Genomic DNA, 72089 nt, shown 5'->3' with positions numbered 1-72089 from the left:
TGGCCAAGCCTGACACACCTCCACGTTCCTGGCCAAGCCTGACACATCCCCACGTTCCTGGCCAAGCCTGACACACCTCCACGTTCCTGACCAAGCCTGACACACCTCCACGTTCCTGACCAAGCCTGACACACCTCCACGTTCCTGACCAAGCCTGACACACCTCCACGTTCCTGGCCAAGCCTGACACACCTCCACGTTCCTGGCCAAGCCTGACACATCCCCACGTTCCTGGCCAAGCCTGACACACCTCCACGTTCCTGGCCAAGCCTGACACATCCCCACGTTCCTGGCCAAGCCTGACACACCTCCACGTTCCTGACCAAGCCTGACACACCTCCACGTTCCTGACCAAGCCTGACACACCTCCACGTTCCTGGCCAAGCCTGACACACCTCCACGTTCCTGACCAAGCCTGACACACCCCCACGTTCCTGGCCAAACCTGACACGGCCTTACCCTACTAAATTTGATAGTCCCCCTTCACTTCCCCTAGTCCATATCATACTCAACATCGACCACCAAAATGAGATAATCAATTCCATTATATATGCATGTATAAATAGATGGAAAATAGAACGAAAGAGAGAGAAGGGAAGAGTTGAAGGGATGAGTGAGGGAGGGAATTTGAAGGTTGAGGACGGGTGAGGGGTATAAGGAGGGGTGAGGGAAAAGGGTGGAGGATAGGAGGGGTGGCAAAAGGGGGACATGGTTGCTTCTTCAAAGCGGGAACCCCCGTCAGTGAGGCGCGCTGCCCTCCACTTTGTATTTGAGCGAGTAATGAACCGGCCAATTGGTCTGTGCGACACAAAGGCGAGCCGTGCCTCCCTCCACAGCTGCTGCTGCTGCTGCTACACCGCCCAGGCCCACGGATGGAAATTTCAGACTACAGGGAAAAATGTGGTACGCAGTTCGAGTGTCCGGGGTTGACGTGTCAGGGGGGACACGTGTCTGGGGAGGACGTGTCCGAAGGGGACGTGTCCGGCGCGTAAGAGTGTTGTATGAGAAACGAATTGACAGGTGTTAATTGACAGGTCGCCTAAATGATAAACACAATAGTGTTTATAACCAGGATTGAATACGCTTGTTTCCGAGGTCTGAAGACGGGTACATGTGTGACCTGACGACAATAGCAGACATATGTGAAAACCTGCAAGGAGTTGAACAGCACCGACATTCAGCTTTAAGGAGTTCGATATCTTTTGTAGATAACCAGACGCTGGAAGATCGATATCGGACGGACGATACGCACATCGACAAGGCCTTCGGTAGCAGCGAGCGTAAATTTGACATTCCTACGAAATGTGAGAGTTAATATCACCGGCCTGGAATGGACCACGAAGTCTTCTGCAATCCCCTCCATTCGTAGGTACCCCCACACATATAGTGGTATATATAGCGGTTAGATAATAAATACAAACATACTGGGTTGTGTCACAAGGTATCGACGTACCGCTGATGTTGGCCCGCCCTCACTCGAGCAATTTGCATGTCAATACCTCCTCGTGAAACTGGTGACTGAATTTCCAGGAACACTTTAAAGATTTGCAGCTGCAGAAGTTGCATTCACACGGCGTGGTGTATCAAGGATATTTTGCATGCCATTTGAAGTTATGGACATGAGGACACGAGGCAAAACCGACTTATTATTATTATTATTATATATATATATATATATATATATATATATATATATATATATATATATATATATATGTGTGTGTGTGTGTGTGTGTGTGTGTGTGTGTGTGTGTGTGTGTGTGTGTGTGTGTGTGTGTGTGTGTGTGTGTGTGTGTGTGTGTGTGTGTGTGTGTGTGTGTGTGTGTGTGTGTGTGTGTGTGTGTGTGTGTGTGTGTGTGTGTGTGTGTGTGTGTGTGTGTGTGTGTGTACTCACCTAGTACTTACCTAGTTGTGCTTGCGAGGCTTGAGCTCTGGCTCTTTGGTCCCGCCTCTCAACCGTCAATCAACTGGTGTACAGATTCCTGAGCCTATTGGCTCTATCATATCTACACTTGAAACTGTGTATGGAGTCAGCCTCCACCACATCACTTCCTAATGCATTCCATTTGTCAACCACTCTGACACTAAAAAAGTTCTTTCTAATATCTCTGTGGCTCATTTGGGCACTCAGTTTCCACCTGTGTCCCCTTGTGCGTGTTCCCCTTGTGTTAAATAGCCTGTCTTTTTCTACCCTATCAATTCCCTTCAGAATCTTGAATGTGGTGATCATGTCCCCCCCTAACTCTTCTGTCTTCCAGCGAAGTGAGGTTTAATTCCCGTAGTCTCTCCTCGTAGCTCATACCCCTCAGCTCGGGTACTAGTCTGGTGGCAAACCTTTGAACCTTTTCCCGTTTAGTCTTATCCTTGACTAGATATGGACTCCATGCTGGGGCTGCATACTCCAGGATTGGCCTGACATATGTGGTATACAAAGTTCTGAATGATTCTTTACACAAGTTTCTGAATGCCGTTCGTATGTTGGCCAGCCTGGCATATACCGCTGATGTTATCCGCTTGATATGCGCTGCAGGAGTCAGGTCTGGCGTGATATCAACCCCCAAGTCTTTTTCCTTCTCTGACTCCTAAAGAATTTCCTCTCCCAGATGATACCTTGTATATGGCCTCCTGCTCCCTACACCTATCTTCATTACATTACATTTGGTTGGGTTAAACTCTAACAACCATTTGTTCGATCATTCCTTCAGCTTGTCTAGGTCTTTTTGAAGCCTCAAACAGTCCTCTTCTGTTTTAATCCTTCTCATAATTTAAGCATCGTCCGCAAACATTGAGAGAAATGAATCGATACCTCCGGGAGATCATTTACATATATCAGAAACAAGATAGGACCGAGTACAGAGCCCTGTGGGACTCTACTGTGTGTGTGTGTGTGTGTGTGTGTGTGTGTGTGTGAGACCTATTACTGAAGACCAAGCTAGAAAAAGTTGTTAACCTCTCCCTCAACGAATGCCAGTGGAAACCAGCCACTCTTCCTGTCAGGCTCGGTGGCCTGGGTGTCCGCACTGCTACCCAAATTGCTGTCCCAGCCTTCCTGTCTTTCTCCTCAGCATCAGATGACCTGGTTAAGGAAATTCTACCTGACACCCTGAGCGATGTAGCGGGGATACAGGACCCCCATTACACGGAATGCGACACGAAATGGGGTTATCTTGAGGTTATCTTGAGATGATTTCGGGGCTTTTTAGTGTCCCCGCGGCCCGGTCCTCGACCAGGCCTCCACCACCAGGAAGCAGCCCGTGACAGCTGACTAACTCCCAGGTACCTATTTACTGCTAGGTAACAGGGGCATTCAGGGTGAAAGAAACTTTGCCCATTTGTTTCTGCCTCGTGCGGGAATCGAACCCGCGCCACACAATTACGAGTCCTGCGCGCTATCCACCAGGCTACGAGGCCCCCTGCCGAAAGCCAAGAAACAATCCAGCTGAGACAGCCCCATTTTAAACAAAGAAGCCACAGCTTTGCTGGAGGCAGCCACAACCACTCAGATATGAAATGCTCAGAATCTACACCTTGCCAAAACGGCTCTGTTATAATGTTTCGTTGTTGACACCTATAGAAGCCTCGGTCTCGTTTTTTGACACTTAGTCATCCTCCTCCTCCTCTGCCTCTTTATTTGACACCAATCATAACGACTCTCTTATATGACACCGCCCATCACGACCCCTATATATGACACCGCACATCACGACCCCTATATATGACACCGCCCATCACGACCCCTATATATGACACCGCCCATCACGACCCCTATATATGACACCGCACATCACGACCCCTATATATGACACCGCACATCACGACCCCTATATATGACACCGCCCATCACGACCCCTATATATGACACCGCCTATCACGACCCCCTATATATGACACCGCCCATCACGACCCCTATATATGACACCGCCTATCACGACCCCTATATATGACACCGCCCATCACGACCCCTATATATGACACCGCCCATCACGTCCCCCATATATGACACACAAAGGGTCGACTCATTAGTGTCACGACACCGCTGTACGACACAGATGCTCATCACAAGCTGCCCCTCAGCCTCTGCTTCCTTATTCTTGAAGATTATGAGTTTACTCAAAATTATAATGAGAATATAATGAGGATTTTGCTATAAATTCGGGCCAAGAGCCTGGTGCAAGAAGTGCGCGTTTATTCAGCAGTGATATAATGATGATGATAATGATGATGATAATGATCATAGTACGTATATTGTATCAACAATGAACCCCGGGCCAACGCAGAAGCTGGAAGTAGCCTACAATTTTGTCCCCATTGCCTCAGAGACACTTGGTGCCTAGGGTAAAAGTGCTGCTAGTTTTTTTGAAAGGAGTTGGGTTCTAAGCTAATTGAAACAACTAGAGACCCTAGAGCCACCAGTTTTCTCTTTCAGCACCTTAGTGTGGCGATCCAGAGAGGAAATGCTCACTGCATCCATGGTTCCTGCCTGCAGGAAAGATGCTGGAGGAGCTCTACCTGTAACATAATAAAGTACACAAAAAAGGAAGGGAGTGGTAGGAGAAAAACACACAGAAACTGTATTGGAGGGGACCTAAACATTCCCTCTAATGCGTTATGTGCGGTTTCCTACGAGGCTATGGGTCCCCCTTCTTCCGAAGGGAGATATGTCGAACAAAGGGTGTACATTGGGTAGACATAAAGGAGAAAAGCTAAGGATTAGGAGGTTAAATAGTGTACCTTACCTTACCTTGAGGTGCTTCCGGGGCTTAGCGTCCCCGCGGCCCGGTCGTCGACCAGGCCTCCTGGCTGCTGGACTGATCAACCAGGGGGTACATACAAAGATTAATCAAGCATAGTGGCTGCTGTTTGTCAGGCAGTGTCTTCTATGTTGGCATCTTGACGCTCTGGTCTTGTTCTCACTCTCACGGTGGGTAGAGTGAATAGTTCCGTAATTTGAGTAGTTAAGGTTGGTAGTAACGATGAGGACCATAGTATATATATACTAAATATACATACATATAGTATATATACGTTGTATATATACTAAAAGTATATATACAACGAAAGTAGAAATTTGAACTATTGTGTTAGACAAACCGGAAAACTATTTTTGACTTGTACTCTTTGACAAACTAACCTAACCTAACCTTCCTATAGGCCTAATACACGATATCTGAGGCCTAATATAGTACATATGAGTGCTATACTAGGCCTAGGAATATTTAATTTTTTTTTTTTTAGCTTTATTTTTTAAAGAATTCATAAATTATCAGTATAATACGAGCTAAAAGCTAAGTACGTACGAATTGGTGACTATTGGCGACCGTAATTCGTAATTCGTAACTATTAGCCACTATCTAAACAGGAGGATGGGTTGATATATATATATATATATATATATATATATATATATATATATATATATATATATATATATATATATATATATATATATATATATATATATATATATATATATATATATATATATATATATATATATATATATATATATATATATATATGAGGAAAGGAGGATAGAAGAACAAGCCAGTGAATCTGTACAATGGTACAACATGGTTGCAGCTGGCAATCCCAATCATTATGGCCGAAGAGGAGGACGACGAGGGAGAGAATCAGTAATAGCGAGAATCCGTCTTGGATGCAAATATCCATGGAGATTTGGAATGGAAACAACAGTTGATCAGCGAAGTTGCAGAATCTGTGGTGAGAGTGATGGACACCGCCTTGACCACTATCTACGTGAATGTGAACACCTGAGAGACATTAGGAATAACTGTAGAATAATAAACCCCACATTGTTTGAGTTAGGAAAACACTATTTGTCAAATATTGATACTGTTCTTAAAAGATTTTCCCATTTTGCACCCGCAAGATAACGTAAGCTTTTAAGGGTTGATAAATGTTAATCTTCTTGTTTGAGGAGCTGTTCACTTGAGACAGTTAAGCAAGTCCCAGCTGTGTCTGGGTACAAGTGACAGGATGAACAACCCAGCGGGTTTTCTTCCTATTGGGGAGTGTTGTACATTCTGCTATGGCGGTATGTTCACTCACAAGATGAGTGGCGCTGCCCAATAAACTCGCCCCTCGGGGCAAAATTTAAATTTAAAATTTATATATATATATATATATATATATATATATATATATATATATATATATATATATATATATTTATATATATATATATATATATATATATAAATATATATATTTATATATATATATGTATATATATATATATATATATATATATATATATATATATATATATATATATATATATATATATATATATATTTATATATATATATGTCGTACCTAGTAGCCAGAACGCACTTCTCAGCCTACTATGCAAGGCCCAATTTGCCTAATAAGCCAAGTTTTCATGAATTAATTGTTTTTCGACTACCTAACCTACCTAACCTAACCTAACCTAACTTTTTCGGCTACATAACCTAACCTAACCTATAAAGATAGGTTAGGTTAGGTTAGGTAGGGTTGGTTAGGTTCGGTCATATATCTACGTTAATTTTAACTCCAATAAAAAAATTGACCTCATACATAATGAAATGGGTAGCTTTATCATTTCATAAGAAAAAAAATAGAGAAAATATATTAATTCATGAAAACTTGGCTTATTAGGCAAATCGGGCCTTGCATAGTAGGCTGAGAAGTGAGTTCTGGCTACTAGGTACGACATATATATATATATATATATATATATATATATATATATATATATATATATATATATATATATATGTCGTACCTAGTAGCTAGAACTCACTTTTTGGCCTACTATTCAAGGCTCGATTTGCCTAATAAGCCAAGTTTTCCTGAATTAATATATTTTTTCTAATTTTTTTCTTATGAAATGATAAAGCTACCCATTTCATTATGTATAAGGTCAATTTTTTTTTATTCGTGTTAAAATTAACGTAGATATATGACCGAACCTAACCAACCCTACCTAACCTATCTTTATAGGTTAGGTTTGGTTAGGTAGCCGAAAAAGTTAGGTTAGGTTAGGTTAGGTAGGTTAGGTAGTCGAAAAACAATTAATTCATGAAAACTTGGCTTATTAGGCAAATCGGGCCTTGCATAGTTGGCCGAGAAGTGCGTTCTGGCTACTAGGTACGACATATATATATATATATATATATATATATATATATATATATATATATATATATATATATATATAGATATATATATATATATATATGACATATATATATATATATATATACATATACAGATATACAGATATACATATACATATACATATACATATACATATACATATACATATACATATACATATACATATACAGATATACAGATAGACATATATATATATATATATATCAACCACATCAAACAAATGCTCAACCCTGCACTGGGAGACATTGCACAGGGCCTCCTGGTGGAACTAACTAGATTCGCCAACACATGTCTAGCTGGCAACATACCAGAGACCATACGGCCTCTCTTTTTTGGTGCTACCCTCTGTGCCCTGAGGAAAAAAGATGGAGGAATCAGACCGATAGCTGTCGGCAATTCACTCCGGCGTCTCGTCGCTAAGGCTGCTGCTAGAGCAGTTAGTCAGGCAGCAGCCGACATGCTGAAGCCAAAACAGCTTGGGTTTGGCATTCCCCAAGGGTGTGAGGCAGCGGCTCATGCAGCTAGAGCCTACATTGCCAACATTACGAATGAAAAAGCCCTGATAAAGCTGGACTTCAAAAATGCTTTCAATCTGGTTAGAAGGGATGCAGTACTCAGTGCAGTTCATCGCCTTTTTCCTTCCCTCTACCCGTTTGTAAACTCATGCTACAGCAAGAATCTAACCCTGCTTTTTGGGGAACATGAAATTGAATCACAAGAAGGTGTCCAACAAGGTGACCCCCTTGCTCCTTTTCTGTTCTGCCTAGTTATCAAGGAAGTCACCGATAACCTGTCCAGTGAGCTCAACATTTGGTTTTTGGATGATGGTACTCTAGCCGGCTCCCCAGCCTCACTCTTGGACGACATAAGAATAATCCAGGAGCAAGGAGCAAGCCTAGGCCTCACCCTGAACCCTTCCAAGTGCGAAATAACCTCCACCAACCAGCACATAATTGAGCAAATAAAGGTTGTTTTGCCTGACATTCATACAACCAACCCTGAGGACAGCACACTCCTAGGTGCTCCTCTTGGAAGGAATGCCATCGACGGGGTCCTTGGTAAGAAGATCACTGACCTGAAGAGGATGAACGAGAGGATTGAAGACATCGATGCTCATGATGCACTTTACCTCATCACCAGATGCTTGTCCCTTCCCAGGCTGACCTACTTTCTAAGATGTTCGCCATCTTTCAACAATATTAAATTAGAAGAGTATGACAGCTTGCTGAAATCAACACTAGAAAAAGCCCTCAATCTTTCCCTCAGCGACTCACAGTGGAAACAGGCCTCCCTTCCTGTCAGACTCGGGGGCCTTGGCGTGCGCACAGCAACACAAATTGCTGTACCAGCATTCCTGTCCTCTTCAGTGGGGTCTGACAACCTGGTGAAGGAAATCCTACCTGAGCACCTAGTTCAACAGGCAGGGGTGCATGATCCCAGCTTCACAGACTGCACAACCAAATGGGTCTCTCTCGCAGGACCAGCACCCCAACCACCGCCTTCTGAAGCCCATAAGCAATCCAGCTGGGATCGCCCCATTGCCGACCAAGAAGCTGCAACTTTGCTAGAAGCTGCGACGACACCACATGACACTGCCCGACTTAGAGCTGTAGCAGCTCCCCATGCAGGTGATTTCCTATTAGCAACCCCAATGTCAGCAACCGGCACCCGTCTCACACCGCAGGCCCTCCGAATTGCCGTGGCTCTTCGCCTAGCTGCCCCAATCCACACCGAATACAGGTGTATTTGCGGCGAGGCAGAGGCCGACAGATATGGACGGCATGGCCTTCTTTGCCAAAGGACCGGAGGATGGCATGCAAGGCACGGCGAGGTTAATGACATTATTAAGAGAAGCCTTACCACAGCCGGTTGTCCAGCAGAGAGAGAGCCCCGTTACCTAATGTCCCGCAACTCTGATGAGCCTGTCGGTCGCCCAGACGGAATTACGGTGAACCCCTGGAAGAATGGTAGACAGTTGGTGTGGGACTACACTTGCGTTTCAACTTTAGCCAATACCTATGTTGACTTCAGTGCTACACAAGCAGGAGGAGCTGCCAATCACCGGGAAGCGGCCAAGTCACGTAAATACAGAGACCTTGAGCACCACTACAATTTTGTCCCCATTGCCTCAGAGACGCTTGGTGCCTGGGGTAAAAGTGCTGCTAGCTTTTTAAAGGAGTTGGGGTCTAAGCTAATCGAAACAACTAGAGACCCCAGAGCTGCCAGTTTTCTTTTTCAGCGCCTTAGTGTGGCAATCCAGAGAGGAAATGCTCACTGCATCCATGGTTCGTGCCCGCCATCTGAGGAGCTGGAGGAGCTATTCAACTTATGACAAGCAGCCTTGTACCCTGTATGTAATCAATATTGTAACTTTTTTTGTGTAATGACATTTTCAAATAAAGTTAGATAAATATACACACTTAACAAAAGAATAGGGGTGGTAGGAGAAGAAAATATCAAAGTGTTCAGTGAGGATCCAAAAGGTCTTCTCTGAGTACTCTTTATTTTCTTCTCTGAGGCTATGGGTCCCTACATTTGCACCAGAGGTGGTACCCCTATATATAAAAAAAAAAAAAAAAAAAAAAAAAAAAAAAAAAAAAAAAAAAATATATATATATATATATATTATATATATATATATATATATATATATATATATATATATATATATATATATATATATATATATATATATATATATATATGTCGTACCTAGTAGCCAGAACGCACTTTTTGGCCTACTATGCAAGGCCCGATTTGCCTAATAAGCCAAGTTTTCCTGAATTATTATATTTTCTCTAATTTATTTCTTATGAAATGATAAAGCTACCCATTTCATTATGTATGAGGTCAACTTTTTTTATTGGAGTTAAAATTAACGTAGATATATGACCGAACCTAACCAACCCTACCTAACCTAACCTAACCTATCTTTATAGGTTAGGTTAGGTTAGGTAGCCGAAAAAGTTAGGTTAGGTTAGGTTAGGTAGGTTAGGTAGCCGTAAAACAATTAATTCATGAAAACTTGGCTTATTAGGCAAATCGGGCCTTGCATAATATGCTGAGAAGTGCGTTCTGGCTATTAGGTACGACATATATATATATATATATATATATATATATATATATATATATATATATATATGTGTGTATATCACGAAAATAAACACGTGATTAAGAATGTGACAATGTCAGACCACGAAGGAAAAATGAAACAGGAAATTTCCTTAAGGAAATTTCCTGTTTCTTTTTTCCTTCGTGGTCTGACATATATATATATATATATATATATATATATATATATATATATATATATATATATGTCGTACCTAGTAGCCAGAACTCACTTCTCAGCCTACTATTCAAGGCCCGATTTGCCTAATAAGCCAAGTTTTCCTGAATTAATATATTTACTATAATTTTTTTCTTATGAAATGATAAAGCAACCCTTTTCTCTATGTATGAGGTCAATTTTTTTTTATTGGAGTTAAAATTAACGTAGATATATGACCGAACCTAACCAACCCTACCTAACCTAACCTAACCTATATTTATAGGTAAGGTTAGGTTAGGTAGCCAAAAAAAGCTAGGTTAGGTTAGGTTAGGTAGGTTAGGTAGACGAAAAAACATTAATTCATGAAAACTTGGCTTATTAGGCAAATCGGGCCTTGAATAGTAGGCTGAGAAGTGCGTTCTGGCTATTAGGTACGACATATATATATATATATATATATATATATATATATATATATGTCGTACCTAGTAGCCAGAACTCACTTTTTGGCCTACTATTCAAGGCCCGATTTGCCTAATAAGCCAAGTTTTCCTGAATTAATATATTTTCTCTATTTTTTTTCTTATGAAATGATAAAGCTACCCATTTCATTATGTATGAGGTCAATATTTTTTTATTTGAGTTAAAATTAACGTAGATATATGACCGAACCTAACCAACCCTACCTAACCTAACCTAACCTATCTTTATAGGTTAGGTTAGGTTAGGTAGCCGAAAAAGTTAGGTTAGGTTAGGTTAGGTAGGTTAGGTTGTCGAAAAACAATTAATTCATGAAAACTTGGCTTATTAGGCAAATCGGGCCTTGCATAGTAGGCTGAGAAGTGAGTTCTGGCTACTAGGTACGACATATATATATATATATATATAAAGGTGAAAACATGGGGGGATACATAAGGGATAAATGTGAGGTGAAACATAGAGGCTGCAGAAGGCTTATTGGCCCATATTTCTTGATGCTTCTATATTGGAGCGGAGTCTTGAAGTGGGTAGAATATAGTTGTGCATTAATTGGCTGTTGATTGCTGGTGTTGACTTCTTGATGTGTAGTGCCTCGCAGACGTCTAGCCGCCTGCTATCGCTGTATCTATCGATGATTTCTGTGTTGTTTGTTAAGATTTCTCTGGTGATGGTTTGTTTGTGGGAAGAGATTATATGTTCCTTAATGGAGCCTTGTTGCTTATGCATCGTTAAACGCCTGGAAAGAGATGTTGTTGTCTTGCCTATATACTGTTTTTTTTTAGGCTTACAGTCCCCGAGAGGGCATTTGAAGGCATAGACGACGTTGGTCTCTTTTAAAGCGTTCTGCTTTGTGTCTGGAGAGTTTCTCATGAGTAGGCTGGCCGTTTTTCTGGTTTTATAGTAAATCGTCAGTTGTATCTTCTGATTTTTGTCTGTAGGGATAACGTTTCTACTGACAATGTCTTTCAGGACCCTTTCCTCCGTTTTATGGGCTGTGGAAAAGAAGTTCCTGTAAAATAGTCTAATAGGGGGTATAGGTGTTGTGTTAGTTGTCTCTTCAGAGGTTGCATGGCGTTTCACTTTCCTTCTTATGATGTCTTCCACAAAACCATTGGAGAAACCGTTGTTGACTAGAAACCTAGTCAACAACGGTTCTTGCTGTCGATCTTCCAGGAGAAGTTTTCGATTGCTTGAAGAGCAGACTTTGAATCACAAAATATTATTTCTCCTCCATTTTTTCTAATGTACTGGTAGCTAGTAGTAATGCTGCTAGTTCTGCTTGTGTGCTCAGCCAGTTGTTTAACCTGACACTGACAGTCTTTGTGCAAATATTATTTCTATAAAACCTACATGCTGCTGCAGTCCGTCCAGTAGAGGATTGGACTGAGCCGTCGGTGTAGACACAGTGCTCGTGAGATCTTAAATTCTCGATGGAGGAGGCAATTGTTTCAAGTGTGACAGCTTTGAGAAGAGCAAGATTCTCATTATCTTTCTTGTTGACAGGTGTGTATGATACTAATGGTGGGGTACAGATAAAGAGAATATCAGAGACAGGTAGATTGCACTTAAAAGGAATGTTGAGTTTAATGAGGTTGTAGGCATTGTTGCTCAGCCACTTATCATAAAAGGAGTGAGTTGGTATGTCGGCACCAGTCAAAAGGGTGTTAACAGCACTAAATAATTTGTCACTGAGCAATGCAGGAGATGTAGGGTCTCTCATGACTTTAAGGCAAAAGGTAGTGTTGACTTGCATTATTCTCTCTAGTATGGTTGGAAGCTTCAGTTCTTCCCTCATGTTGATGATTCTTGTGCATCTTGGAGCACCAAGAATTATCCTCATGGCCTCATTTTGTACTACTTCAAGTTTGTCCAACACAGAGGAGGGGAAATTAATTAAGTGCAGAGCATTATAATCAACGAGAGATCTAACAAACATCATATAGAATAGTCTAGCATATTTAATATTGATACCGATATTCTTACTAGTAAATGTTTTCAGTGGTTTTAGTCTTTCTTTCATCACAAGTGACTCAAGAAGCGGCTCACATTCCTCGGTACAGGATGTAATCCAACCCGTCCTCTTAAAAATAACGTCACTTTTGGCTCGTATGCGCGGCGCTATGGGCAAATTTGGACGTAATTTGAAATGAAATCGACTCACAAAAGTGACGTACTGTTCCGTTTTCTGTTTGAGTCGTCCGGCTTACTCGGTAAGGTTAGAATAGATGACTTTCAATTCACATTTTTCATAACGTTTTGAAACTTTATGAGAATTTCCGGTAATCATCCTGATCCACTCACCCATCCAGCGGGTGGCAGCTTCACCCTCACATCTTATGGGTGTGCTTTATATAGAGTAAGCAAACTTCTCATATACTTTACTAGTATTTTGTAAATCAGAGTATGTAAGTTTTTTTAATTTTCTCGATTTTGTAATCGAGAATAAAGGGAACACCCGCCCGCTAGGCTTCCAACAGCCTCTCACTTACGTTCATTATGCTTAAACAAATCCATTTGGACGATTTCCGTGCAGACTCGTTAGGCAAATGTAGATTCCTGTTTTTAAGTACATTTACCGCATGTGAATAATTGGTTCAGATACCCCGTTGGGGGAGCCACTTGGCTCCTAATAAAGTGGTTAAAGTGACAGCCTCTCTCAAACTCTCTAAAGTATCTGTCTATCTGTCTGTTTCTGTCTCTGTCGGTTGGTTTCAAAGTTTGTGCCTCTCAATCTCTTAACTCGCCTCAAGCCTCCCTGGGGCCCAAGTGACCTTCAAAGCTGTTAGGATAGTGGCAAGAGAAAAGCGGGAACTGCAGTTACCAGCAGTTCCACTACAGTGTCGAGGGTTGCATACAGAGAGGCTGAAGAGAGCCTTGCGTGCCAGAATTTATACAAATCCTTCCTACTCCACTTAACCACCAATCTCTAACCAGCCTACTAACTCATGCATCATGGGTAGCAAAAGAGGGTGCAGAGGCACTATAGGTGCCACTCACTATTGTGTGTAATAGATCACTGGAAACAGGAAACCTACCAGAAAGTGGGAAGACAGCTACCGTAGTCCCAATATACAAAATGTTGACAGGCACTGAACTACAGATCGATGTCTCTAACTCGTATACCATGGAAGTTGATGGAGAAGATTGCAAGAAAAAGCTAATAACACATGTGGAGAGAAGGTACTTTATAACACACCACCAACATGGTTTCAGGGATGGTAAATCACGTTGGTATGAGCAGTCGACAACAATTTGGCAAGGAAAAGAAGGCGGGCAGACTGCATTTCCTTACACTGTCGAGAAAGCCTTTGACACAGTACCCTATAAGAGGCTGGTGTATAAGTTATTAAGAACATAATAACAAAGGTAACTGCAGAAGGCCTATTGGCCCATACGAGGCAGCTCCTATCTATAACAACCCAATTCCACTCATATACTTGTCCAACCCGCGCTTGAAACAATCGAGGGACCCCACCTCCACCACGTTACACGGCAATTGGTTCCACTAATCAAAAGTTGGAGAAACAGGCAGGTTTAACTGATACGGTGCTCAGGTGGATAAGGGAGTACCTAAGTAATAGGAAGCAGAGAGTTACATTGAGGGGTGAGACCTTAGAATGACGTTATGTCACCAGCGAAGTCCCACAGGGCTCTGTACTTGGACCTATCCTGATTCTGACATGTAAATGATCTTCCAGAGGGAGATACTTAAGATTTATTTACTTGAGTTTAACTCAAGTAAATTTCAAGTAATGAAAATAGGTGCACGGAGCAGGTATCTAAATTTAGTTTATCGTTGATACATCATGCTATTGTGATTGTATCCTTCTCCCATAGTATTCTTCCTTATTCTTCTCCCACAGACTCGGGGCCCCGTCCCACCTCGACACTGTCTCTCACAGCAAGCTATCACCACCTTATTTTGATATCCTCTTATCTGGTATTGCCATGAATTTTAATTTTTCCCCGGCAAAACCTTCCCCACCTAGGATATTTTTCTGGCATTATTATAAATTTCGAAGAAAATACTCACATTTTAATTTAATACTTTAATACGGCTTTCATTAGACGCCTCAACGTATTAATAACGTTGAGGCTACTTATGAAAGCCTCATTAATAACGTAGACGCTGTCGAACGCCCGTTGTCGTACGTGAGTTCGTAAGGTTTCATGTTTGGTCCAACATTTGATGAAAGACTTATTTCTGTAATTGTGGTTTCTTCTTCTTGTTTAAGATTCGCTACTTGGAACAAAAAGTTCCAAACATACATGTAGCAGATATGATAGAAAAAAATAGGCCGGGAGACAAGTACATTTGACATCCGACTATTAGAAAGGCAGGGTCCAAGAGCTAACAGATCCATTCTGCAGGTAGAAATAGTAAATTCAAATAATACAAACAGACACACGTCCAATAACACATACACACATATAAACAAACATTTTACAACAACAATTTTTCAACAGTTCAGCACCAGCAGCCTAGTATTCAACAGGTCCGAACAGCTGTGTACCGAAAGTATATTGTCAGTAGCCTCGCGTCAACATCCCGACACCAACAACCAATTACTAACAGCCTTGTAACAACAACAACTCGAATCCTTTGAGAATAAATGCGCTGAATGTGTGATAGTGGAAAGGAATCTACCCGAGCACTGAAGTGTAAACGAGGCAATTGAGATGACACGGTTCTTCGCTATTTCCTTGGGTTTCCTTTTTCATTTCCGTGTCAGTCACCTCTTTCCATATTGCCTTCTGGCTCTCTTCCGTCTGTTTATTTCCCTTTTTTCTTCTCTCTTGTGTTTTACGCACTTTTGATAATTATCTTGAAAACATACACTTGCCCAATTTTTTTTGTTAACCATTTTAGAAGACCTATTATTTGTTTTAGTTTACTTTAAATGTTCCATAATTGCTTCTATGAATTTACAAAAACCTTTGTAGTCAGTCAGCATAGTCTCTTGGAGTCTACACGAGGACATGCAGTCTCCGTAGCCTCGAACAAGACTCTACAATAGACCTAACTACATATACAATTCCAGTTTATAAGGTTATTTGAACTTGAATGAGTAAATATGCCTTTAGGTTACTAAGTGACTCATGATTCTTTGTGGTCGGCCGAAGCTTGGACGAGCTGGTTGTGGTCTAGCCTGTGACTGTCTGTCTGTTAGACGACCAGCCTGTGTGTAGTCGTCGACAAGGTACCAGAGAAGATTTACCATTACATCTGGTCGTAGCCTGATTGGCTACATTCTGAATGCCACGCTCTGATTGGTCATAATCTAGTTGTTATACTTTGATTTATAACATTTGATTGGCTCTGATTGGTCGAGCTCTGATCGCCGTGCTCTGATTGGTTACATCTTATGTTGTTTTACTGTACACAGGACCAGTTCTGGACCCGCGTAACCGGTTATATAGGAACTAATATATGAAGTTGACCAAACCTTTAGAAATGGACGTATTGATAAATAGTAATGCACCATAATATTAACGTTTTCTATATATCGGCCTAGATAGGTTAAGTAGGTTGCATAGGTTCGTACGTTCCTGGTCAGGTAAAACAGTTACATTTTTAACGGAGTGAAGGGTGGGAAAAAAACGTTAAGTTTTAGATCGGGAAATTAAACAGTAAGTGAAAAATATATTTTTATTGATAATATGAAGGTTGTCGCTGTGCCCAAGGAAGCTCCGATCTCATTCTGGAAATAAAAATAATAAAATTGTTAGTAATACAATAATATAAATAGTAATAATATGCTTATTATTGTATGCCTATTACTATAATAATAATGTAGATATTTACATAAAAAGTCACAATTAATAATAATGTAAATTATGAGATTAATATAAATTAGGAGAATAAACCTTTGAATAAAATCATTTAATAAAACAGCATGAATACAATATAGAATAATTAATAATAATTTAATGCAATAAAGTAAAGTTTCATTTACATAAATTAACATCAACAAATACCTGTTCCGCTCCCTTAAAATAATTATAATACTGTTAATCTTAAAATGTGTGCAGATTTTAAATTCCAAATTCCATTCTCAAAAAAGCAGACCGTTTTTTTCCCCCGGTTTGAAAGTTTTGGATTGAATGGAGGTTCTCTTAGGCAGTTTTATTTTCGATAATGACAGTGAGTTGGGCAGTGGACGGCCTTAGGAATGGTGAGTGGAACAGAGCCATATGGCGCTGTTCAAAACAGATGGAATGCATTAGGCAGTGATGTGGTGGAGGCTAGTAGTAGGGTTGGCGACGCACAGGTACCTTTTTTTTCTGGGAGAAAAAAGGTACCTGTGCGCCCCAAGGGTTTCAGGTAAATTTAGAATATCCCCTGTGCGCCCCAAGGGTTTCAGGTCAAATATCCCCTGTGCGCCCCAAGGGTTTTCAGGCGAATTTGGGGAGTCACAGATTTAGAATTAGGGAATTCTTATAATGAAAAATAATGTCATACGAGTTTGCTAAAGTTCTTATAAGAAAAATAATTTCCGAGACTTAGAAGTTTGTTAAGGCCTTATGGGAGAAATTCAAATAACATGTGTAGCACTTTAGGGCTTCCAGGAGAACTCTACGGACATATTTTACGTGTTTTCAACTTACAAAATCGTCTATGTAAGCCTTAGTTATTCATATAAATTTAGAAAATCACCTGTGTAAGTCATTGTTTTCAGGGTTTCGTACATCACACCCCCCTCCCTCCCCCCCCTTACCTCGCAATCTGTCGCCTCACCTGTGTTTACTTTACGCCCGGTCAGCCAGACCTCTTATCTTATGTTATCTTCTCATAATATCTGGACCGTCCCTCCTCTCTCTCTCTCCTTTCATTCAGTTCAACTATTTTCCAACATCGTATGTTTGCTCATTTTCATTAAGCAAGTCAGTATGTTTGCTCCTTTTCATTAAGCAAGTCAGTTTTACACAAATAAATCATGTTAGTAAGCAAGTTCTAGCTCACGTTCCCCACCTTAGTCCCCTGTCGTATAATGAATACTATCATTCCAATCCCTCTAAAATTTAAAAATAATCATATTTCAAACGTAGTTCAATACAGTAATTAGTTACCAAGCTCCAGCTCTTGTCCTCCGCCTTAGCTCTCTCTCGTATCTTCGTTAGTATCAGTCCAATTTCCCTGAAATTTCTACCCTCTGTATTTCAGACATAGTTTAGTAAATGCAAACAATTATCAAACTCTAGCTCTTGTCCCCAGCTTAGTTCATTTGTACAAAATCATTAGTAACAGTCCAAATTTCCCTGAAATTTCTACCCTCTGTATTTCAGACATAGTTTAGTAAATGCAAACAATTATCAAACTCTAGCTCTTGTCCCCAGCTTAGTTCATTTGTACAAAATCATTAGTAACAGTCCAAATTTCCCTGAAATTTCTACCCTCTGTATTTCAGACATAGTTTAGTAAATGCAAACAATTATCAAACTCTAGCTCTTGTCCCCAGCTTAGTTCATTTGTACAAAATCATTAGTAACAGTCCAAATTCCCTGAGATTTTTAGCCTCTGTATTTCAGACACCGTAAATAAGATCAAAACAGTTACCAAGCTCCAGCTCTTGTCCTCCGCCTTAGCTCTCTCTCATATCTTCGTTAGTAACAGATCAATTCCCCTGAAATTTCTACCCTCTGCATTTCAGACACCGTAAATAAGATCAAAATAGTTACCAAGCTCCAGCTCTTGTCCTCCGCCTTAGCTCTCTCTCGTATCTTCGTTAGTATCAGTCCAATTTCCCTGAAATTTCTACCCTCTGTATTTCAGACATAGTTTAGTAAATGCAAACAATTATCAAACTCTAGCTCTTGTCCCCAGCTTAGTTCATTTGTACAAAATCATTAGTAACAGTCCAAATTCCCTGAAATTTCTACCCTCTGTATTTCAGACACCGTAAATAAGATCAAAACAGTTACCAAGCTCCAGCTCTTGTCCTCCGCCTTAGCTCTCTCTCGTATCTTCGTTAGTAACAGATCAATTCCCCTGAAATTTCTACCCTCTGTATTTCAGACATAGTTTAGTAAATGCAAACAATTATCAAACTCTAGCTCTCGTCCCCGCCTTAATTCTCATTCGTATCTTTGTAAATAACCCATCAATTTCCCTAAAATTAAAAGCAGACATACTTCAAAGTTAGTAAATAAGATCAAGTCAGTTACTGAGCTCCAGCTCTCGTCCCCGCCTTAGTTCTCTTTCATATCTTTGTAAATAAACCATCAATTTCCCTGAAATTTTTACCCTCTGTATTTCAGACATAGTAAATATGAAGTAAACAATTATAAAACTCTAGCTCTTGTCCTCTGTCCAAGCTCACTTTTGTAAAATCATTACTCTCAGTCCAAATCACCCAACTACATTTTCAGACATAGTAAATAAAAACCAGTTCAGTTATCAAGTTTCAACTCTTGTGCCCCAGCTTAGTTCATTTGTACAAGTTCTTTATTTTCCAACTAAATCACCCTGAGATTTAAGATCACCGTATTTCTAACGTAGTAAAATTAATCGGGGCATTAACCAAGCTCCATTCCCTCTGCCTTAGATCATCAGACATAAATATTTTCGATCAAGTCCGTCTCCAGCTTAACTCTTACCCTTTCCCTCCCTTACCTTCTCATCCCCAACGTACCCAAACCTTCAATAATCGTACTGTATTTGCATATTTTCTCTATATTCACTGTGTTCTTCGTATTCTCATCCGTGTTCACTCCATGTTCTTCAAATGTTCACAGTCCCATTCAGTTCATATTTTCACAAGTATCTCCATTTTTTATGTAATCTTTCTCTTAGTCTCATTATGTTCTCTACAAATTCTAGTCATATTTTCTATGTTTTCATATTCATCACATGTTCTCTTTACAACTTTTATACTCAATATTCATGCTAACTTCAATATTTTGTGTTCTTTGTCAATATTCATGTTCTCAATGTTCTTAGCTTGTTCTTCACATGTTCAGTGTTCATTCTTTGTATTCCCTATGTTCCTTATCATGTTTTCATATTCTCTATAAGTTCATATTCCCTGCATGTTCACTCTATTCATCAACTGTTTCTTACATGTTTTCTGTGTTCACCGTATGTTCACTGTGTTCATTCCCTTACTTAACCTCAATTTTTTATGTTCTTTGTTTCTTCCATTCACTAACTAGTTCTTTGTCAAATAATATTATACTGCATTACAGTTCCCTCAACAATTTTAGTCACCAAGTTTTTATTTGCAAAACTATGTCAAAGTAATTCTCGTAGTCAACTTAATAGTTCTACCAACCCCGTTCTTAAACAAATCTACACTTTATTCAGTTCCAAATTTACAAAGACAAACCTTTCTTGTAACTTCTTAACTAAAAATCTTTCGCCAATCAACTGAAACATAGTCACTTTCCTCATTTCTCAACTAAACTTATTATCCAGTCAACTAAAAATAGTCAGAAATAGCCTCGTTCAACACTGTTCTTAACTAAAACAACCTTTCTCTTAGCTAAAAATTGTCAAAGGAAACTTTTTCAGCACTTTCTTAACAGGCGCTATGTTTCATCAAGAAAAATTGTCAAAGGAAACTTTCCAAAACTGTTCATAACTAGCTTTTATCCATCGTCAATCAACTAAAAATAATAACTTTCATCATTTCTTAACTAAACTTATTCCCCCAGTCATCAGAAAATAACAGTGTTCTTCATGTTTCATTGTCATTTCATAACTAAAATTAACCATCAATCAACAGAAAAAGCCATGTTCATCATGTTTTGTCTTTTTGCTTAACTAAAATTATGTTTTTTCAAGTAAGAAAAAATAACCAAAGATATCTTTCATAGCTGTTCTTAACTGACATTATACTTTGGGGAGCACAAAAATAGTCTCCCTCGTCATGTTTTATCTTTTCCTTAACTAAAGTATTCATCAGTCAACTAAAAAAATAGTTACTTCATCATGTTTCCTTGTCATTTCTTAACTGAAATATCACTTCGCTCATTTAAAATAGTCATGTGTAACCTCTTTCCAACACTGTTCTAACTAAAGCAACCTTTCACATCGCTAAAATAGTTACTTCATCATGTTTCCTTGTCATTTCTTAACTGAAATATCACTTCTCTCATCTGAAATAGTCATGTGTAGCCTCTTTCCAACACTGTTCTTAACTAAAGTAGCCTTTCACTTCGCTAAAATAGTCATATTCATCGTTGTTCCTAACTAAAATATATGTCGTTAAGTAAGAAATATAGTCAAAAACACTCTTCCAGACATCAAGGACTCACTCTCGTTCATCAAAGTTGTTTCAAAGACATCAAAGTTATTCAAAGAGCTAACAAAAGTTATTCTCAGAGTCACCTTCGTTCTTCAGAGAAACTTTCCAAAACATCTTTATTCATCAAAGTTATTCTCAGAGGCATAAAAGTCATTCTCAGAGCTATCAAACTTGTTCTCAAAGTCATCAAACTTATTCACAGAGTCATCAAAGTTAATCTAAGACATCATTTTTCATCAAAGATATTCTCTCTAAACCGTCAATGTTCTTCTCTAAGACATAAAAGTTATTCTCAGAGTCACCTTCGTTCGTCAGAGAAACTTTCAAAAACATCTTTGTTCATCAAACTTGTTTTCAAAGTCATCAAAAGTTAATCTAAGACATCTTCTTTCATCAAAGTTATTTTCAGAGACATCTAAAGTTATTCTCAGAGCTATCAAACTCGTTCTCAGAGTCATCAAATGTTATTCTCGAAGTCATCAAAGTTATTTTCAGAGACATCTAAAGTTAATTTCTATGTTATAAAGTTATTCTCAGAGACATCTAAAGTTAATCTTGGTCATCAAAGTTATTTTCAGAGACATCTAAAGTTAATTTCTATGTTATAAAGTTATTCTCAGAGACATCTAAAGTTAATCTTGGTCATCAAAGTTGTTCTCTAAACATCAATGTTGTTCTCCAAGACATCAAAGATGTTCTCAAAATCATAAAAGTTATTCCCAGAGCTATCAAAGTTAATCTCAGAGTTATCCAAAGATATTCTCATGTCCACAAAAGTTATTCCAAGAGACGTCAAAGTTGTTCTAAGAGTTATCAAAAGTTATTCTCAGTCATGATATGTTATTCTCTAACTCACTTCCATTCATCAAAGACATTCTCTAAGTCCTGAAAGTTATTCTCTAAGACAACAAAGTCTTTCTCAGAGCTACCAAAGATGTTCTCTAAATCATAAAAGTTAATCTTAACTCACCTTCGTTCATTAGAGAAACTTTCCAATCCATATTCGTTGACCAGAGTTATTCTCAGAGTCATCAAAGCGATCTCTAATTCATCTTCGTTCTCCAAAGTTGTTCTCTAAGACACCTTCATTCATCAAAGAAACTCTCCTTCTTCCATCATGTTATTCTTTAAGACATCTTCAATCATACAATTTTCTCTCCAAAATGTAACTAGTTCAGCTTTTCATACCAAACCTGCATTTCTGTTAAAACATATTTTCTTAGTTGCTTTACCCTAAAACTGTTCTCTGAACTACACTGTTCAAACCTACGTAACCTATCCTCTCCACCCAATGTTACTTAGTTAACGTAACGTTCCTAAACCTAGCTTTACCTATCCTAACATACCTTACCTTACCTTCCCTATCTTACCTAACTTTACCTATCCTAACATAACTTACCTTACCTTCCCTATCTTACCTAACTTTACCTATCCTAACATAACTTACCTTACCTTCCCTAACTTAACCTAACTTTACCTATCCTAACTTAACTTACCTAACTTATTCTGCTTAACATAACTTACCTTACCTTCCCTATCTTACCTAACTTTACCTATCCTATCCTAACCTAACTTGTCTTACCTAACTTAATCTTACTTTCCCAAACTGATGTATCCTAACTTATCTAGTCCAACCAGACATGATCTAACTTAAGTATTCCTTCTTGTCTTTGTGTTTCGTCAATCATTGTCTCATATTCATTTACTCATTTCATTAGTTAATTTCTCAAATGGTCACTTATGCATTTCAAGTGCTATTTGTTAGAGATTGGATATTTAAGCATTTCAAAGAATTATAATTTCTCAAATGGACGTTTTTGCATTTCAAGTGCTATTTGTTAGAGATTGGATATTTAAGCATTTCAAAGAATTATAATTTCTCAAATGGACGTTTTTGCATTTCAAGTGCTATTTGTTAGAGATTGAATATTTAAGCATTTCAAAGAATTTTTGTTATATATGGGCATTTACTCATTTCAAGGGATAATTTCTCAAATGGACGTTTTTGCATTTCAAGTGCTATTTGTTAGAGATTGAATATTTAAGCATTTCAAAGAATTTTTGTTATATATGGGCATTTACTCATTTCAAGGGATAATTTCTCAAATGGACGTTTTTGCATTTCAAGTGTTATTTGTTTAAGATTGGGTATTTAACCATTTCAAAGGATTTTTGTTATATATGGGAACTTACTCGTTTCAAGGGCTAATTTCTCAAATGGTCATTTTTGCAGATCAAGTGTTATTTGTTTAAGATTGGGTATTTAACCATCTCAAAGGATTTTTGTTATATATGGGAACTTACTCGTTTCAAGGGCTAATTTCTCAAATGGTCATTTTTGCAGATCAAGTGTTATTTGTTTAAGATTGGGTATTTAACCATCTCAAAGGATTTTTGTTATATATGGGAACTTACTCGTTTCAAGGGCTAATTTCTCAAATGGTCATTTTTGCAGATCAAGGGTTATTTGTTAAAGTTCATCAAGTTGCCCATAAGTTGTATTAGTAGGTTCTATCTTATGTTCTTATTCCCCAACCCCTTAACCTAACCTCTTGTAATCTTAGTGTATTTAGTAGGTTCTATCTTATGTTCTTATTCCCCAACCCCTTAACCTAACCTCTTGTAATCTTAGTGTATTTAGTAGGTTCTATCTTATGTTCTTATTCCCCAACCCTTTAACCTAACCTTTCAGATGTAGTTTGTTGAATATATTATCCTTTTCCTAACCTTTCAGATGTAGCTTTGTTTCTCCTTTTTGTATATTTTTACCCAAACCATCTTTCCTTCTTTACTTTGTTTTCACATATAAGTTCATTCTTTATCTTAGTAATAATAAAATTACAATAGTAAAGAATCAGATCTACTAAGACTTGAAATTGAGAAACAAGAGCTCAAGGGAGTGAGAGCATGAAAGAAGAGCAAGGAGTAAGAGAGAGGGGGCGGAAGAAAATGGGGCCAAAGAAGAGAGAATGAGAGAGAGTGTGGGCATGGGAGCACTAAGACTTGAATTGAGAAAAAGAAAAACTAAGTGAATGAGAATGAGGGTGTGAGAATGGGAGCAATAAGACATGAATTTGAGAAACAAGAGAGCATTTGAGCAAATGAGGGAGAGAGAGGGGGAGGAAGAGAGAGAATAAGGGAGAGAGATAGAAAAGGAGGGTTAGAAGGAGTAGGAGAATCAAAGTAAAAGAAGGAAAGAAGGTTTGGGTAAAAATATACAAAGGAGAAACAAAACTACATCTGAAAGGTTAGGAAAAGGATAATATATTCAACAAACTACATCTGAAAGGTTAGGTTAAAGGGTTGGGGAATAAGAACATAAGATAGAACCTACTAATACAACTTATGGGCAACTTGATGAACTTTAACAAATAACCCTTGATCTGCAAAAATGACCATTTGAGAAATTAGCCCTTGAAACGAGTAAATGCCCATATATAACAAAAATTCTTTGAAATGCTTAAATATTCAATCTCTAGCAAATAGCACTTGAAATGCAAAAACGTCCATTTGAGAAATTATAATTCTTTGAAATGCTTAAATATCCAATCTCTAACAAATAGCACTTGAAATGCATAAGTGACCATTTGAGAAATTAACCCTTGAAATGAGTAAATGAATATGAGACAATGATTGACGAAACACAAAGACAAGAAGGAATACTTAAGTTAGATCATGTCTGGTTGGACTAGATAAGTTAGGATACATCAGTTTGGGAAAGTAAGATTAAGTTATGTAAGACAAGTTAGGTTAGGATAGGATAGGTAAAGTTAGGTAAGATATGAAGGTAAGTTATGTTAAGCAGAATAAGTTAGGTAAGTTAAGTTAGGATAGGTAAAGTTAGGTTAAGTTAGAGAAGGTAAGGTAAGTTATGTTAGGATAGGTAAAGTTAGGTAAGATAGGGAAGGTAAGGTAAGTTATGTTAGGATAGGTAAAGTTAGGTAAGATAGGGAAGGTAAGGTAAGGTATGTTAGGATAGGTAAAGCTAGGTTTAGGAACGTTACGTTAACTAAGTAACATTGGGTGGAGAGGATAGGTTACGTAGGTTTGAACAGTGTAGTTCAGAGAACAGTTTAAAAGGTAAAATGTCTAAGAAAATATGTTTTAACAGAAATGCAGGTTTGGTATGAAAAGCTGAACTAGTTACATTTTGGAGAGAAAATTTTATGACTGAAGATGTCTTAAAGAATAACATGATGGAAGAAGGAGAGTTTCTTTGATGAACGAAGGTGTCTTAGAGAACAACTTTGGAGAACGAAGATGAATTAGAGATCGCTTTGATGACTCTGAGAATAACTCTGGTCAACGAATATGGATTGGAAAGTTTCTCTAATGAACGAAGGTGAGTTAAGATTAACTTTTATGATTTAGAGAACATCTTTGGTAGCTCTGAGAAAGACTTTGTTGTCTTAGAGAATAACTTTCAGGACTTAGAGAATGTCTTTGATGAATGGAAGTGAGTTAGAGAATAACATATCATGACTGAGAATAACTTTTGATAACTCTTAGAACAACTTTGATGTCTTAGAGAATAACTTTAGATGTCTCTGAGAATGTCTTTGGATAACTCTGAGATTAACTTTGAAGTCTTTGAAACAACTTTGACGTCTCTTGGAATAACTTTTGTGGACATGAGAATATCTTTGGATAACTCTGAGATTAACTTTGATAGCTCTGGGAATAACTTTTATGATTTTGAGAACATCTTTGATGTCTTGGAGAACAACATTGATGTTTAGAGAACAACTTTGATGACCAAGATTAACTTTAGATGTCTCTGAGAATAACTTTATAACATAGAAATTAACTTTAGATGTCTCTGAAAATATCTTTGATGACTTCGAGAATAACATTTGATGTCTCTGAGAATAACTTTTATGTCTTACATAATAACTTTAGATGTCTCTGAAAATAACTTTGATGAAAGCAGATGTCTTAGATTAACTTTTGATGACTTTGAAAACAAGTTTGTTGAACAAAGATGTTTTGAAAGTTTCTCTGACGAACGAAGGTGACTCTGAGAATAGCTTTGGGTAGCTCTGATAATAAATTTTTGTTGTCTTATAATAACTTTTGATTGTTCTGAGAATAACTTTAGATATCTCGGAGAATAAGTTTGATGAACGAAGATATCTTACAGAGCAAATTTTATGTTTCGAAGAATAACTTTTGATGACTCTGGGAATGACTTTGTTGTCTTAGAGAATAACTTTGAGGGCTTAGAGAATGTCTTTGATGAATGGAAGAGAGTTAGAGAATAACATAACATGACTGAGAATAACTTTTGATAACTCTTAGAATATCTTTGATGTCTTAGAGAATAACTTTAGATGACTTTGAGAATGTCTTTGGATAACTCTGAGATTAACTTTGATGTCTTTGAAACAACATTGATGAATTGGAGAATGTCTTTGAGAACATGAGTAGTATTTTGTTAGCTCAGAGAATAACTTTTGTTGACATAGAGAATAACTTTTATGTCTTAGAGAAGAACATTGATGGCTTAGAGAGAATATCTTTGATGAAAGATGATGTCTTAGATTAACTTTGACGTCTCTTGGATTAACTTTGATGACTGAGAGTGAGTTAGAGATTACCTTTGTTAACTCTGAGAATAACTTTGATGAACAAAGATGTTTTGGAAAGTTTCTCTGAAGAACGAAGGTGACTCTGAGAATAACTTTTGTTAGCTCTTTGAATAACTTTGAGAATGACTTCTGAGAACATGGGTAGTATTTGAACGCGTCTTTGATGTAATGAAAAAGTAACTTTGATGACTCGAAGATATCTTGCAGATCAACTTTGATGACCGAGATTAACTTTTGTTGTTTTAGAGATTAACTTTTTTGATAGCTCCGAGAATAACTTTGAGGGATGCGAGTAAATTTTTGAGTGTTTGAGAGTGTCTTTTGATATCTCGAAGAGTGCCCTTGAAGTCTTAAAGGATGTCTTTGATGTCTCGAAGGATGTCTTAGAGTGTAACTTTGGTGTCTTTGAGTAAGTCCTTGATGTATTGAAGAGTGTCTTTGATTTCTCGAAGAGTAACTTTTGTGTAACGGAGAGCACCTTTGACTATTTTTCTTACTTAGCGACATATAATTTTAGTTACGAAAGTGTTGAAAAAGTTACATTTGACTATTTTTTCTTACTTAGCGACATATAATTTTAGTTACGAAAGTGGTGAAAAAGTTACATTTGACTCTTTAGTTGAGGAAAAAGACAAATATGATGACAGTGACTATTTTAGTGCTCCGCAAAGTATAAATGTCAGTTAAGAACGACGATGATAGATATCTTTGACTATATTTTCTTACTTGACGATGGATAAAGTTAGTTATGAACAGTGCTGAAAAGATTCCTTTGACAATTTTTAGCTAAGCGAAAGGTTACTTTAGTTAAGAACGGTGTTGAATGAGGTTAATCCTGACTATTTTCAGATGAGAGAAGTGATATTTCAGTTAAGAAATGACAAGGAAACACGATGAAGTAACTATTTTTAGTTGACCGATGAATACTTTTAGTTGAGCAAAAGCCAAAACATGATGAACATGACTTTTTCTGATGATTGGCGGATAATTTTTAGATAAGAAATGACAATGAAACATGAAGAACACGGTTATTTTCTGATGACTGGGGAATAAGTTTAGTTAAGAAATGATGAAAGTGACTTTTTCTGATGATTGGCAGATAATTTTAGTTATGAAATGACAATGAAACATGATGAACACGGTTATTTTCTGATGACTGGGGAATAAGTTTAGTTAAGAAATGATGAAAGTTATTATTTTTAGTTGATTGACGATGGATAAAAGCTAGTTATGAACAGTTTTGGAAAGTTTCCATTGACAATTTTTTTCTTGATGAAACATAGCGCCTGTTAAGAAAGTGCTGAAAAAAGTTTCCTTTGACAATTTTTAGCTAAGAGAAAGGTTGTTTTAGTTAAGAACAGTGTTGAACGAGGCTATTTCTGACTATTTTTAGTTGACTGGATAATAAGTTTAGTTGAGAAATGACGAAAGTGACTATGTTTTTAGTTGATTGGTGAAAGATTTTTTAGTTAAGGAACGTTAGATAACATGTAAGGGGAAAAACCTAGAGAACATATGGGGAACATGGCAAAGAACATATGTAAGAAAAGTTGATGAATACAGTGAACATGCTGGGAATATGAACTTACAGAGAACATGAAAACATGATAAGGGGAATAGGGAATACAAAGAATGAACAATGGATTTGTGAAGAACATGGAGAATATGACAAAGAATGTAGAAAACATGTAAGTGAAGGTGAAAAAACGAAGTGATCTTGTGCGGAACATGAACTTGTAGAGGAACATGAATATTGCAAAGAACACAAAATATGGAAGTTAGCATGAATATTGAGTATAAAAGTTGTAAAGAGAACATGTGATGAACATGAAAACATAGAAAATATGACTAGAATTTGTAGAGAAAGTAATGACACTAAGAGAAAGATTACAGAAAAAATGGAGATACTTGTGAAAATATGAACTGAATGGGACTGTGAACATTTGAAGAACATGGAGTGAACATAGAAAACATGGACAAAATGTGAAGAACACAGCTGAATATAGAGAAAATATGCAAATACAGTACGATTATTGAAGTTTTGGATACGTTGGGGAGGGGAGGGTAATGTAATTATTCTGATAAACAGATAGGCAGGAGACGGACTTGATCGAAAATATTTATGTTTGATGATCTAAGGCTGAGGAAATGTAGCTTGGTTAATGCCCTGATTAATTTTACTACGTTAGAAATAAGGTGATCTTAAATCTCAGGGTGATTTAGTTGGAAATAAAGAACTTGTACAAATGAACTAAGCTGGGGCACAAGAGTTGAAACTTGATAACTGAACTGGTTTTTTATTTACTATGTCTGAAAATGTAGTTGGGTGATTTGGACTGAGAGTAATGATTTTACAAAAGTGAGCTTGGACAGAGGACAAGAGCTAGAGTTTTATAATTGTTTACTTCATATTTACTATGTCTGAAATACAGAGGGTAAAAATTTCAGGGAAATTGATGGTTTATTTACAAAGATACGAAAGAGAATTAAGGCGGGGGACGAGAGCTGGAGCTCGATAACTATTTTGATTTTATTTACGGTGTCTGAAATACGGAGGGTAGAAATTTCAGGGGAATTGATCTGTTACTAACGAAGATACGAGAGAGAGCTAAGGTGGAGGACAAGAGCTGGAGCTTGGTAACTGTTTTGATCTTATTTACGGTGTCTGAAATACAGAGGCTAAAAATCTCAGGGAATTTGGACTGTTACTAATGATTTTGTACAAATGAACTAAGCTGGGGACAAGAGCTAGAGTTTGATAATTGTTTGCATTTACTAAACTATGTCTGAAATACAGAGGGTAGAAATTTCAGGGAAATTTGGACTGTTACTAATGATTTTGTACAAATGAACTAAGCTGGGGACAAGAGCTAGAGTTTGATAATTGTTTGCATTTACTAAACTATGTCTGAAATACAGAGGGTAGAAATTTCAGGGAAATTTGGACTGTTACTAATGATTTTGTACAAATGAACTAAGCTGGGGACAAGAGCTAGAGTTTGATAATTGTTTGCATTTACTAAACTATGTCTGAAATACAGAGGGTAGAAATTTCAGGGAAATTGGACTGATACTAACGAAGATACGAGAGAGAGCTAAGGCGGAGGACAAGAGCTGGAGCTTGGTAACTAATTACTGTATTGAACTACGTTTGAAATATGATTATTTTTAAATTTTAGAGGGATTGGAATGATAGTATTCTTTATACGACAGGGGACTAAGGTGGGGAACGTGAGCTAGAACTTGCTTACTAACATGATTTATTTGTGTAAAACTGACTTGCTTAATGAAAAGGAGCAAACATACTGACTTGCTTAATGAAAAGGAGCAAACATACGATGTTGGAAAATAGTTGAACTGAATGAAAGGAGAGAGAGAGAGGAGGGACGGTCCAGATATTATGAGAAGATAACATAAGATAAGAGGTCTGGCTGACCGGGCGTAAAGTAAACACAGGTGAGGCGACAGATTGCGAGGTACGGGGGAGGGAGGGGGGTGTGATGTACGAAACCCTGAAAACAATGACTTACACAGGTGATTTTCTAAATTTATATGAATAACTAAGGCTTACATAGACGATTTTGTAAGTTGAAAACATGTAAAATATGTCCGTAGAGTTCTCCTGGAAGCCCTAAAGTGCTACACACGTTATTTGAATTTCTCCCATAAGGCCTTAACAAACTTCTAAGTCTCGGAAATTATTTTTCTCATAAGAACTTAACAAACTCGTATGCCATTATTTTTCATTATAAGAAATCCTTACTTCTAAAATCTGCGACTGACAAAATTTACCTGAAAACCCTTGGGGCGCACAGGGGATATTCTAAATTTACCTGAAACCCTTGGGGCGCACAGGTACCTTTTTTCCCTTTGGACCTGAAACCCTTGGGGCGCACAGGGGATTTTTCTCCCAGAAAAAAAAATTCGTCTGTGTGGCGCCAACCCTACTACTGAGGCTGACTCCATACACAGTTTCAAATGTAGATATGATAGAGCCCAGTAGGCTCAGGAATCTGTACACCAGTTGATTGACAGTTGAGAGGCGGGACCAAAGAGACAAAACTCAACCCCCGCAAGCACAACTAGGTAAGTACACAAATGTGTGTGTGTAAATGATCTCCCAGAGGGTATTGACTCATTCCTCTCAATGTTTGCTGACGATGCCAAAATTATGAGAAGGATGTGCAGAATACCCCCGTTGAAGAGCAGAGGTGCAACAGGTACTCTGAGAGAGAACTCTATCAACATCAGAGGCCCGAGACTGTTCAACACGCTTCCACTACACATAAGGGGCATAACTGGCAGACCCCTCACAGTGTTCAAGAGAGAACTGGATAAGCACCTCCAAAGGATAAATGATCAACCAGGCTGTGACTCATACGTCAGGCTGCGAGCAGCCGCGTCCAACAGCCTGGTTGATCAGTCCAGCAACCAGGAGGCCTGGTCGACGACCGGGCCGCGGGGGACGTTAAGCCCCGGAAGCACCTCAGGGTAACCTCAAGGATTGAAACAGAGGAGGACAGCTTGAGGCTTCAAGAAGACCTAGACAAACTGAATGAAGGGTCCAACAAATGGTTGTTAGAGATTAACTCGAGCAAATGTAATGTAATGAAGATCGGTGTAGGGACCAGGAGACCAGATACAAGGTATCATTTGGGAGATGAAATCCTTACAGAATCAGAGAGAAAGACCTGGGGGGGGGGGGGTTGATATCACGCCAAACCTGTCCCCCAAAACCCACATCAAGAGGATAACCTCAGCGGCATATGCCAGGTTGGCCAACATAAGAATGGTCATTAGAAACTTGTGTAAGGAATCATTCAGAACCTTGTGTACCACGTATGTCAGACCAATCCTGGAGTATGCAGCTACAGCATGGAGTCCATATCTCGTCAAGCATAAAATTAAATTGGAGAAGGTTCAGAGGTTTGCCACCAGACTAGTGCGCGAACTGAGGGGCATGAGCTATGAGGAGAGTTTACGGGAATAAATCCTCACGTCACTGGATGACAGAAGAGTTAGGGGGGACATGATCACCACATACAAGCTTCTCAAAGGAATTGATAGGGTTATCTTGAGATGATTTCGGGGCTTAGACACCCCGCGGCCCGGTCCTCGACCAGGCCTCCTTTTTGTTACCCATCCCCAAGATGTACTCACCTATTTGTGCTTGCGGGGGTTGAGCTCTGGCTCCTTGGTCCCGCCTCTCAACCGTCAATCAACTGGTGTACAGGTTCCTGGTGTACTGGGCTCTATCATATGTACATTTGAAACTGTGTATGGAGTCAGCCTCCACCACATCACTGCCTAATGCATTCCATCCGTTAACTACTCTGACACCGAAAAAGTTCCTTCTAACGTCTCTGTAATATATACACATATATATAGACACATATACAGATGTGTATATATGTGTGTGCGTGTGATACGTAGTAGATATTAGAGAGGAAAGTTGGCCAGTAGTCAGTATATTAGACAACCGACGGTTAGAAAGGCGGGGTCCAAGAGCTAGCAGCATTCTCCTATAAGCACAAAATCATAATTACAAAACCACGAAGGTTTGCAACAAGATTAGTGCCAGAGTCAAGAGGGTTAAGATATGAGGATAGGCTAATGGAACTAAATCTCACAACCTACAGGATAGAGGAGGGATATGATCACAACGTACAAGATGGTAGAATAGATAATGTGTTTCTCGTCAATTTGAGAGAAAGTAGGACAAGAGGACACAGCTGGAAGATGGAAAGACAAATGAACTGAAGGAATGGCAGGAGGTCCTCGTACCTATACAGCTGGTCAACAAGTGGAATGTATTGACAGGAGAAGTTGTGGAAGCCACCTCCATCCACAACTACAAAGCCAGATTCGACAAAGAATTCGAACGTGAGGATAGTTAAATGATACCACCAACCATCACCACCACCTGGTGGGGTCGTCGTGGTACCACCAACCATCACCACCACCTGGTGGGGTCGTCGTGGTACCATCACCACCACCTGGTGGGGTCGTCGTGGTACCATCACCACCACCTGGTGGGGTCGTCGTGGTACCACCACCACCACCACGCCATCTATTGAGAGAAATCAAGACCTAAACACTCTCACAAGTCTCCAGCAAGATATTCCGCGCGATCTTTTAGACCACATAATGGCTGATAAGAGGCCATTAACGGCCATTAATGAGTAAAGCAATTGCTTTACTCATAATTGGAGCGGCAAATAGCCTTTTCATCCTCTTCACATTTATTCTCCTCTATATGAGAAAGTCTGCATTAAACGCACAAGCCACAGGTCACTAAGAACTCATATTTCACCCGGCCGGGATTCGAACCCATGCCGTCCAGGATCACCGTTGATCATTGCCCTGGAAACACAAACCGAAACTGTCTCTATTTTCCGCTTGTTACAACTTGTAATAAAGTTGTTACATCTTGGCTTAACGTGTTTATGACGTATTAGAACGTTGTTACAACGTGCTATATTGGTTGTTATAACTGGTTAGGAGGTGTTAAAAACTTGTTCGAACGTTGTACCAACGTCGTAGTTTCGGTGTGTGTTTGGCGGGTGGTCATTTGCCAATGACGTCACACATTCCAGGCCTTGACTGATATTTACCAAATAATGCACTAATGAGCTCATTATAATCATTTGCATTATTGCCCAATATTGATGTCAATGACACGCCGTGCAACCCCGTTATAACTGATGTAACTGCTGATGACATCACAAACATTGCGTCATAGATGAGACGTCACAACCTGAGGAGTTGTAATAATTATTTTTTTCTTTTTTTAATTAATTAATGACGTGTTGCACGCACTGTAGCGTCACAGTGTAGTCCTACAACGGAATACAATAATACAGCTAATAATAATAATAAAAATAATAATAAAAATAATAATAATAATAATAAAAATAATAATAAAAATAATAATAATAATAATAATAATAATAATAATAATAAAAATAATATTACTAATAATAATACAGGGACCAATTAGGTTAGTACTTTCGTGCTTGAGTAAAATTTCGTGTTGTCGTTAACCAACATTCCTGATCAACCAAAAATAAATACATAATAACTATTAAATAACTAAATTAAATCATAAATGATAAATCTACTGCACGAAAGTTCTGATACATAAGTGGATATTGTTTAGATATTAAGCCAGTGAAAATATTTCTTGAGAGGGGGGGGGGGGGAGGGGGGAAACTCTCTCCCTCTCCCCCCTCCCACTTCTACTACGAGGACTATACCTCAGCACTAACAACCATCACCAAACTACCACCCAACCCGTCCTCAACTCAAGTCCATTCCATCCAGCGGTAGACCCAACAGACGCATTCATAGATTTTCACATGCTGTTCATTCAAAACGGGAATTTTCTCAAGTATAAATTAATATTATAATATATTAGCATATTGTGCGTATATAGGTATAGGTTAGGTTAGTGTTTAGGTTCTGTTGGCGATTATTTGTATTTGTAGTACGTGGGTGAAGCATTTATAGCGTTGAGGTTCGAACAAAATTCGTCAGTGAACAACCCGTCCTCGACTCAAGTCCATTACATTCAGCGGTCGACCCCACAGACGCATTCATAAATTTTAACATGCTGTTCATTCAAAACGGGAATTTTCTCAAGTATAAATTAATATTATAATATATTAGCATATTGTGCATATATAGGCATAGGTTAGGTGTTTAGGTTCTGTTGGCGATTATTTGTATTTGTAGTACGTGGGTGAAGCATTTATAGCGTTGTGATTCGAACAAAATTCGTCAGTGAAGCACTTGTTCCGGATATGTTCGAACGTCAGCAGTTGTGAGTCGTGTGCAAACCGCTTTTCATTCATAAACAGGGGGTTTGGCGGGTGCATGGAATCACTTTTGAGTCTTCGTTTGGAGGACGGCTGCAGAACTAACAACCACCACCAAACTACCACCATCACAGGGAGCACGTCTTGATGCGACGAATTTCGGAACAACTATCCAGCGTAATTAAGTTTCCACATTTAAGAGTCTTAAGTTGACCAGACCACACACTAGAAGGTGAAGGGACGACGACGTTTCTCAAGTCGATTATAGACCTTCTAGTGTGTGTGGTCAACTTACTTTAGCCACGTTATTGTGACTCATCGCCTGCATAAGACTCCTAACCCTGCCCAATCGACGATATCCCTGCTTACCCCTTAACAATATATAGACCTAATTGCATATCATGTATAGTCGACTGGCCGCCAGTTTCTACCAAGCATCTCTGGGGGTCGAGCCGGGAATCAAGAGGTGCGCGCGTTGCTTAATCTTCTCATTAATTACTTCAACTTAGAATTTTGATCCACAGGAGACATGGAAGACGTAGGCTGGACCACAGGGCCAGCAGTGGCACTCGTCAGCCACCTGAAGCTGCAGGCAAGTGCCCTATACAGCCAGGGCGAGGCTCCTCTGAACGACGCAGTTATCCTAGCGTCTCGAATGCCTCACATTTTGGAATTTGTTTCGGCAATATGTTAGCAGCCGAGGCTTCGCATCACCACCAACGCTGCACCACCAACGCATCGGCCATATACTGCCAGCAGCTCAAGGTAACGCTCTCCATTAATTGGTTATTAGCCCCTAATTCACAGGAAATTAAATCCTCGCTCAGGTGCATGCAAGTTAATCAATTTGTTTACCGAGAGCCAAGTTGTGACGTCATGAACTGGCTTTGTCGGCGATGTCGCTATTTTTGTTGATGTCGCTGGCTTTGTTGATATCGCTGGCGCAGGCTATTTATTTGTGTTATCTACCAGTACCAAAGCGTCATTGTCAGACCGGTATAATGACCTCTACTCCAGCAAGCTTGCCCATCCAAGATAAGATATCCAATTGCCAACCCAATTCGATAACCAAGTAGTGTATGATAAGCACACCACCGGGATGGTTGAATAATCTCTTGAGGACTAAATTACACACCACAAGATGAGAAGACGACGACGTTTCGGTCCGTCCTGGACCATTATCAAGTCAACTGAGGCGAATAACCTCTTCTTTATATATCGGTGTATTAATCCAGCGCGGGACGATAACGGTTTCGCTATTCTGATAAGAACATCAGCTTCTACCAAAGTTAAGGTTCAGTTGGTGAAACTTAGGGACGTCCAACCGTACGCTAAGAAATTTAACTGGTGTTAAATTTAATTTATACTGGAATTTAACTGGACAGATTCAGAATTAAACTGAAATTTAACTGGACAGATTCAGAGTTAAACTGAAATTTAACTGGACAGATTCAGAGTTAAACTGAAATTTAACTGGACAAATGTCACTCCCCTCAAAAAAAAATTGAAAATTAGTGTAAATCTTCCTAACTACATTGCACGTGATAAAATAAATGACATAGTTTATAGTATAAAATTATATTTCCGGTTGCAATAATATACCCATTAATTTCGTATGAAATTAGTGAAGCTACGGAGCGAATGTCATATTGTCACGAATGGTTGGCTACGAGTCCAATATCAATTCACTGCGTTAGGGTAGGTTGGCATCGAGTGGTATAGCCAGTGATAAACGGACCAATCAGAATTTCCGGAACGTTTCACCCTCCGCTGTGATTGGTCAGCTGAAGGCAACAGCGCTAATGGGTCGTGAGATCCAGTGAGGATTAGAGTAATTCACTGTTATGGATGCGGTTGTAGAATTTAATGTTGAATTCTTATTTTAGTGGAGATGTTCTTATGTGAGAAGAAAGCATTAATAGTTGTGTGTGTTTGTAAACAAATGTGTGTGTATGTGACACCGTAAAGGTGTTTTGAATTTAATATATACATAGTACAGGAGTCACGGACAAGATTTCGAGAGGCGCCAGGTTGACGGCTCCTAGTAATTAAGAAACTCACATCTCTAAGTGTTAATGACCACCAAGTGACCAAGGTCAGGTCACGGGAAGTTGACCTGGTCTCCGCTAAGCTCGTAATTGCAGACGGCTAGCCGATGGGTGGGGGGGGGGGGAGGGGGACCTTCAAACATGCCGCCAATGCCTGGGGCTATCTACTTGTGGGCGGAGTTAGCTAGTTGGTCGCCAATATACACCCGGGGTGCTGTACACCTGCGAGATAGACAGAAAGAGACAGAAGACAGAAGAACAAGCAGGGTAGAACAGAGAGGCCGTCAATTGGACAGGGCGGGACAGTCTCTGTCAACTACAGTCCCCCCTCCCCCCCTCTCTATCCAGCTATAGGCAGACACTTGGTGAGTTGAACATGAAAGGTGACGTAGTCGTGTTTACTAGTGTTGTGTGACTATCAGGGGGTAGACGGCTGTAATGGTCTCGAATTCTTAGTGTAGTGACTCACTTGGTACATTAATAACGACCCCTTCAGTTCGATTGCTTGAATTCTGATATTTATCAGGCTAAATAAATAATTGATTCACTTACTTTTAATTTGACTTTGTGTTCCCGAGTTCTTGGAATTACTGATATATGCAAACTAGAGGGGTAGAGTACTCTAGAGTTAGTGACTAAAAGAATCTTGCCTGGAACACGATTCCAGTTAACTCATGCTAATAATGACTTGTTGATACATCTTAGAGAATTTTGTGATACCGACAAGTTCCATTCCTTGTCTTGTATTGGTCTTGAATGGATGGTGACAGTCTACCTTCTACTTCTACAGTACCTCTACCACTACATATTCATCTCCGTACCCTCTCTCCCACTATCCCTTTTCACCTGACCCCACTCCTCCCTCACCCCAAACCCTCGCTAATTACTTCATTATTCTTCTCTTTCCTTTCGTTTCTCTGATTCGTTCATGGCAGTGAACGGTTCTAGAGTTCTCTAGAGTCGCGGGTAGCTGATCAGGTTACAATGCCTTGTGGTCGTGACACCTAGGTAATCAAATACCTAGGTCACAAGGTGTTGAATTAGAGAGGCTACAGCAGGGACTCTGGCGGGAACTTTAGACTAGCTGACTGAGGGGGGGGGGTGGAATAATGGACTAAAAGAGACCTATTTCCCCCACTCCCCCGTTAGAATAGTTAACTAGGGGGAGTTAATAACTTAACTAGTTCAAGTATGTTTATTGAGATAAGCAATAAATATAACTCAAAGGGATAGAGTAGCTTAGGCTATTTCTACCCCCCCTCCCCCACCCCGGGTTACATGTGTGTGTGGCTGTGTGGGAGGTTTATGTGCGTGCATTGATCAGCGTTTGAGTGCATTCACGAAGTTTGCACCCTGCCATTCCAGCTTTCGTTCGTATAATGCAACTGCAAAATGGATTCATCTAACTAGTACGTGATTCCAGGAAGAAACTGCAACTCTTCAATTCGCTCCTTGGTTGCAGAGGACTTTTCTGTTCTCATAAGAACTTTCCATATTGCTGGCGGTGAAAATTGCACTTGGTACGATCTCAGGAACTCGCCTCATGGGTCGCTATGATGGTTATCTTGAGATGATTTCGGGGCTTTTTAGTGTCCCCGCGGCCCGGTCCTCGACCAGGCCTCCACCCCCAGGAAGCAGCCCGTGACAGCTGACTAACACCCAGGTACCTATTTTACTGCTAGGTAACAGGGGCATAGGTGACAACAGGGGCTAGGTAACAGGGTGAAAGAAACTCTGCCCATTGTTTCTCGCCGGCGCCTGGGATCGAACACAGGATCACAAGTCCAGCGTGCTGTCCGCTTGGCCGACCGGCTCCCATCGACTGGGACATTATGATGCAGAACTTTCTTGCAGATGCCAGTCTTCTTGCATTCCACTTAGGTCGAGAATCGCAGTAACGAGAAAGACGGTATGGGGGGGGGGGTAGTATCACTACAAATAGCCATTAACGACAAATGGAAATTTTATTTAGGTATAAATACACAAAGTGATCAGGTAGCTCAAGCTATTCTCACCCCGTCCAGTACAATGTGATTATTTTATTTTGCCATTAAACACAATAGCATTGTGACTATTATTAATTTTCTTTGGGATTTTTTCCATTCTACGCAAATATCTTTCTACCATCTGGAGGGTGAAGAAACACTAGCTCACTTAATCTTTCACATTATATTGTTCGACGTTTGGTTAACAATGTGATATCTTGAGGAGTACACTGTTGAACTGACACAGATATACTGAGCTTTCAAGTTGTTGATGTTATATATTCAGATACTGGAACAAAACGTTCCATGCAGCACGGGCTATTGTGAGCCCGTAAGTGGAGGCTCTTGAGAGTCATTATCTGTATCAAGTTCAAGTCCAAGTATGTTGAGATAAGAAAGAAATACATCTCAAAGGGATAGAGTAGGTTAGGCTATTTCTACCCTCAATAGGTGATACTGGAGCTCTGGGGATGGGGTCCTTGGACGCGCCAATCCCAGACCATAAGGTTGGTCAGACCGGTGAGTTGATGGGGTACACACGTTGCTGACAGCTGAGAGCCACGGGAGTCAGCAGGGCTGTCGGCGGCTGGCCACAGTCGACCGGTCTAGGGGGGAGATGTCCGGGTGTTACAAGAGGATTGGTTTCCTTATCCCAGTTCCCCGAAGTTGGTAGTCTGGTCGAATTTCCTTCTTCAAGGTGTGGTAGTCGCAGAGGTGGTCGAGGCGTTCTTGAGAGACGACCATGCGAAGGATCCATCCCTGTACTTGTATTCCCAGTAGTCATTGTGGATTATGGAGTTATGCTGTCTGTCCTGGTGTCCGCATGAGGGGCGAGAGAGGTCATTTTGTGACCTTTCATCTGTATCTCATTTATACATTTCTTACAATCCTCAACTATGGACACGAAGATTGGATATCGACTGTTTAAGGAGTCGAGTGCTCCTCGGCTATCGACAAATACAAAAACATCTTTTTCGTCTTGAACTTCCTCCAAACCAGCCAGAATGGCCTGCAGGTCAGCTTGTGTGGATGAGATATAATTACTAAGTCGAAGCACAATTATCCTGTCCACAGTTCCAAACTGAGTATATTCCCTTATTAGGACACCACACCCTGCCCTCCTCCGCCACCGACCCGTCACAATACACATGTAAACTCCTGCCTCTTGGTAAGCGGCAAGTTACAGCACCGCTCCTGTGCCAAGTAAGTCCACTACGGGCTCACCATAGCCCGTGCTACTTGGAACGTTTTGTTCCAAGTTGCGAATCTTAAACAAGAACAACTCTTGGTAACCCAGATATGCTGCCATACACACACCGTAATTGTCCCAGTTCATGATTAATCATTTTTCACCTTGAGGGGTATAGTTTCTACTTCTATTTTCTGTGTGTCCGAGGAAGCAGACCTGTTACACTGTCGAGAGGGGTTACAGCAGTCAAGTCACAGTGTTCCCTGAGGTCATGAGCTAATCCCCTCGTGCAGTACTCGCCTAGTTGTACTCACCTAGTTGTGTTTGCGGGGGTTGAGCTCTGGCTCTTTGGTCCCGCCTCTCAACCGTCAATCAACAGGTGTACAGGTTCCTGAGCCTATTGGGCTCTATCATATCTACACTTGAAACTGTGTATGGAGTCAGCCTCCACCACATCACTTCCTAATGTATTCCATTTGTCAACCACTCTGACACTAAAAAAGTTCTTTCTAATGTCTCTCCCCGTGTCCTGGGAGTGTGGACGTCACTCAAGCAGGTCTGAACGCTGTTCCTCCTCTCCTCATGAAGCCAATAAATACTTTAGTCAGATTGCATTCAAGGGCTCTAGGAGACTCGAACCGAGGACCACGTGAGTGTGAGGCCGAAGCTCTGTCGACCGAGCTATTCAGTAGTCTTAATAGGGAAAGTTTCCAGAAGCAGCATCCTGTTGCCTAACTGGTAGTGTCGACTTTCCCTGACGACTACTGAAGCGCAGAGGAACTTGTGATCCACGACCACATTATATAAATTGAAGCGCAGAGGAACATGTCATCCACGACCACATTATATAAATTGAAGCGCAGAGGAACTTGTGATCCACGACCACGTTATATAAATTGAAGCGCAGAGGAACTTGTGATCCACGACCACGTTATATAAATTGACTTGGTCAGTTTATATGAAACAATTTTACGTGACAGGGAGCCGGTCGGCCGAGCGGACAGCACGCTGGGCTTGTGATCCTGTGGTCCTGTGTTCGATCCCAGGCGCCTGCGAGAAACAATGGGCAGAGTTTCTTTCAACCTATGCCCCTGTTACCTAGCAGTAAAATTGGTACCTGGGTGTTAGTCAGCTGTCACGGGCTGCTTCCTGGGGGTGGAGGCCTGGTCGAGGACCGGGCCGCGGGGACATTAAAAAGCCCCGAAATCATCTCAAGATAACCTCAAGATATATAATCTTTTCTTGTTAAGACTACTCAGTCTTAACAAGACTGCTCGGTCGATAGAACTTCGGCCTCACACTCGTGGGGTCCCCGGTTCGAGTCCCCTAGAGCCCTGGTGAATGGATTGTTATATTTCTTCGTTTCCAATTTTTTGTTTCTGCATTTATAACTTGTGACAAGCTGCTCCAAGTGTGTTAAGAGCTGTTTGCACTTTGTTATCAGAAGTTCCTTGTACAAGAAGATATATGATCATATATGTCATATATATGATCATATATGATCATATATATGACTAACTGATCGTCGTGACCCCTGGAGGATACATCTCTGATGCTAATCTGAATAAAGTGGGACTTAAAACTCGCCCTTGGGGAGTTACCTAATTGAAACATCTTTTTACTCTGATATATATACCCCTGGTAGTACGCCTGACCTTTACTCCCTTGAAGTAAAGGGGGAAAAGGAAAGGGAGACAGCTTTTCTCCCTCCCTTCTCTTGTTTCTAATGTAGCAATCTCCCTTACACACAGAAATCACAATTGCGTGATACATCAAATGAACAAATCCACATTCTTGGATTTGGTCATGAGATAACTGACAAATCCTCGTCACGGCCCTTGTGGATTTCTTCATTTAGCAATCTCCCTGTTATTCCCAGATTGGCTAATTCGTATAAGATTACTTCCCCAGTGGCTTTTTCAACGCACCTTGCAGATCCACAAAAACTCTACAATTGTCATCCACATTAGACAAACATTCTATGAGACAATCCGCAGTAATTTTTCCCCTTGATAAAATTAAAAATGTTATTTGACACGCAAGGAAAAGTAATCTATTTAACAACATCCTTTTCATGCAGATGAAAAGCCACAATAACGTGGCTGAAATCTGTTGACCAGACCACACACTAGAAATTGAAGAGACGACGACGTTTCGGTCCGTCCTGGACCATTCTCAAGTCGACATGTGAAGAGACATGTTTCTTATTGTTTAAGATTTAGCTGCGTACGACGAAAAGTTCCAAGTAGCACGGGCTATGGTGAGCCCGTAGTGGACTTACCTGACACAGAAGCGGGGCTGTAACTGGTCAAGAGACGAGATTGATTGATTGATGAAGATTAAGCCACCCAAAAGGTGGCACGGGCATGAATAGCCCGTAAGTGGTGGCCCTTTTGAGCCATTACCAGTATCAAGAGCTGATACTGGAGATCTGTGGAGGTGCGACTGCACCCTGCGTGACGGGAGATGTCTCCCGAAGAGACGAGGGAGGCACGGGCATTAAGTAAGGCAAAAGAGAGGTGAGGAGACGGAAATCTTAGAGGAAGATAAGAGTAAGGCCAAAGATACGGAAGATAAAGTGTAATATCGGGTGTAATAAAAGCAGTAAGAATGGGAACGTAAGAGAAACAAGAGAAAGAAAAAAAATGATGGCTAGGCTTATGTTAGGTCACGTTTGTTAGAAAGTTCAGAACATTTGAGTCACTCCCACCTTCGTCACTCTCAGGTCTTCATATAAAGACTGCACCTGCAGCCCTCTTGTAAGATACTTATTCTTGATGTCGACTCTCTGTTCACTAATGTTCCGCTCGATGACGTTCTCTCTTTCCTTAGTGAAGGCGTCTGAGGGCCTTCTTCATCTCCCGCTTCCCATTAACGTCTTCCTCGAACTCATTAGATTCTGTGTTGACTCTTAACTCCTTCCCTTTCAACGCTAAATACTTCTCTCAAACATTCGGTGTGGCTATGGGTTCCCCTCTCTCTCCTGTTCTTGTCACTCCCTACATGGAATACTTCGAAACTGTCCTTCGCACTATTGATACTCGTCCCTCTCTCTGGCTTCGCTATGTGGATGACATTTTTGCTTTATGGCTTCATGACCTTAGTCTTTTCCAGCCTTTCCTCTCCTCTCTTAACAATCTGGTTCCTTTCATCCATTTCAAAGTTGAATAGTAATCTAATTCCCTCCTTTCTTTTCTTGACGTTCACGTTCACAGCTCTGTGTCCGGATTCCCTTTCTCTGTCTACCGCGAATCCATGCATAGTGGCATGTACATTCACTTCTTTTCCTGCCATCCTCCTTCTGTTAAGAAAAGTGTCCCCCTCTCTCTCTCTCTCTCCGTCCGCGCTCTACGCATCGGTGACCCTCAGTTTCTTGATTCTGAAATTGCCTTTATCTACAAATCATTCTCTCGCCTTGGTTATCCTTTGGATTTTATCAACTGTGCCCACTCTCAAGCTAAACGAAATTTCTTTCATCCCAAACCTGCTTCCTGCTCTTTTAGCATTGTGCTCTGCCTTCCCATCATATCTGAACTCAAAACTCTTAATAATACCTTTCGTCCTCTTGACATAAAGCTCGGCTTTCGACAAACTAACACACTTCGTAATAATCTGGTTCACACTGCTCCTCCTGCTTCTAATGCTGCTGGTGTCTACTCTATTTCCTGTTCGTCTTGTCCTCTCCAATACTTTGGTAAAACTGGCCGTACACTTAATGACTGACTTAAGGAACACCAAAGAAGTGTTTAGTCTGCAGAAACAAACAATGCTCCATTTTGTCATGTGAGGGATTCTAATCATCCTATTGATTGGTCTTCCTCTAAAATAATTTTTCCTGCCTCTACTCTACACAGACGCCGTCTTGTTGACTCGGCTCAGATACACAACCTTCCCAACATGAACCGAGTCCTGGCTTTGTTGGTGTTGGCTCTTTCCTTCACAGTATACACTTAAACGTTGTAAACTTTCTAACAAACGTGACCTAACATAAGCCTACCCTTCATTTTTTATCTTTTTTTCTTTTTCTTTCTCTTGTTTCTCTTATGTTCCCATGGTTACTCCAATTATTACATCCTATATTACACCATCCGTATCTTTTGCCTTGTTCTTATCTTCCTCTAAGATTTCCATCTCCTCACCCAAGTGCCTTACTTAATGCACTTGCTTCCCTCGTCTCACACCACACACAGCCCCACTCCTGTGCCAGGTAAGTCCACTACGGGCTCGCCATAGCCCGTGCTACTTTAGAACTTACGTTCTAAGTAGCTGAATCTAAAACAACAACCTCATCTCGTCACAACCGACTTGAGAATGGCCCAAGACGGACCGAAACGTCGTCGTCTCTTCACCTTCTAGTGTGTGGTCTGGTCAACATACTTAAGGAAGAGGCACAGGGAGGGAATATCGTATCATGCAACATAACTGCGGAAGCTGTTTGAAGGGTGACACTGCCTTCTTTTTACACTCAAATGAACAATGAAACTAATGAATTCAAATAAAATAGCCAAGAAATATTTAATCCTGACCAGAAATGACATGTTACCTTGAGGTGCTTCTGGGGCTTAGCGTCCCCGCGGCCCGGTCGTCGACCAGGCCTCCTGGTTGCCGGACTGATCAACCAGGCTGTTGGACGCGGCTGCTCGCAGCCTGACGTATGAGTCACAGCCTGGTTGATCAGGTATCCTTTGGAGGTGCTTATCCAAACCTTCCATACCTTTTGTTATGCTTACGATATTCTATAAGGCTTGCGGAATGGTCATATATGACACCGTGATGATGTCAAATTACTTAAGTATTGCAGAATCCATTACTTCTTCTGGGAAAGGAGCATGGAACCGGATCCCGCCACTTTTGAGAAAAGGGGTTGAGGAGACACGTGAATGAGAGGAAGAGAAGAGGAAGAAGAGAGGAGGGAGGAACGGAAGGGAACTATCGGGGAGAAAGCGCCAAGCCATTACGACTATATAGCACTTGTAAGGGGTCAGGATAAGAATTTGAGATGGGACGGGGGGGGGGGAGGGAAGGAATGGTGCCCCAACAACTTGGACGGTCGGGGATTGAACGCCGACCTGCATGAAGCAAAACCGTCGAGTTTAGGTAGTAACATAAGTTGGTAGGTAACATAGGCCTGGTCGACGACCGGGCCGCGGGGACGCTAAGCCCCGGAACCACCTCAAGGTAAGAGGAGAAGAGAGAGATTCAAATTAGCTAATGCAGGAAAACAGCACTTAAATTGTTTTTCATATCATCACTAATGCATGATAATCTTGCTTAAAAAGAAGAGAAAGAGGTAACGAGTAAGATAAAGAGATAACGAGTAAGAGAGAGAACGAGAGAAAGAGAGAAACAAGAGAGAGGAAGAAAGGGGGGATTATAAGACTCCACCTGCTAGGTATGGCCAAAAACATTATCGTTATCAAGGACTAATTTGATAGGTTATAAGGCCTTAATTACCATTATTCTGGTCAGTAACTTGATAACCAATTGATGTGGAGTGGTGTTATCGTGGCGCGGCAGTGCGGGCACGTTTGAACGTCTAGATATCAATTTGTTGATAACACTTTTATGTTAGAAAACTCGAGTTTTTGGTATTTAGATATTGTTATATATTCCTTTTAATAATGCTGTTATTATCACTATTGATAGTGCAATTAATATTAAATGGTAATGTAATTATCTAGAGCAATTACTAAGCCAGTATGACTGTGTAATATTTATATGAGCCACGAAGATCATTAGCTGAGAACTATCGATCAATTAGTTTAACTTAGGGAAAAATTATTTTTTTTTCAAAATTACTTCAAAAAATAATTTTTTAAAAAATTAACTTTAAAAAATTGTGGGTGGGAAAATTACTTCAAAAAATTTATTTATTTGAAAATTAATTTTCAAAAAAAATAATAATAAAAAAAATTGTGGGTGGGAAAATTACTTCAAAAAATTTATTTTTTGAAAATTAATTAAAAAAAAAAAATTGTGGATGGGAAAATTGCTTCAATTTATACATGTATTTGATATTTGTCGTCAGTTTGAGAAAGAAAGTTTGACAAGATAATCGCAGCGTGAGTTCACTAGTGGTCAATTAATTTTGACTTTATTTAAATTTTATCTAGGATACTTGGAGTGGTTGACTGAGGTGAGGATTACAAAATTGCACACCTATCTTGAGGTTATCTTGAGATGATTTCGAGACCTAGCGTCCCCCGCGGTCCGGTCCTCGACCAGGCCTCTTTTTTTTTTGTTATACACGAAGGGGCCTCGTAGCCTGGTGGATAGCGCGCAGGACTCTTAATTCTGTGGCGCGGGTTCGATTCCCGCACGAGGCAGAAACAAATGGGCAAAGTTTCTTTCACCCTGAATGCCCCTGTTATCTAGCAGTAAATAGGTACCTGGGAGTTAGTCAGCTGTCACGGGCTGCTTCCTGGGGGTGGAGGCCTGGTCGAGGACCGGGCCGCGGGGACACTAAAGCCCCGAAATCATCTCAAGATAACACCCCCGGGAAGCTGCCTGTAGCAGCTGTCTAATTCCCAGGTACCTATTTACTGCTAGGAGGATATGGGCGTCAAGGTGAAAGAAATTCTGTCCATTTGTTTCCGCCTCCACCGGGGATCGAACCCGGAACCTTATGATTACGAATCCCGAGCGCTCAGCCGTCAGGACCTAGACTTTAGTGAGTCCTCAGATACACTTCTTCATGAGAGATTCATTAGGAAAGACTTATGGAATCAGAGGGCGATGTTCTAAATGGGATTAGAACATGGTCATCAAACAGGAAAGAAAAGCCTAGCATTAATGAAGCATTGTGAAGCATTAATGAAGCAAATTCATTACGGAATTTGATAGCATTGTGAGTGGGTACTCAATGCCCCCAAGGGTACGTCCTCGGGGCATTTAGTGTGCCCAACATGAAGCTGCATTTCCTAAATATTAGAATACCCTAAATATTAGCAATTAGATCTAATTCCTAGGTCAAATTGGGAAATGGAGATGGGAGTCATGATTAGCAGACAGCTTAAAGCAAACTGAATGAGCAAATTATGTATTTATAAACGAAATAAGGCCACTAGCTAGAATATTGGGATTCCTATCTCTTAATGTTAGAAATTGGTCCTCTAATGTTACCCTTCAGCTCTATTTTGCTCTTGTTAGGACAAAAGTACTTTGTTTATTCATTTGGATTATGAAGTACAGTTTTGGGCCTTTATTACTCGGTGAACATGAATTTAAATGGAGAGAGAGAGAGAGAGATAAGGATGACTAATTGATGCTAGGCTTTAGGAACCTCTGCTACGAGGAAACTTGCAGCACTTGCATGCATTTGAGCGATAATTGCTCAGAGTTAACTTGATTCAAGTACAGAAGTTTATTGATCTGGTGTGTGGTCTGGTCAACATACTTTAGCCACGTTATTGTGATTCATCGCCTTCACACAGAAGTTTATGAACGGTCACAATATTGGGGATACTGTGTGCAGACGATGAGTCACAATAACGTGGCTAAAGAATGTTGACCAGACCACACACTAGAAGGTGAAGGGACGACGACTTTTCGGTCTGTCCAGGACCATTCTCAAGTCGATTGTCAAGTCATACAATCGACTTTAGAATGGTCCAGGACGGACCGAAGCGTCGTCGTCCCTTCACCTTGGGGATACTGTATTAATACATTTTGCAAGAACTTTAAACCAAAGCAAAATCTAAAACAATGAATTTAAGTTAGAAACATTTAGATAGAAAATATATAAGTCTATTTTGATTTGGAAATATTATAGATTTATAGATCAGATTACCATGTCACATATTAAAAGAGTGATCACCGGAAGGCTTCAGAGGTTATACATGTATATAATTGGGTGGTGGAGAGACTTTGGTCTCACCATAGCTCGTGTTACTTAGAACTTCTTGTACCGGGTAGTGAATCTTAAACAACAACAACGTTTGGTGTAAACAGGACCCCACTAAAGCTTTCTGGAGTCCCGGTTTTCTTACCTTGTATGATGAGCATCGGGGGATCGAGTACCGACTTTGCACTAACCGACATTGTTGCCCCACTGAACAATCCATGTAAATTGGCAATATTACTAATACAGCGAGAGGGAACGTCTGTCTGTCCGTGTTTGGAGGCAGACAGAAACAGACGGAGATAGGAAGAAAAAGGCGCAGAGGGGAATGTTTGAAAAGAAGGATAGAGAAGGGGGGATGTTTGGAGAGAGGGAAGGGGCGAGATTACGAGAGGGTGTGGAGGGGAGAAGAGAGAGAGAGAGAGATTGAGGGGGAAGGTGTAAGAGAGGGGAAGAGAGAAAATAAAAGAGGAGTGGAGATCATTGAGAAAGATGGAGAGGAGGAAGGTGTAAGAGAGGGGAAGAGAGAAAATAAAAGAGGAGTGGAGATCATTGAGAAAGATGGAGAGGAGGAAATGTGGAGAGAGGGAGCATAGGGAAAGAGAGAGAGGACAACAACAAACAAATTGGGGACACCGGGTTCCCCCTCTTCCCCAGTTCTCTATAAATGAAAGTCCGTATAGCTACTGTGGACGGAATGGACAAAATATGAACTGTTGTTCACATAAAGGTCCAGATTTTGTACTACTGACATACTAGAGGGCATATCAAAAAGTGGAAAAGTTTGACTATTAACCTAACCAGCCCTTGGGGTAAATAAGCAATATTAGGCTTAACATAATCATTTTTAGATCTAATTTAATGTTATATATATATATATATATGTATATATATATATATATATATATATATATATATATATATATATATATATATAATATATATATATATATATATATAATATATATATATTTATTTATGATACAGATTTAGAAAAGTTAGGCTTAGTTTTACTTTCTTTCTCGGAACCTCTACAAAAATAATATTAACAAACGTGGACTTATTTAGGTACAAGACTCCATATTTTGTACCATCATGTACATTCTAGACACTAAAGTACTACAGATACTGTAATTATTAAATAAGAGATTGTAATAATAAACAAAATATAAAATCAATAGACGCTATAAGCCTTGTATGACCTCTCAATGTTATACAAGAAAATTTCTATAACTCTCCGTGAGAGTTACAACACAAACATTTCGGAATTATATATATTGCACAGTGCAGGTCTTGTCACTTCCATTATAGCTTTAGTAGTCGGCGTCAGGTGACAATTCTGGGTTTTAATCTGCATATCTGCAGGCTGTTCTAGCTTAATGTTTCACACAACCAGGAGTCCGCAAGGTTGTCTTTGATCAGCTTTGTTGAGGATTACAGGTATATCGATTGGCAGTGTGTGTTTTCTATTTGTGCCTGAGGGATCGAGCTGTCAGCTCTTGGACCCCGCCTTTCTAACTAATCTATTTTTGCTCAGTTAAGTCTACTACATATATTTATAACACACACACACACACACACAATAGAAAGATCTAGGAGTTAATATCACGCCAAACCTGTCTCCCGAAGCCCACATCAAAAGAATAACATCAGCGGCCTATGCGAGGCTGGCTAACATCAGAACTGCTTTCAGGAACCTGTGTAAGGAATCCTTCAGAACCTTGTATACCACATATGTAAGACCAATCCTGGAGTATGCGGCCACAGCATGGAGCCCGTTCCTTGTCAAGTACAAGACGAAGCTGGAAAAAGTTCAGAGGTATGCCACTAGGCTAGTTCCAGTACTAAGAGTCATGAGTTTTGATGACAGACTACGTGAACTGTACCTCACGTCGCTAGAAGACAGAAGAGTTAGGGAAGACATGATCACCACATACAAAATTCTCAGGGGAATTGACAGGGTGGACAAGGATGGATTATTTAACACGGGAGGCACACGCACAAGGAGACACAGGTGGAAGCTGAGTACCCAAATGAGCCACAGAGACATTAGAAAGAACTTTTCCAGTGTCAGAGTAGTTAGTAAATGGAATGCATTAGGAAGTGATGTGGTGGAGGCCGACTCCATACACAGTTATGAGAAAATGGAAACTGAACGAAGAATGGCAAAGTGTTTCAAGACGAATGGGGATTACAGTATTTTTACATAACGGTAAATGGAAAGATACATTGTTTAATTTGCAACATCAGCATTCCCACGCCAGGAGAGTACAACTTGAAAAGACATTATGAAACGAATCATCGATCTTATGATTAATATGAAGGCCCAATGTGGGTTACAAGACTCAAGGAATTGAAGGCTAACTTGAGACAGCAACAGACCTGTGTTACGAAAACTGAGAAAGGGAATGTTGCTTCTGTTACTGTAGGCTATGAACGCCGCCCAGTGATCGCCATGAGTGGGAAATCTTACAGTGATGGAGACTTCGTAAAGCAATGTCTTGTAAAAACGGCTCAAACTGTGTGTCCAGAGAAAGTAAACTTATTCAAAGATATTTCATTTAACCAGGAACACTTGGTGAACGAATTGATGAAATGTCAAGTGATTTGAAACAATAGTTGAATGCCGCATCATCAAGTTTTGAACATTTTTATATTGCTATTGATGATACCGTTGACATCACTGGAATAGCACATCTTGCGGTCTTCATCAAGGCCTGTGACAGTGAATTTAGTATTTATGAAGAATTGCTTGAACTGATGCCCCATGCTTGACACTACAACAAATCAGGACATCTTTGAGAAAGTCGAGCAGGTTCTGCATAACTATGGTTTGGATCTGAGTAAACTTGCATGGTTATCTACTGACGATGCTGCGAATATGTTTGGCGGACATACTGGTGTTACTGCCAAGTTACGAACAAAAATAGGAAACTTTCATCCAAATTCATCATTTGCGTATTTTCACTGCAGTATTCATCAGCAAACTTTGTGTTCAAAGATTGGATCATGTGCATAGTTTGGTCACAAAGACAGTGAACTATATCAAAGACCGTGCTCTCAACCACCGCCAATTCAGCCAGTTGTTTGAGGTTATTGATAATCAGTTTACTGATGTTCCATTCTACACAGAAGTCCGCTGGTTGTCATGTCACAAAGTGATGAAAAGATTTTATTTGTTGACACAAGAAATAATTATGTTTTTGGAGATGAAAGGCCAAAACACAGAGGAACTAAAAGATGAAAGTTGGCTCCAGGATCTCGCTTTGGCTGTGGACACAACTGCACAATTAATTGATCTTAATTTGAAATTACGAGGTAAAAACAAACTCATCACTCTGTTGTATGATGACATCAAATGCTTCATTACAAAACTAAGCTTATGGAAGTCAGAGTTGTTAAATGAAAATTTAGTTTATTTTCTTAAGTGCAAAGAGCTGATAAATACTGTCAATACTGAGTCTCTACTTAGCTTTACTAACTATGACAATCACCTGGAATTGTTGTCAAAGGAATTTGAGGAAAGAGTTTGTGATTTCTCATCTTTTGAACACCACTTTGTATTATTCTCAGCACCATTCGCCTTTGATGTTACCAAGGCAGAAGTAAGCCTGCAGCCTATTAGAAAATGAAAGCCTAATGAAAATGAAAGAAAATTAAACTACAAAGCCTAGAATTATTAGAAATGCAGTCGGATTCTACACTCAGAGCAAAGTATCTTGAAGTGGGGATACCTGGTTTCTTTACATACCTTCCTGAAAAGTTTAAAAACTTCAGAAAGTTTGCCACAAGGATTATGGCAATGTTCGGTTTTACTTACGTGTGTAAACAGTTATTTTCCTTCATGAAATCAACCAGAACTTCTCAGAGAACAAGACTGACTGATGAACACTTGTCAGTCCTAATCAAAGTGGGAACCGCACTGGCATTTCAGCCAGATATTGCAAAATTTGGAATTTAAAAGTGTCAAGCCTCAGGACAAAACACTAAAAATGATTGAATAGTCGTAAATAAATGTTAATTTTAAACTGTTGTAATTGTTGTACAATGCATTTGTTGCTGCATAGAAGTGTATGTTGCCCTTTAAATTTATTTTTTTTGGGTTGGGATACTTCATTATTTTGCATTCATGAATGTGGCTATATAGCCGCTAAACCATCTGTATGCACATTGTATGTTCCTGAGTTTAAAAATATTCTGCAATAATTTTTATTAAATGACTTCAATTAGTTGTGGTGTGTGGCCCTCATGACAACACAAATGTGGCCCAAATGGCCCTCGGGGAACCCTCAGTTTGACATAGAACTATATGTAGTAGATACAGAGAAAAAAAGATTGGTTAGAAAGGCGGGGACCAAGAGCTAATAGCTCGATTTTGTAGACACTAATAGTAAGTACACAAACACAGACACACACAAACATACTGTAACGAATCATTCAGAACTTTGTATACCACATATGTCGGACCAATCCTGGTGTATGCCGCTCCAGCAAGGAGTCCATATCTAGTCAAGGATAAGACTAAAATGGAAAAGGTTCAAAGGTTTGCCATCAGACTAGTACCCGAAATGAGGGGTATGACCTACGAGAAGAGACTACGGGAATTAAACCTCACGTCACTGGAAGACAGAATAGTTAGCGGGGGACATGATTACCACATACAAGATTCTCAAAGGAATTGATAGGATAGATAAAGACATACTATTTAACACAAGGGTCACACTCACTAGGGGACACAGGTAGAAAATGAGTGCCAAAAAGAGCCATAGAGACTTTTGAAAGAATTTTTCAGTGTCAGAGTAGTAGATAATGGAATGCATTAGGCAGTGATGTGGTGGAGGCTGACTCCATACACAGCTTCAAGTGTAGATATGATAGAGCCCAATAGGCTCAAGAACCTGTACATTACATTACATTCTTGTAATTACATTACATTCTTGTAATTACATTCTAGTAAAGCCACTAGTAGGCGCAGCGTTTCGGGCAGAAAGTTGATAGACAGTTGAGAGGCGGGACCAAAGAGTCAGAGCTCAACCCCCGCAAGCACAACTAAGTAAGCACAAACACACACACACACAGTAACCTGTTTGATCACACAACAAAATCACATCATCAGACTCTAATTAAAACACATTTTCAATTAGGTCATGTTTGCTTCTCATTATTGGACCTCAGAGATTATTCGTTCATGTTGTGCACTTTTGCTTTTAGGGATTTGTCATGTAAAATTACGATGCGCTAGGCTTCTGTTTTGACAAGTGACGTCACTTGGGGTAATGTGTAAAAATGCTTGCGGGGAAAAATCATCTCATAGATTTAAGCAGTGAATCATTTACCATAAAACGAGGACAGTGTTAAACAGCTAACAGTTTCATGAAAGCTAACTCATAAAAGGAAACTTTGCGATTGGTGTGAGATTATACATATATATATATATATATATATATATATATATATATATATATATATGACAGTGTCAGAGGGAAGGAAAGAAAGAAAAAATCTGTAGTTATAAAATATTTTCCCTAAATTGTGATGTAGCTAAAAGCTCTCCCTTTCTCTCTCTCTCTCTCTAAAAAAAAAGTACAACACAGCACGCGAATTGCAAACTAGAATATAAAATTTTTTGTTTTTATCTTTAAATTATTTAATAAAAGTCAAATGCAATTTTGGTAAATACTAATACGCCGTCAGCCTGGAAAACCAATATAATAAATTTTGAGTCTTTCTAATCTCTTAATAGTCCATCCACATGAGCTGGTCGGTAGAACGAAGGCCCCGGTTCTTGGAGAGTCGGTGTTCGATCCCCGATGGTACATGTGGTTTGGAACCGGTTTTTAACAGCTCTTAATTTGTCCCAACATTCTACACACTCCCACGTCTCACTCTGATCCTGCGAGAGGCCAGTATGAGGCTTCCCGCTCTGATCTCCGCAATAAACTACTTTATTTCCCTTTGTTATTGATAATTCTCATTCAGACTTTTGTGCTCTTTATTGACTACAAGGACCTCTTGTTTTTATTTAACTTGTTAGCACCAATAATAATTATTATTATTATTATTTCAATAATTCAAACCATTCGAATTCAGCGTTCGAACCATTCGAATTGGAATTATAATTCGGAAATTCGAACCAGTGTTCGATTTATAATTTCCTAGTTTATTATTATTATTAATGCCTGAAATACAAGGAATTATGGAAAGTAGTTTGGCATCAGGCTTGCGATCTAAACATTAATATTTCAACATGTAACAAATCTTATTACTATTCAATAAACTATAAGCGAGTTGCTGGTTTAATATGCTTCAAAGTGAGTTGACAGCTGGTGGAGTGACAGCTGGTGAGCTGACAGTAGTTGTATGACAGCTGGGTGAGGTGGTACTTAATGATTTTAAGTATACTACTATCTTTACGGGCTCACCATAGCCCGTGCTACATGGACACTTCGTCCTGAGTAGCTAAATCTTTAACAACAACATACTACTATCTGCTCCATCAAGCTGATTGCTCTCAAATCTCTTATCATTTAACAATTGCAACAACGGATAACTACTACACAGCGCCTGAAGGGGACGACAATTCAAGTTATAAATTACATATTTTTAAAATACATTTAATTTTAAACCTAATAACTATTGAAAGATTTTGAAATTGAAATTTTTCGAACGGTATAAAAATATAGAATTTTTTTTTTGTAAATGATGCAAGTGTGTGTTTGTATATTGTATGTTTATTTACAATATACTTAGTATATTTAAATACTACGTATTTATACCACGTTAATATTATTATTTCTTTATTACTTTAGGTCAATTTAACGTTTTCTATGTCACATTTAATGGTAAACTAAAGCGTTTAGTAACTGACACGAAAGATCTTTTTTCTTCCATTCTCGTCTTCATTCCCCATGACTGCTGGAGGTAAATTAGTCACCTGGGTATCATAAACGTTGGGTCACACGTTCTTCCCTTGTGTGTTGTGGCTACAGGAGACGCCAGTACGGCTCCTTTCTATGGCTGGATCCAAAGTCAGTTTTGTCCAGTTTCTGAAACAATATTTCGCCTCCTGGCCGTTTTAAAGGTTGTCATTGGTCAAGGGCCAGCCAGTGCCTTGTTCTCATTGGCCAGGGGAGGGAGGGCAGGGGCACCTAGGCCTGGTTTCGGCTGATTGGGTGCAGGTCTAAAGAGACGGAGTTTCTAGGGCAAAATGATCTTTTAATCATTGTCTATCCTGTCTATTCTACTGAGTATTTTGTATGTGGTGATCTTGTCTCCACTCATTTTCCCTTCAATTGACGTGAGGTTTATTTGCTTGCTGGTGCTGCCTATTCTAGAAATGGTCTGACATATGTGGCATACACGGATGACGTACCGGAAAACAATCCGGTACAGGGATTCTTATGTTTGGCTGCTCCTGTCTCTGTCTACATGTTTGACACTCTGCACCTGTCTGTTTCTGCACCTGGGTGTAACTAGTCTTGTCTATCCGCATTCCTGACGGTACCTCTGCATCTCTGTACCACAACATGTACCTCTGTAGGTACATTATCAGGTACACAATATATTTTTAACTTTTTGCATATCTGATTCACAGCAGATCTCGACCCCGACATATCTACATTCCAACATATCTGCACCCAACATACCTGCACCCCAACATACCTACACCCAAACAAATCTGCAACCCAACATACCCGCACCCAACATACCCGCACCCAACATACCCGCACCCAACATACCCGCACCCCAACATACCCGCACCCAACATACCCGCACCCAACATACCCGCACCCAACATACCCGCACCCCAACATACCCGCACCCAACATACCCGCACCCAACATACCCGCACCCAACATACCCGCACCCAACATACCCGCACCCCAACATACCCGCACCCAACATACCCGCACCCAACATACCCGCACCCAACATACCCGCACCCCAACATACCCGCACCCCAACATATCCGCACCCACCTGAACCAACCAACACCGCCGCCATGAAACCTGAAACACACTATCAGAACACGTGATAAAAACATGTCGATCCAATTCGCAGAGAAAACCAATAGTAGTTACCTTGACATACATATTATTAGGTACGTTAGTATATTACCCGATCCAAGGTGACGAGTGCTGATTGGCTGGTTCCGTGCGAACACTTGGCATGGTATCTCGTATGTCGTGATTGGTCTACCATCAAAGGACTATATTTATGATAGTAGTACCGTGTTTATTTCAGGGGAAGGGAGGGGGAAGAGAGAGAGAGAGAGAGAGAGAGAGAGAGAGAGAGAGAGAGAGAGAGAGAGAGAGAGAAGAGGTAGATAGAGGAAAATGGAGAGAAAGGTATAGAGACGAAGATATAGAGAATAGATGTGAGTGTGTGGAGGAGGAGGCCTGATCGATGACCGGGCCGCGGGGACGCTAAGCCCCGGAAGCACCTCAAGGTAAGGTGTGTGGAAGTTGGACAAAAAACTTGTCATTAGTAAAAAGGGAAGACAAGTAACGGAACTGGTAAAAGAGGAGGAGCAATAGGAGGGGAAAAGAGATAAGTGGATAAGGTAGAGAAGCAACAGAAGGATAAAAGTATGAAAGGAAAAAAATAAATATTGAGAAAAATCACGTGAATTCTATGAATTTATTTTGTCACACTAGACGTTGTTGTGGTACAGGTGCCCCCGTCAATACAGTATTAGGCCCCCCTCACACTGATACCCTTCCCTAAAACACAGTATCAAGGATTCCCTCAAATACAGTATCAGGGGGTCCCCCCCTCACACTGATACACACTCGCCCCCTCACACACATACACTCTCCCTCAAAGAATCACGCTCTCACACTACAACCCTTCCCTTTAACACAGTATCAGGTCCCTTGACAGTTAAAAATGAGAGAATGGGAGAGAATATGAAAGGGCAGAGAAGAGTGAAAAGGGAAGGGAGAATGAGATGACAGGTAAGATTGCAGAGACAATACAAAAATGTTAATCAGAGAGGGGAAATGTTGCAAGAGGGGTATTGCAAGGGGAAAAATGGTAAATATAATACATGAAAAGAAAAGCTGGAGACAGGATTGAAATATGAAACTAATTATTAATCCAGGGAACAGAGAGAGAGAGAGAGAGAGAGAGAGAGAGAAAGAGAGAGAGAGAGAGAGAGAGAGAGAGAGAGAGAGAGAGAGAGAGAGAGAGAGAGAGAGAGAAACGGCATCCCTCGGTTCATAACAGAAACATATTCAATCTTGTCGAATAATGAAAGAAGTTCAAAAGTGGGCTATATCCAGATGGGAATCCGAAACTCGAAGAAAACTTTGCATATGGAAGGGTTCGATGAAAGGTCTGGTGGTCCCTGGTGAAGGATCGGCAGGGATAATCATCTGAGGACACAATCCCGTCTCTAACCCGAGAGGATGGTACTGTGGCAACCAGTAATCAGAAGGCTGGTCTACTGGCAAACCACTTTGCTGCCAAGATGCAGGTCCCAGATCCTGAACGTCAGCCTCCACATCTTGCCCCATGCACTGTGTCTAGGATGACTGAAGTGATTATACAAGCAGGCTGAAGTTCTCCATCTCCTTAACACGCTAGACACCAGCAAAGTTGTGGGACCAGATAAGGTCAGTCCAAGACCACTACGCTGGTGAGCTGATCTGTTGGCTCCACCTCTCACGCGCCTCTTCCAATTGTGCCTAGTTCAAGGAATGTGGCCCTCCTTATGGAAGAAGGCGGACGTTGTTCCAGTACACAAAAAGAAGAGCCGCTCAGTAGTTGGTAACTACAGACCTGTGTCACTGCTCTCCATTACTGGCAAGATCCTAGAATCATTAATCGCTCAGTAAATTACATAATTTTTTTATCATCATGGGCTAATATGTGATCGACAGTATGGTTTTAGAAAAGGCCGATCTGCTGCTGATCTCTTGCTAAATCTCTCCTCTAAGTGGCATCAGTCACTGGATGAGTCCAAGATCAGCTGTGTTGTTGCTCTAGACACAGCAGGAGCCTTTGATCGGGTCTGGCACTCTGGATTAGTAGTGAAGCTTCAAGCACTAGGCATCTCAGGCTCCATCTTAGAGTTAATAAAAGACTACCTTCAAGAACGGACTCTAAGGGTAGTCCTCAATGGAGCAGATTCCAATAGCCACTCAATTGGTGCCAGCGTTCCACAGGGTAGTGTGCTTGGCCCTCTGCTGTGGAATGTTTATTTCAACGATCTACTTCATCTCATTCCAGAAGCTCAAGCCTATGCTGATGACTGTATTCTAACCTTCACATACAGAAAGAAAGAAAAGCCAACTGCTACAAGAATCATTAATCACAAACTTTCAGCGATTTCTACCTGGAGGCAGGAGATGGCAGGTCACATTTGTGGCTGAGAAGACACAAGCGATGATGATAACTAGACTGCACGTGGTAAATCGAACACCCTTGCAAATGGGTGGGAAAATCCAAGAATTAAAAGATGAAATTGACATCTTGGTAGTGAAGTTCGACTCTTCAGTGACCATGAAGAGCCCCGGTGCTTAACCTGGCCCAAAAGGCAGCCAGGAAACTTACAGCTCTACGCCGCATCTTACACCATGACAGCAAAGACTGCAGAACCTTATACGGAGCACAAGTTCGCTCTCATCTAGAGTATGCATCTCTTGCCTGGATCGCCTGCTCCCCCCCCCCCCATAATTCACCGAACTGTTGGACAAAGTGAAGAGACGGGCAAGAAGGCTCATCTCTAGTCTTGACCAAGTTTGATGGGAACGGTCTGAACATCAGAGCCTGTAATATCATCGTTATATTACGTGATATATAGTCCTACTGTTATGTACAAGGCCAACATCCTCAAAGTTCCGTACCTGGCCCAACTCCGTGGACTAACAGTAGTTGCCACCAGTAGCACTAGGCTCTCAACCTTCAACAGTCTCATCCTAGAAGTGCCTTTCTCAAGAACATCACTCCATCAGCGATCATTTACTCCTAAGCTGACTCACATCTGGAACTTGTTCACTCAACAGGTTGATACACGGGAGATCAGGTCAACTGATCACATGAAGGCTCTGGCACACAGTTGGCTACAGCCTCATCCTCTTCCTTATATCATTGTTACCTAATGTTCTTAATGAATAAAGGCTATTCCTACTGATGCATATAACAGGCTCATGAAATAAATGGGCCTCTAGGAGTAGGTTTCAACTTAGTTGAGGAAGGATTACAACTCTTGCTTGCAGTTTCACCAGGTTCCTTATATGATAGTTCCCTATGTGATAGTTTCAAAGTAAATTCTCATGAAATAAATGAGTCTCTAGGAGTAGACTTCAGATGAGCTGAGGTAGGACAACAGCTCTTGCTTGCAGTTTCACCAGGTAGCTTCATTTGATAGCTTCAGTTTAGTTAAAAAATAAAATTAGTTTAGTAAAATAGTTTAAACAGTCTCTGTTAAAAAAAAAGAAGAGAAAGATATACTCTTAACTCAAAGAAAACGTCTAATGAAAACGGGGAACACAAGCTAAAACTAAACTAACATTAACAGGAATAGGAAAGAAAGTGAATTTGTGGAACAATCACTAAAAAAAGAATTCAAGAATGGGAATTTTTTTTAGTAAAGGAATATAGAAAATAAGAGAATATATCCAAACATTTTAGACAAGGGAAAATAGGGAAGAAAAGTGAAGAAAAGTGAAGAGATAAGCCAGAGAAAGTAATTATTGAAGATAGAGAGCAGAGGAGAGAATTGGTAGAGGTAATAACATAGTAATATCCTTCCCAGAATGTGGAATAGAGCGAGGCTAATATTGGAAGCTGGATATTTGCAGACTTGTAAGTTGCAGTCTTGATGTTATTGACGCATGTTATTGTTGCTCTACTGATGCTAGTTACCAGGTATTAACCACTCTCTCTCTCTGTATTTGTCTCTATCTGTCTGTCTGTGTCTGTCTGTCTGTCTGTCTGTCTGTCTGTCTGTCTGTCTGTCTGTCTGTCTGTCTGTCTGTCTGCCTGCCTGCCTGCCTGCCTGCCTGCCTGTCTTTGTCTCTCTCCTTCCCTCAAAGCCTGTAATTCAACCTCAGAAGCCTTAACTACTAGGCAGGACACAGCAGATCCTGCCATCCTGATAAGCTATTCAGAAAGGCAAAAACTATTTTGATCCCTAATCCTGGCCAGGATCACCGGTAGAAAACAGGAAGAGGGGGGGACTGAACTAAAGTTTAAATCTCCATATCTCTAACAAATATGTCACTTCAGAGGTTTGGGGGTTCAGACGCTTGTGGGTAGCCTCGCCAAACTTTGCAGTCTGAATAGTCTTCGTCCGGGGATGGTCAAAGGTGGGTCGGAATCGAGCCCCCTTGCATGCTCTAGCAATGTTAATTTCCAGTCTCGCTAAATACTGGATTCCTTCCTCACTGGATTTAATCTTGCATATGATTTTCAGTAGCTTGATTAAACGTTTCGCTTTTGTTGTTTATTGACGATGAGTTTAGTGAAAATGGTTATAGGGATGAAGGGAAGGTGGTGAAGGGTAGGGAAGGTGGTGAAGGGTAGGGAAGGTGGTGAAGGGTAGGGAAGGTGGTGAAGGGTAGGGAAGGTGGTGAAGGGTAGGGAAGGTGGTGAAGGGCAGGGAAGGTGGTGAAGGGTAGGGAAGGTGGTGAAGGGTAGGGAAGGTGGTGAAGGGCAGGGAAGGTGGTGAAGGGTAGGGAAGGTGGTGAAGGGTAGGGAAGGTGGTGAAGGGCAGGGAAGGTGGTGAAGGGTAGGGAAGGTGGTGAAGGGTAGGGAACGTGGTGAAGGGCAGGGAAGGTGGTGAAGGGCAGGGAAGGTGGTGAAGGGTAGGGAAGGTGGTGAAGGGTAGGGAAGGTGGTGAAGGGCAGGGAAGGTGGTGAAGGGTAGGGAAGGTGGTGAAGGGTAGGGAAGGTGGTGAAGGGCAGGGAAGGTGGTGAAGGGTAGGGAAGGTGGTGATGGGTAGGGAAGGTGGTGAAGGGCAGGGAAGGTGGTGAAGGGCAGGGAAGGTGGTGAAGGGTAGAGTAGGTTGGGGAAGGGTAGGGAAGGTGGTGAAGGGTAGGGAAGGTGGTGAAGGGTAGGGAAGGTGGTGAAGGGTAGGGAAGGTGGTGAAGGGTAGGGAAGGTGGTGAAGGGTAGGGAAGGTGGTGAAGGGCAGGGAACGTGGTGAAGGGTAGGGAAGGTGGTGAAGGGTAGGGAAGGTGGTGAAGGGTAGGGAAGGTGGTGAAGGGCAGGGAAGGTGGTGAAGGGCAGGGAAGGTGGTGAAGGGTAGGGAAGGTGGTGAAGGGTAGGGAAGGTGGTGAAGGGTAGGGAAGGTGGTGAAGGGCAGGGAAGGTGGTGAAGGGCAGGTAAGGTGGTGAAGGGTAGGGAAGGTGGTGAAGGGTAGGGAAGGTGATGAAGGGCAGGGAAGGTGGTGAAGGGCAGGGAAGGTGGTGAAGGGTAGGGAAGGTGGTGAAGGGTAGGGAAGGTGGTGAAGGGTAGGGAAGGTGGTGAAGGGCAGGGAAGGTGGTGAAGGGTAGGGAAGGTGGTGAAGGGCAGGGAAGGTGGTGAAGGGTAGGGAAGGTGGTGAAGGGCAGGGAAGGTGGTGAAGGGCAGGGAAGGTGGTGAAGGGCAGGGAAGGTGGTGAAGGGCAGGGAAGGTGGTGAAGGGCAGGGAAGGTGGTGAAGGGCAGGGAAGGTGGTGAAGGGCAGGGAAGGTGGTGAAGGGCAGGGAAGGTGGTGAAGGGCAGGTAAGGTGGTGAAGGGTAGGGAAGGTGGTGAAGGGCAGGGAAGGTGGTGAAGGGCAGGGAAGGTGGTGAAGGGCAGGGAAGGTGGTGAAGGGCAGGGAAGGTGGTGAAGGGTAGGGAAGGTGGTGAAGGGTAGGGAAGGTGGTGAAGGGCAGGGAAGGTGGTGAAGGGCAGGGAAGGTGGTGAAGGGCAGGGAAGGTGGTGAAGGGCAGGGAGGGTGGTGAAGGGTAGGGAAGGTGGTGAAGGGCAGGGAAGGTGGTGAAGGGCAGGGAAGGTGGTGAAGGGCAGGTAAGGTGGTGAAGGGTAGGGAAGGTGGTGAAGGGCAGGGAAGGTGGTGAAGGGCAGGGAAGGTGATGAAGGGCAGGGAAGGTGGTAACGCGAAGTAGTTTTGATTATTCTAATTTCAAATGGAGCGACAGCGACGCCACAGACCAAAAATTAGGTTCCATTATTCACTACAAAACAAAAAAAAAAGTGTGGCCAGCGCTCGGGATTCGTAGTCCTAAAGTTCCGAGTTCGATCCCCGGAGGAGGCGGAAACAAATGGTCAGAGTTTCTTTCACCCTGATGCCCCCCCCTGTTCACCTAGTAGTAAATAGATAACTGGGAGTTAGACAGCTGCTACGGGCTGCTTCCTGGGTGTGTGTAACAAAAAGGAGGCCTGGTCGAGGACCGGGCCGCGGGGACGCTAAGCTCCGAAATCATCTCAAGATAACCTCTAATTAAGCAAACATGGTATATCAATTAACATGCCCCAATGCCCCAATGAAGGATGTCACCGTTGACAGCTGACAGAGAGAGAGAGAGAGAGAGAGAGAGAGAGAGAGAGAGAGAGAGAGAGAGAGAGAGAGAGAGAGAGAGAGAGAGAGAGAGAGAGAGCCAGGGAACACGAAGAAGTAGATCAGAGGGCTTCAGAAGCCTTAAACATGAGAGGGAAAGGGATTATGCATCTCAAAGGATCAAAATTCAATGGAGTATTTTGGGTCTTGCCTCATACACAGGTCCTACCTAACACCTACCTCCCTACCTACCTACCTACCTACCTACCTACCTACCTACCTACCTACCTACCTACCTACCTACCTACCTACCTACCTTCAATCACGGAAGGATAGACTGGGAAAACAAGGAACCGCATGGAGGCGAGGAAACATGGAGAGCTAAACTATTGGAGGCGGTGACAAGAAACCATTTTAAGACAGGATGTCTTAAGTCGTGCTCAGCACAGACTCGGAAGCTGGGAAGAGATGCTGACAAGGAGATGAGGAGATCAGGAGACGGGGGGGGATGGTGAGTTGAAGCTGTTACTGATCAGAACATCTCTGGTTGTTACCGCTCAGAACGGGGTCAGGGCTGTTGTTAACGAGAGAAGAATTGAGAAAGTGGTCACCTTTCTCACCACCTCATCCTGGGACCACTAACTCCTCCTGGGACCACTTGTGCTTAATTACAGAATGTGTCAACTCCTACTTGAAGCTCTTCCTCGGCCCGCCCACTCCTACTCGAGCCTCTTCCTCGGCTCACAAGCATCTCTGATCATCACAAAAATGGGGGATTCATTTTACCATTTAGAGATTTGCTTTTTCTGGGTTTCCTCGGCGCGCTCTAATACCTCTCTGCTCCTTTAGATAAGAGGCGAGGCAGGTGGTCCAGGTGAGAGAGGGAGGGGGGGGGGATAAAAACCAGTCGTTGCTGTGCCGGGTCGTAGGGAGTCGTTGCTGTGGCAGGTCGTAGGAGTCATTGCTGTGGCAGGTCGTAGAAGTCGTTGCTGTGGCAGGTCGTAGAAGTCGTTATGCTGCACCAAACAAGATAAAAGATAACAATGCTTGTGTTTGCAGCATCGCAAACACAAGTTGCCGTTTTTTGCAACTACAGAAAACCACTTTACAGTAATATAAAAAAACCAGTTGTGTTCCACCTCTAATCCAGAAAGCTAAAATAATTACATAGAATTTAACTAACAAATATAAACGGGGGACTTTATTACCTCTTGTGTCGTATCCTGTTGTCCATTTGCCTCGATGCGTGGTGCTGTTGGAGTCTCCTGTTGGTTCTTCGTGATGTACACGTTGCGAAGCGCCAAGGGCCCGTTGTATGTCTGTTGTGTTCCTGTTGTGTATTCACATTGGCTCCAATGGGCCAGCGACGTATCTCCATTACATTGACGTTCCTGCGTCGAACCTCCGCCGGGTCGACGACGTCTCGTTCTTCCCTGGTAATGACCTCCGGCGTCTTAATAGTCTTGACCTCAGGAATATTAACTATGATATATATGAACACCTTTCTTCATTATAAACATATATAAATACGTTCACATTTATATATTATTTGTCTAAACATCCCACATATCTGGAGCACTGGATGTGTTCAATCACATATACATCACTCAACTGTGACTCCCCATGTTCTGTTGTCCAGCAGCACTGTCATGCCCCCAGGATACTCTGGAAGACAAGGTCGTTCACCAGGACTCACACCTTAACGTTCCTCGACCTTGTCTGTGACTCCTGTCTACGCTAGTCACCCCTGTCACGCATGCTGGTCCCGCGCCCGGCCGACGCCGCCTTCTCTCGAAGTGTCATTTCGTGTGGCACTTTCCAGCACACGAATTTGATTTGGTCGCGAAGCACTCATCACTCAACTATTGCTGGCTGGGCCGTCGCCCTGCGCCATTGATAGTTTAGCTCAAAAGTCCAGAACGTTGGATTAGTTCTATAGCTAAATGTCAACTAAACTTCGCTGTGGTTTACCAATCGCCTTGACGTTCCAGCGATATGGTTCAACATTTACCGGCGGCTTTTTAGCTGATCACAAGACGGTGGATGGTACAATACTTCGTTGACTAATCGTTAGGTGTCCCAAGACGACGCAGCTAACTCTCAGGTGATCTCCGGATGGGCCACCGGCTGCCTTCCTCCGCCCCTCCACATCGCTCTGATGGAGAAGAAGTAGCAGAGACAAAGTCCTCCGATGACCAACACCGCCACCACCACCAGCAGGATGAGAGAGATGAGGACCATCCTCAGACTCGCTGGAATCCTACGCTGCAAGGACCGAAGACGCGACAGCAACGATTCTTCCTATCTTTGAAGGATAAGCAAAGGCTGAATTATTCTTAGTCCAGGGGAGACAATGGAAGATAAACAAGGGAGCCAACTCCGAGGGATGGTTCGCTTGAAGACAGCGCTAGGGCGAACGATCTCAGGATCATCTTCAGGCGGCGGAAGCAACGCTGTCTGCCCGAAGATGGCAGAAACATCAACTGAATTCTCAAATAACTGGGAATGCTCTATATGAAGGTACACCTGTGGTCACAAGCAGGACTGTTCCTTCCCTCACCTGTACCGTCGCCAAGTGGCTGGACACACCTGTCGCAGCTGCTGAAGTAAAGGCCAAAGACAACAATGGTCACGAGTTCATCGCTTACATATACATCTACATGTCACATGTGCAGAATTTTCGACACAGGACTTCAAAGATGCATTTTAATATGAAATGGAAAACAACAGGTTCGAACAATTAGAGTCCTAATTTTCCTGCCGCATCAAGCCATTGGAAAGCTTCTTCCACCGCAAAGCATCTTTTCCTAGCCAGCAGTCTGAGGGTCCTTACAAGAGCTCCCTGTCATTACCCAGCTGCCAGAAGCTCCTTACACACGCTGAACCATCATTAACGACGGAAACATCCATTGTCCAGGACTCATTACGGCTGGGGGAAGCGCGGACGAGCATTCCATCATCTGTATTGTCTCCTGAGGATGGTTTGGCTATTGTCGTTCTTGTCATGCCTTGTTGCGACTCAAGACTCCTTCTCAGTTCACACAACGCCGGTGTTCACAAAAGAAAAATTTCAGGGTTAGTAATTTCTTAAACTCATTACTATTATATTCTTAATACAAAGGTCTGCGTACACACCGCTTCAAGACTTGAGAGCAACACAGGCGTTACCGCCGTCACTCGCCACACAGTGTCTTTTTCCGCGCGCAATTTAGACTTTTCTCTTTTTATGAGGTGAAAAATTTCATCAACGTGACTTGGATTTTTCCTCCTGCTGACACAAGTGTCAGGTTTGAGATGCGGCGCTGACACTCACACACGTCCCTCAGGACCAAGCCCCTTCATCTCCTCCTCTTCATTTGCATTCAGTAAGAGTCGGAGCAACAGCTCCATCTCTCTAGCAAATGCAATTCATCTCTTCCCTATCTTGCGCTGGCCTCCACTGGCTGTTTAAACACCCTGGAAAAAAAAACAAAATTAATATCCATTAAAAGACTTATATATAAATAGTTCTGATCAATGTTGAGTTTCCTATAAAAAATATTACATTTGCAAATTACATCAAACACTACAGATCACATTTCAGTAGTAATTTCCAGAGCAATTATTTATGTAATATGTTTTGTGAACGACTTTTCGTAAGTTTAGTTACATTGGTGGAGGTTATCCTGGAAACACAAACCGAAATTGTCTCTATTTTCCGCTTGTTACCACTTGTAATAAAGTTGTTACATCTTGGCTTAACGTGTTTATGACGTATTAGAACGTTGTTACAACTTGCTATATTGGTTGTTATAACTGGTTAGGTGGTGTTAAAACTTGTTCGAACGTTGTAGCAACGTCGTAGTTTCGGTGTGTGTTTGGCGGGTTATTTATTGTCAAAGGCAGAACTCATACATGTGTACTTCTGTGTATAGAATATACACATGAATGTATTTTTCGCCATAGATACTAGCTGCTGCTTTGAATTATTCATTTACCGACCTTAAATTGTGAATAACTTTATTATTATGTAAATGAGACATTCTGATTAATAACTGGAAAAATGATTGATTAGTTGATCGGCTATTCATTAACTGAAGTTTGATTTGTCTGATGGATTGATTGAATGGATTACTTCTTAAGTAATTGATTCATTGGGTGATTGAACGATTGATTGGAGATTTAGTTACATATTAATTGACTAATAATTGGCAATGAGTTGGCTAAGTGATTAGTAGTTCTATAATATGGTCATACCATTTGTTTATTGATTGATAAAGTGCTTGAATGATTATCTGATTAGCAAGGTGCTTGATTGGTTATTCTATTAAATCTCCATCATCTTCATCTTTTTTGACTGATTGGCAAATTGCACTCGAGGCATCGCAGGACCTTAAAAACACGGCACTACGGTGGACCAGCAACTCCACGCGGGCTCACCATATCCCGTGCTACTTGGAACTTTTTGTTCCAAGTAGCGAATCTTTAACAACAACAACATCCACACTCCATGCACTCATCCACAGCAGCACCAACCGCTTCAGAGACCGGAGGACAGATTCACGAAGCACTTACGAACCTGTACATCTTTTCTCAATCTTTGGCGGCTTTGTTTACAATTATTAAACAGTTAATGAGCTCCGAAGCACCAGGAGGTCGTTTATAATAATAACAACAGTTGATTGGCAAGTTTTCATGCTTGTAAACTGTTTAATAAATGTAACCAAAGCCGTCAAAGATTGAGGAAAGATGTACTCGTTCGTAAGTGCTTGCGTAACACCTTCGTGAACCTGGCCCCCAGGTTACAAATTTCTTTATAATTGTCATCCACTAACCAAACACGCGCTAAAAGCACTCAGTTTTGGTGACTGTCAGAGAGCGAATGCTGTTTACCCTCTCTCTCTCTCTCTCTCTCTCTCTCTCTCTCTCTCTCTCTCTCTCTCTCTCTCTCTCTCTCTCTCTCTCTCTCTCTCTCTCTCTCTCTCTCTCTCTTCCTCCTTTCCTCACACTCATTCCTGTTTCCTGGTGAACTCACTCTATGCTTATTCACACTCATTACCCCTTTTTCTCACACTTTTACTCACGCTGTCTGACAACTCATCTTCTCAACCCTCATTATCTCCTGCTACCAAATTCACTCATTTATATTTATTTTAGTGAAATGTCCGGAGTGGTCAGACTCCCCCCCCCCCCTACCCCCCCTACCCCCCCCCCCCTCTTCTTGAGATAGTGATGCAACAGTAATTAATTTTCGCTCTTCTCTTTGAGTGACATGTAATTATCACTACTAAATGTCCCTCTTTCATTCCATTGTCTCGTTTCCACGGGATTTAATTGTTTTCTGTAGCGCAATAGTCGGTGCAGTTAGTCCACAAGCGAAAGATCCCGGGGTACGATTGCCGTGGTAGAACAGGGACGTTTGGGCAACGTTTCCTTATCGTCTGATGCACCGGTTCAGTTAGCAGTATAAATAGGTACTTGGGAGTCAAGGGGGACTGGTTGATGGGGTTGATGGGACTGTTGTGGGGGATTGAATCATTGGCAATTTTAGTAGTTTACTTAGAGCCTAGGTGAGGAGAGGGTTGAACCCTGGAAACACAAACCGAAACTGTCTCTATTTTGCGCTTGTTACAACTTGTTATAATGTTGTTACATCTTGGCTTTACGTTCTTATGACGTATTAGAACGTTGTGACAACTTGCTATATTGGTTGTTATAACTGGTTATGAGGTGTTAAAACTTGTTCGAACGTTGTACCAACGTCGTAGTTTCGGTGTGTGTTTGGCGGGAATAGACTTATCTTGAGGTTATCTTGAGATGATTTCGGGGCTTTTAAGTGTCCCCGCGGCCCGGTCCTTGACCAGGCCTCCACCCCCAGGAAGCAGCCCGTGGCAGCTGACTAACACCCAGGTACCTATTTTACTGCTAGGTAACAGGGGGCATAGGGTGCAAGAAACTCTGCCCCATTGTTTCTTGCCGGGGCCCGGGATCGAACCCGGGATCACAGGATCACAAGTCCAGCGTGCTGTCCGCTAGGCCGACCGGGTCCCCCTCCTTCCTAACAGGCTTCCTGTCCCCAAATAATAGGGGGGGGACCTCCCCTCCCCTCCCCATATTTCAAGACGTCTGCTGTAATGCACGAATTGTATACATATACAGCCAGCTAGAATACAAAATGCCTTCTGTATCTTGCATTCTTCTCAGACCATCACAACACATCCTGGTCGGTCCTTGGGAGGTTCAAGGACCGCTGGTTCGATCCCCTTGCATGACCTCTTAATTCTAATCCTTCATCTTATCATTTTCATTTATTTCATCCCGTTGATCAGTGCAGTTGGTTGATCAGTGCAGTTGGTTGATCAGTGCAGCTGGTTGATCAGTGCAGCTGATTGATCAGTGCAGCTGATTGATCAGTGCAGTTGGTTGATCAGTGCAGCTGATTGATCAGTGCAGCTGGTTGATCAGTGCAGTTGGTTGATCAGTGCAGCTGATTGATCAGTGCAGTTGGTTGATCAGTGCAGCTGATTGATCAGTGCAGCTGATTGATCAGTGCAGTTGGTTGATCAGTGCAGCTGATTGATCAGTGCAGCTGATTGATCAGTGCAGTTGGTTGATCAGTGCAGCTGATTGATCAGTGCAGTTGGTTGATCAGTGCAACTGATTGATCAGTGCAACTGATTGATCAGTGCAGCTGATTGATCAGTGCAGCTGATTGATCAGTGCAGCTGGTTGATCAGTTCAGCTGATTGATCAGTGCAGCTGATTGATCAGTGCAGTTGGTTGATCAGTGCAGCTGATTGATCAGTGCAGCTGATTGATCAGTGCAGCTGATTGATCAGTTCAGCTGATTGATCAGTGCAGCTGGTTGATCAGTTCAGCTGATTGATCAGTGCAGCTGATTGATCAGTGCAGCTGATTGATCAGTGCAGCTGATTGATCAGTTCAGCTGATTGATCAGTGCAACTGATTGATCAGTGCAACTGATTGATCAGTGCAGCTGATTGATCAGTGCAACTGATTGATCAGTGCAGCTGATTGATCAGTGCAGCTGATTGATCAGTGCAGCTGATTGATCAGTGCAGCTGATTGATCAGTGCAGCTGATTGATCAGTGCAGCTGATTGATCAGTGCAGCTGATTGATCAGTTCAGCTGATTGATCAGTGCAACTGATTGATCAGTGCAACTGATTGATCAGTGCAACTGATTGATCAGTGCAGCTGATTGATCAGTGCAACTGATTGATCAGTGCAGCTGGTTGATCAGTGCAGCTGATTGATCAGTGCAACTGATTGATCAGTGCAGCTGATTGATCAGTGCAGCTGATTGATCAGTGCAGCTGATTGATCAGTGCAGCTGATTGATCAGTGCAGCTGATTGATCAGTGCAGTTGGTTGATCAGTGCACCTACAAGCTCATTTACGGTGGAAATGGTTTGTTTATATTTCTGGATGGCTCCGTGGAGGCTCACCACAGCCCAATGATTGGTATTATCGATTGTCATTGTTTGGGATGGGAATAAGCTTGTTAGGCCTATTTAACCTTACCCTTAGAGCAACCTTAAACATACGCTTCATGAATTTGGACGAAGATCCCTTCCGAGCGCTGAATACATTCTTTGTGAGACCTATTATTGAGCAAATCCACAAGGGCCGTGATGAGGATTCGAACCTGCGTCCGGGAGCATCCCAGACACTGCCTTAATCGACTGAGCTACGACAGATTGAGTACGCTGCCCCGGCATGGAACTCCTGCCTAAAGAATAATGACACAAAACTTGAAAAGGTCCAAAAATATGCAACAAGGCTCGTTCCTGAGTAAAGGGGACTGAGTTATGAAGAAAGGCTGAGGGAACTGGACTTCACTACACTGGAGGGAAGGAGGAGTAGAGCAGACATGATAACGACGTGCAAGATATTATAAGGGGAGGGGCACTGACAAAGTAGATATTAAAACAATGTTCAAATATAGGAAAAGTAGAACGAGAGGACATTATAAATTGAAAATACAAATGAGATACAGTTGTATCAGAAAGAATCTTGTCAATCTCAGTCATTCATAAGTTATACAGAATAGACGAGGAAGTTAAAGAATATGCAATTCGATATGCAGTTTTAAGTGTAAATATGATAAAGGAAAAAGAGTTACGGCATTGAATTAAAGATGGGTGAAAGGCGGGGCTTAAGAGCAGATGCTCAACCTTGCAAGCACAGCTAGGCGAGTACACATACCACTTAGCCATTCCTATGACAGCAAATTGTGACTCGTCAACCAGAAGCCATCCAATTACTGCCTCCACCACCATCCATAACACCTAACTACTTCGTTTATATCACACAAATACATTTATCACACACACACACAATATATATATATATATATATATATATATATATATATATATATATATATATATATATATATATATATATATATATATATAATGTGAGACAGCTGCATGAACGCGCAAGCCATATATCATTGGTGCGGTGGTCACGGTACTGTGTACGTTTAGGGGTGAGCCTGGACGGCATGGGTTCGAATCCTGGCCGGGTCAAAGAGTTCTTAGTGATATATATATATATATATATATATATATATATATATATATATATATTTGCAGTAAATTGTTAATTGTATCTTCTGATGTGTGTCTGTGGGGATAACGTTCCTATCAATAATATCTTTCAGGACCTTCGTTTTATGAGCCGTGGAAGTTCCTGTAAAACAGTCGAATAGGAGGACCAGGTGTTGTGTTAGTTGACTCTTCAGAGATCGCATGGCGTGTCACCTTTCTTTTAATGACATCTTCTAAAGAAACATTAGAGTAGCCTTTATTGACTAGGACCTGCCTTACTTTACAGAGTTCCTCGTCGAACTGCTTCCAACCAGAGCTGTGAGTGAGAGCTTGGTCAACGTAAGGGTTGACAACATTCCCCTCGTCCTCCCCACCATTCCCCCCTCCCCCGTCCCCTCGTCCTCCCCCACTATTCCCCTCACGTGAAAACACAGCTTTAAAAGAAAAAACATTGCTCTACATGTCATAGATTTGACATCTATATAGTAGGTATATATAAACAGACGTGTATTCGCATGTAAAGGTATGTCAAAATCTCAAAGCAATCAGTGAAGAACTTTCGGAGATTTCCCCTCAGATGAAAAACACACAGCGTTTGTTGCTTTTACGGTCAACAGATGGCGCTGTTTAAAAAAAAATCACCAGTCACAGACGTGACATCTATATAGTAGGAATATAAAAACACGCGCATATTCGAACGTTGCTTCAAATTTTCAAAGGAATCGATGAAGCACTTTCGAAGATTAGCGATTTTGAACAAGGCGAACATTTAAATTTTTATTTATATAGATTTAGCCTTTTTGCCTTGGTCGGAAAACTAAAAAGATATTATTCTGAATTATCCTCGCACTGTGATTTGCAAAATGGTTCGAGGCAAATATTTACATAAATTTCGTTTGCATCGTTTCGCGAATAATCCAATTCTTTGGCTCCTCCTCACTGATGGTAGAGCGACGGTCTCGCTTCATGCAGGTCGGCGTTCAATCCCCGACCGTCCAAGTGATTGGGTACCATTCCTACTCCCCCCGTCCCATCCCAAATCCTTATCCTCTCCCCTTCCAAGTGCTATATAGTCGTAATGGCTTGGCGCTTTCCCCTCTGATAATTCCCTCCCTCCTGACTGATGTTAAACCATTCGAGAATAGCGAATGTCGTGTTAATATTGAAGACAAATAAAAATTACCATTGAATTTTAGTCACATTAATTTGATCATTGTAATGAGCAATTACAATATATTATGATACTTATTATAGCTAAGATTGTTTATTTTCTTAAATGACAGATAAGGCTGGCTATACAACCCTTGTTTGGGATAAAAGGACTCGAACCATCGGGAATCGAACGCCGACGGCTAGAAAAAAAAAGCGAGGCCGTCACTTTACCGACCAGCCTATCATA

General features: G+C 41.1%; 1 long non-coding RNA gene across 1 annotated transcript; it reads right to left on the bottom strand.

Moving 5' to 3' along the window:
* Positions 1 to 16572: 16572 nt before the first annotated feature.
* On the bottom strand, positions 16573 to 65587 carry LOC123760386 (uncharacterized). The gene is made up of 2 exons (XR_011229337.1): positions 63344 to 65587; positions 16573 to 16638 (listed from the first exon to the last, which is right to left on the bottom strand). It is a non-coding gene; the product is annotated as an uncharacterized lncRNA (long non-coding RNA).
* Between the last annotated feature and the right edge of the window lie 6502 nt (positions 65588 to 72089).

This window comes from Procambarus clarkii, chromosome 22, assembly GCF_040958095.1.
Source record: "Procambarus clarkii isolate CNS0578487 chromosome 22, FALCON_Pclarkii_2.0, whole genome shotgun sequence".
NCBI lineage: Eukaryota > Metazoa > Arthropoda > Malacostraca > Decapoda > Cambaridae > Procambarus > Procambarus clarkii.
The sequence above is the reverse complement of the archived record's forward strand: the minus strand, read 5'-3'. Positions and strand labels throughout refer to the sequence as shown.